This window comes from Odocoileus virginianus, chromosome 14, assembly GCF_023699985.2.
Source record: "Odocoileus virginianus isolate 20LAN1187 ecotype Illinois chromosome 14, Ovbor_1.2, whole genome shotgun sequence".
In the NCBI taxonomy this organism is placed as follows: Eukaryota; Metazoa; Chordata; class Mammalia; order Artiodactyla; family Cervidae; genus Odocoileus; species Odocoileus virginianus.
The window spans coordinates 35,487,403-35,548,350 of NC_069687.1; the positions used below are offsets into that span (position 1 = coordinate 35,487,403).

At 38.9% G+C, this 60,948-nt stretch overlaps 1 long non-coding RNA gene across 1 annotated transcript; it reads left to right on the forward strand.

Moving 5' to 3' along the window:
• Positions 1-19,729: 19,729 nt before the first annotated feature.
• On the forward strand, positions 19,730-48,614 carry LOC110128721 (uncharacterized). Its single transcript, XR_002311260.2, has 3 exons — positions 19,730-19,813; positions 46,687-46,804; positions 47,614-48,614. It is a non-coding gene; the product is annotated as an uncharacterized lncRNA (long non-coding RNA).
• The last annotated feature ends 12,334 nt before the right edge of the window (positions 48,615-60,948 follow it).

Genomic DNA, 60,948 nt, shown 5'->3' on the forward strand with positions numbered 1-60,948 from the left:
GAGTGCTATTTTGCAAAGAGAAAAACAAATATTCAGTAAAAAAAAAATGTTCAAGAGACATAAGCAGGCATTTCACAGAGTAAACCAAAAATGGACAATAAACATAAAAAGAACTGTTCAACACCATTAGTAATTAATCAAGTGATACTATCTTAAACCCATTTTGGTTGAAAAATATGTGCATGTATTAAGTCTGACAAAGCCAAGTGTGGGAGAAGTTGTGGGGTTGTGGATCCATGGAATCTTTTGTTCATTGCTAGAGGGAGGGTGAATTGGCTCAATGACCTTGGAAAATAATTCATCATTATCTCATGAAAATGAACATTCACAAACTCTTTTTCAGTCCTAGGTATACACCCAAGAGAAACTCTTGTGTCAGTACTTTAAAAGACCCACTCAAGAGTGTCTATAACAGCACAAAAGCCAAAACCTAAGAATAACTCAAAAACCCATCAACAACAACAAAAAATCCTGTTATATTCATACAACAAAATAGTATCCTAAAATCAACATGAATTAACAATACCCAACAATATAGACAAATCTTAGTAATCTGGTGTTAAATACAATCTTATAAGATTACACATATATCATGATACCTTGTTTGGGAATAGACAGAGGTGCAATAAAGCTATATTAAAATAAAGGAGAGGAAACCAAGGGAAAAAGAAACACAGGATTAAGAATGATGCCTGCTCAGGAAAAGAAAAGTGAGGGGTGGTATGAGAGAGACAAAACAGATAATTTGATGTAAGTTACTATTAAGAACTTACTTTTACAATGGGTTCATGAATGATGACATTATTAATAGTGATAGATGGATAGATTGAAAGCAGGTCATAGATAGGCCAATGATGAGATTCTATCCTGAGACATGCATTCAGATTTACCCAATTCTGTGCACTTTGAAAACAAAATCAAGATAATAATGAGAAATGATTAAAAATAAAATGTAAACACCTATATATAGTGTGTAAAACTATTGTGTTAAAGTCTAGATGAAAACTGATTATTTTATCATGCTTCTCATATCAAAATACCTGGTCAAGATTTGGTTGAGTCAAAATATTTTTCACTACAAGCTTGAGTTTTTGTTACTGTTTTGCTTTGCTTCGCATTTTCTGTTCCAGCTGTCATATGCCAAGTAGAAGTCTGATAGTTCTCTGGCTCTGCAGTTTTTTAAGTCAAGATGATATCAAAAGAATTAGAAGACACATCTAATAAAAGACTATTATCTAAAATATACAAAGAACTCACAAAACTCAACAATTAAAAAGCAACCAAAGAGTTTAACAGACATCTCATCAAAGAAAATGTGCAGACAGAAAGTTAGCATATGAAAAGATGCTCCATATCATATAACATCAGTGAAATGCAAATTAAAACAACGAGATACCACTATGCATTCTAGTTGTAGAATGGCCAAAATTCAGAACACTGATAAAACCAAATGTTGACAAGGATATGGAGAGCAGGAACTCTCCTACATTTCTGGTGGAAATGCAAAATGATACGGCCACTTTGGAAGACAGTTTGGCAGTTTCTTATAAAACTAAATATACTCTTACCATACAATTCAATGTTGTGTTCCTTGGTATTTATGCAAAGGAGTTGAAAACATGTCCATACAAAAACCTAGGCACAGATATTTAGAGCAGCTTTACTCTTAACTGTAAGAACATGGACACAACAAAGATGTCCTTCAGTAGATGAATGGATAAATATACTTTTATACCCAGACAATGGAATATTACTTAGTACTAAAAAGAACTACTCTGTCAAGCCATGAAAAAGACAAAGAGGAAATTTAAATGCATATTACTAAGTTCAGTCAATCAGACAAGCCTATTGGTATGATTTCAACAATATGATATTCTAGAAAAGGCAAAATTATTATGGCAGTAAAAAGATCAGTGCTTGCCAGTGGAGGAGAATGGGGAAGATGAACAGACAGAGCACAGATGACTTTTATGACTATAAAGACACTCTATATGATAGTATAATGATGGTTGCATGTCATTACTCTTTATTCGAATGCATAGGATGTACAACACCAGGAGAGAACCTGAGGGCTTCCTTGGTGGCTCAGTGGTAAGGAATCCACCTGCCAATTCAGTCAGGCCGGCTCCCCGCAACATATGACACAGAGCAACTGGGCCTGTGCACCACAACTATCAATCCTGGGTTCTAGAGCCCAGGAGCCACAACTACTGAAGCCCGTGTGCCCTAGAGCCTGTGCTCCGCAACAAGAGACGTCAGTGAGAAGCAGCCCACGCACTGCAATGAAGAGTAGATCCTGCTCACCCAACTAGAGAAAGTCTGCATAGCAACGGAGACCCAGCACAGCCAAAAATAATAAATAAATAAATATTAATAAAACTGTAAAAAAAGAGTGACCCCTAAGGTAAATTATGGACTTTGGATGGTTATAAGGTGTCGATGTAGGTTCACGAATTATAACAAACACACAACTCTGGTGAAGCATGTTGACAATGGGGGAAGTTATGCATGTCAGGGTCTGTGGGTTTACGGAAAAAAATCTCTGTACCTTCCTCTCAATTTTGTTATAAATTTAAAACTGCTTTAAAAAAACAAAGTCTTTAAACATGTGTATATATGTATACACACACATAATCTTGAAGGTAATGTTAATGTGTTATTGTCAAAATTTTGCTTAATTGAAACACTGTAGGATATTAAATAATGCCTTTCTCCGGAGAGTTTGCAGGGAGAGAGTATTTCTTGGGAATAGAAAACAACCTACTTAACTCAAATTAAGTAAGACTAGTCAAAAACAACCCACTGAATAAATAAAAAATATGAATATACAGACACATAGCCACCATCTGGAGAGATATTTAAATGCCAGGTGAAGATGTGAGTGTGAGACAAGCTGGCTGGTCCAGGCTTGTCATCCATGAATCAGCACTAATTATGCACCAGACCCTGTTCTAAACTCTGAGCATAGAGCAGTAAACAGCAAGATACTTGCCTTCATGGAGCTTACATCACAGTCACATTGTGAACAATGATACGAACAATTCATGACATGAAAATAGGGGGAAAACAGAATAATCTTGGAAGCCTCTCTGAGAAACGGGTCATTTAAAGAAGGACATGTGGAACCAAGTCCTATCTAGGGAGGAGCATTCCAGAGGAGAAAACAGCAAGTACAAATTCCTGAGGTGGAAGATTTCTTCAGCTATTGGAGGAACACTAATGCCAAAGTAGGGTTGAGGGAGACTGGTAGACGATTGTCCTAGGGTGAACTATGGAGCTCCCTGGAGACCTTGTGATGCTGCCTGGAGGGGAAGGAAGTCTAACTGAAGTGGTTTTGTGACAGACTGGGAAGGGAGGAGGCTGAGACAGCTGTACTTTCAATTCTTTTTTTTTTTTCTTTCCAATTCTTTTTTTCTAATTTTTTGAAAATCTTCTGGCCACACTACTAGTAATCTTAGTAAGATCTTAGGGATCTTAGTTCCCGGACCAGGGTTAGAACCTGCACCGCCTGCATTGGCAGCATGGAGTCTTCAGCACTGGACTGCCAGGCAAGTCCCGATACTAACAATTCTTTTGAAGACTTTATTCAAAAAATATATCCCAGAGATGAAAGATAATACACTGCATGCCAGAAGCCAAGATATGTTTCTCATGACTTTGAAAGAAGATTGTGCTACATGCAACACACGTTACTGGAGAAGATAGGGGACAGAGATGCCATCAAGAGCAGGAGCCTCTCAAGGATCTCTCTTTAGCCTCCTCCCTTGGAAAACCTCCTCGACCCAAGTCTCTCCCCTTTCATTTCCTATTCTCTCCCCCCCCCCCCACCCCACTCTCTCCTCCTGTCTCTCTCTTCATCTAGGCCCACTGACTACATGATTAATCACATATCTCCTCACCACTCCCACCTTCCTCTGCAAACCACCAGCCAGAAGCTAACAAGCTGTTCCAGGTCAGGAGCCCCTTGTCCTTGGCCCTCCTCAGCCTGTAGTCCCAGGAGTAGTTTTCAGGCAAAATTGTTCCTTTTCCCCAACATGGCTAAGCCAGCCTGAGTTTGAGCGAAATCAGTAGACAAATCTGTTCTCTTGTCCTATTCTGTTGCTGGAGTCTCCAATAATAGTGGGAAGGTTGGTGCTCTCTAAGAGGCAATCACTAAGATCAGGTCTCTGGTAAGAAGGGACAGACTCTGGGTGTGGAGGCCAAGTTGGGGGTGGGAGGAGTTACCCCTGCTCCCTGTCCCTCAGTGGAAAGTGTGGGAGGTCACAGTCATCCATGTGTGCCTACTGAGGTCCCTAAGTGAAGCCCGTGGGAAAATACTCAGGGCGGGCCCTGATACCATATTCCCATGGAACCTGGGCATGTTTGCGTGCTAAAACACTTCAGTGAACCAGTGAAGTTGCTCAGTCGTGTCTGACTCTTTGTGATCCCATGGACTGTAGCCTACCAGGCTCCTCCATCCATGGGATTCTCCAGGTAAGAGTACTGGAGTGGGTTGCCATTTCCTTCTGCAGGGGATCTTCCCAACCCAGGGATCGAACCCAGATTTCCCGCGTTGCAGGCAGACGCTTTACCATCTGAGCTACTGTCTAACTTTTTGCAACCCTGTGGACTGTAGCTGGCGCCTCTGTCCATGGGATTCTCCAGGCAAGAACACTGGAGTGGGTTGCCAAGTCCTTCTCTAGGGGATTATCCTGACCCAAGGATCAAACCCGCGTATCTTAGGTCCCCTGCATTGGCAGATGGGTTCTTCACCGCTAGCGCCACCTGGGAAGCACCTGAGAGGCAGACCTTAAAAGATAGGCTTTGACCCTTTGTCTAAATTGTTTTAAAGGCACTGACATTTCTGTGAGGTTCAGAGCCCTAAGATACTGCTGCTTCTGATGATCACCTGGTATTGACTGGATTAGAAGGTATCTGAAAACCTCCAGGAAGTAGACAGGAAAAGAGAGGGTGAATGGGGTGGGAGGAGAAGGCAGATTTATAGATACTGCAGACAACCGGGAACATTTCTAGCTGGAGGTGTCCTCTCAGATAGTGTTAAATGGGTTAAAAAGCCATCTCATCCCATCTGTTCAGTGGAACAAATGAGAAACCAAAGCTGTGAGTGAAAATGCGTTGATTTAGCCCTGTATTGCTTTAATGAAGTTTAAATGAAAAATAACCCCCAGTTGAGGCACATAGCAACAGGAGCCAACTTTCTGGGAATGTTAATCAAGAGTACCACAAATCATCTGCATGGAATAGGACCAAAGTTTCTGTTTAAGCTTCATTGAGATAGAAATCTAAACTTTTTGCAAATATAATATGTGGGACCAGGAAATTTGTCTTTTTAATTCATTAAATAGTTACTATTTCAGCTAATTAGGTAATAAGGCCACCAACTGAAGCAGGTGAGTTAGCTCCAAGTTCCAGAAATTTTTTACATTGAGAAGAAATAAAAGACCTGTGTATTTTGCCCCAAAATACCAAGATAATTTCTCAGGATCAGTTGAAATTATTCTGTATCTAAGGAAAAACATATTTAAATGCATCAGCTTTTTTTTATTCATCCACTATATTCACAAATTCTCTCTAAATCTCAGAAAGAATGTGTGTATCAGTATACACATACTGATAAGAAAAAAAATTTCTCAGGTCCAAAAAAGAACCCAGCAAATTTTACAAAAAGGCGCTCTATCCCACTAAGAAATGGCAGAGGGTCTTCCCTGGTGGTCCAGTGGCCAAGTCTCAGTGTTCCCAAAGCGGGAGCCTGGGGTTGATCTCTGCTCAGGAAACTAGACCCTGCATCCCATGACATGTGTGCGACTAAGATCTTGCACAGCCAAATAAATAAATATTTTTTTAAAAAGAAACTGCAGGCAAAAACAGCTCCTCCTATGGATAGCGAGCTGGTCAACAGGAGACAAGAGAGGCCAGAAACTGGGAAGAAACATAGCAATGCCATCAGCCAGGTCAGGGGAGGGAATGGAGGATGGAGGAAAGCCCTTACTGATCACTTTCAGGGGGAAATCCCTTGCCAATAATTTTTCTCTTTTACAGTTTTCTTTCTCCAGTTAAAATGTATTAGCTTCACTGTGAAACCAGCTCCCCTGGAAGCTTCCTTGAGAACATATTGAGGCATGTTGATATCTCAAAGCCTTCTCATAATTTTCAGAAAATGAGAAGACCAAAGCTATCGAGACCAACTTGCAAGGACAGTGACCGCAAAATGAAACAGGAAATGTGTTTCAACAAGCCCAGCAGGCTGGGCTTTGCTGGGCTCTGATATGATAAACACACACACTAGTAGGCTAACCCACACAGAAAACATACATTCTGCAAATCACAGGGGAGGCCAGTGAGCAACTCAGTCTCAGATCACTCTTAACACCTTCCCCCACCAGGAAGGTGAGAAAGAGGAACTATAGGAAGACAAAGGTGGAAATCAGCCAACTATCTTTTGGTGAACCTTGAGCTTATGCAAGGATATGAGAAAGATAAACTCTAGGAGGAAAATTAAGCTTGTCTCTCTACTAACTGAGCAGCTCATGAAAAAGCTGCTTCTCATTTCCAGGGATGTTGAAACACTTCTTCCAAGAAGTCTTCTCTCTGACTAATAGGAAGAGAGTTGTAGCAAATCACTTCTGAGGTTCCTCCCTCAGGCAAAATTGCCAACTTGGTAAAATACACTTTCTGGATCTTTGGATCCCTCTTTGATGCTAAGAACTCGGTGGTTCCTGCGACTACTGTGATCATCACCATTTCTTGGCCCTTACAGGGGTGTCAACACACCCCCTACTCTGAATATTTTCCCACGTTTTCCCTTCTATGTAAAATGTCTCAGTCTTATGTTCTCTTTCCCCAGATCCTGTCCTCAACCAAAGCCACAACAAATTAGTCATATAAGCAAATCAGCCAGCAGATGTGCTCCACTGATGTGCTACAGATTAATATCTGTAATCTTGTTTAAAGGCTTGTTTTTGTCAAAAGACATTCTATTGGGTTGGGTGACCTTCAGAATCTTTCCCAGCTCTAATGTTATAAAATTTTATGAGTAACTCTGATCACAAAAATTTTAAACCTTGGACCAATCCAGTTGACAGGTTGACCTTTCAGATCTTTTGATTAGATCATTTGTGTTGTGGATACCTGTGGAAACATGTCGCATCTGCTAGCTGGCCATCAGTTCAAAAGTTTGATAGCAATTTTTAGAGGTTATTATTGGTTGTCTTGCTATATATCCTGTGAACAGAAAATGACCCAAATCCTTTGCTGTTCCTCTCATCAATAAACTTGTCTATTTTCCCTCTGACATGGAATCTGGGCTGGCTTTGTGATTTCTTTAATCAATGTGTATGTTTAGTCAGTCCGTCATGTCTGGCTCTGTGATCCCACGAACTGTAGCCACCAGAATTCTCTGTCCATGGAATTCTCCAGGCAAGAACACTGGAGTGGGCCTTAATCTATGGGCTATGGTAAAACTGACACTTTCCCAGCTCCGATTGGGATATGAGATATGAATGCTTCTTCTTTCACATCTTGGATCCTTAAGCTGCTATGTACAATAAAGAGGTCAGGCTACTCTGGTGTAGAGATTAAGAGGAGAGAGAGGGGAAACAAAATGATTCCTGGGCAGCCCCTGTCTGTTCTAGGCATTTCAAGTGAGATGCCAGGTTAGTTACTGTTAGTTGCTCAGTTGTGTCAAACTTTTTGTAACCCCATAAACTGTAGCCCACCAGGCTCCTCTATCCATGGAATTCTCCAGACAAGAGTACTGGAGTGGGTTACCATTCCCTTCTCCAGGGGATCAAACCCGGGTCTCCTGCATTGCAGGTAGATTCTTTACCATCTGAGCCGCCAGGGAAGCCCAGACATGTGAGTAAATTCATTTTGGACTTCCAGCTCTAGAAATCCTCCAGATAATTGCATTTGCATGAATAACCCCAGATAAGACAACTACAAGAACCACCCACCTGAGCTCAGTCTGTAGATACTTGCTAATATTTCAAGCCACTTAAGTTTCAGAGTGGTTTGTTACACGGCAGTAAGTAACTGAAAGGCATCCCTGAAAACTGGACTAATCCTTTATTTGAATGAAGGAGGAATAGATAACAAATGAAAGAACTGTTCAATAAAATTCCTGAACTTTTATCATAGTTACTCCACCCTCCAGCATACACCTGCTCCTTGTATATTATGGCACATCCACAAGTTCATTTAACACTTTCTCAACTGTACACATGTATTTAATATCTGTTGCCATCCTTGCAATGATAAATTGTAATCTTCTGTTGGCCAGGAATTAGGAACTCTTAATAAGTCTTTCATAAAGTCTTTTTAGCAATAATAATTTCAGCAGACATCTTCAGCAATAATCAGTGGAGTTTCCTATAAATCTTACTATTTTTCCACACAGAGAAGTCCAGAAATGGAACCTCAGAGAGAAATTGCATTTTGAAAACCCAAAGTTACCCTTTTGGCTTAAAAGAGCATTGAAATCATAAACCCTTTCCAGTGTGGTCCCCCCCAACAACAAAATGCATTACGTTGTGCCCACAGGCTTATTCTATAGGAGTAGTCTTTACTGGTTAATTATGAGGTCAGTTATTCTGAAGGAAAACTTTAAATATTTTTTAAAGATTTTTTTATGTGGACTATTTTTGAAGTCTTTATTGAAATTTTTTCTTTGCAATATCGCTTCTGTTTTATTTAGTTTTCTGGCAAAGAGGTATATGGGATCCTAGCTCCCTGACCAGGGATTGAACCCACACCACCTGCATTGGAAGGTAAAGTCTTAACCACGGAACCACCAGGAGGTCCCGTGAAGAGAAACTTTAAACTCCTCTGCCATGCATTCACATGCAACAAATCTCTGATACCTGTGTGGAGACTCTCAAGCCAGACCCTGCGTTCTTATCTTGCTTCCTTGTGCCAAGGAGTCATCCTGAAAGAATCCATGGATAAAAGAGATCATTACAATGTGCTCAGTTCAAAGGCTTAGAGTTTGCAACCCTTCACCAGAATACCACTAGGCCCCTCATCATCTTTCAAAGGTCAAGGAAAATTGAAATGTTGATTTAATTTTTTTCATAAATCTTTCAAAGTTAAAATGGTATGAATTTCTTTGGAGTAAAGGATATTCAATTTTTATTTTACATACTTCTGAATTTGTTGGGATTTTTAGAAATGAAGTAAAGTGAAAGTCACTCAGTCGTGTCTGACTCTGTGACCCCATGGACTATACTGTCCATGGAATTCTCCAGGCCAGAATACTGGAGTGGGTAGCCTTTCCCTTCTCCAGGGGATCTTCCCAACCCAGGGATGGAACCCAGATCTCCCACATTGCAGGCGGATTCTTTACCAGCTGAACCACAGGGGAGGCCCACTAGGGATTTTTAGAATATGTATTAATTTGGGAATTTTTTTAAAAAAATAAGTACAATCAGCAGGGAAATTCAATTGTGTCTAAAATATTCATACCAGTGTTTTTTTCATTCTCTCTGGAACAGTCATAGCTCAAGTCTAGAAACTCTGAAGTGTGATGATGGGGATAGAAAAGCCCATTATGTATGTCAACAAAGGATTAATATTGTCATGCTTTATCTTAATGTAACCACAATTGATTTACACATGCATTAAGATGTTTTGTGTCCTTTCCTTTGCACTGCATTAATCCTCACATCAAATACCAAACTCTTAAACTCTGAATAATGTAAAACGCCAGTGTCTGTCTGTGATGCAAACCGTCCCCCACATAATGTGATCTACAAGTCAAAAATCAATCATGCTCCCTAAATCTCTTCTCAACCAGCCTGACTCAGCTTGAAATTCTTTCCAAAGCCATTTTTTGGATTAAACTGTCATCATGCCTACAGGAGACCTCTTCAATACACAAATAGTGGTTTTCTTAAAGGAGTAGCCAATTAACCTGCTAGAATCAACAGCTTTACCTGATTAAATCATTACGATGCAAGGACCAGTTCCAAACAATGGTCACTGCCGATAGGTCTTAACTTCCTCATCTTTTTTGCAACTTACTATTAATTATAACGGAGAAGGCAATGGCAACCCACTCCAGTACCCTTGCCTGGAAAATCCCATGGATAATGATATAGAGTACTAGCGAGCTAATTAAAAAGACGATTATTAACGTATGATCATGAAAATGCCGGAGGAGCCTGGTAGGCTGCAGTCCACAGGGTCGCAGAGTCAGACACGACTGAGCGACTTCACTTTCACTTTTCACTCTCATGCATTGGAGAAGGAAATGGCAACCCACTCCAGTGTTCTTGCCTGGAGAATCCCAGGGACAGCGGAGCCTGGTGGGCTGCTGTCTATGGGGTTGCACAGAGTCGGATACGACTGAAGCAACTTAGCAGCAGCAGCAGCATTAATTATAATGATCATGATTGTCAATACAATTTACTAAACACTCATAATTAATTGGACTTGCCACACATTATTTCTAATACTGGTACAATTTTACAAAATACAATTTTCCCCATTTCAAGGATCAGGAAGCCGAAACCCATGAAGAAGCTAGGTGATTTGTTCAAATAATCATAGCCCCTAAGAAATAAAGTCAGGATTCCAACCAGAATTGTTTAAAACCAAGGCCCACATTCTTTCTGTACTTTGCTTACAATACTTTAGGCCTCTCTCACAATACAAGAGAGGGCTGCACCTATGACAAAGTCATAGATTTGGCTTATTTGTGTGGAAAGTTCCATTTTCTCTGTCATATTCTTGCCCTCTGGAGACAGTGGCAGAAAGGTCATTGCAAGCACTTACCAACCCAGTCTTTTTCCTACATGTGCCCCCTCCTCCAGCCCTGGCCCTTAGTCAAGCCTCTGGTCTATCTCATCCTCCTCTGGTTTCTTTGGTCTATATATAGCTTTAGGAGACTCATCAATGACTATCATAATTTCCTGTTGAGTTCAAACAAACTAATTTTCTCAAAACAAGGATAATTGCACTTCAAGGTGTTTAATAAATAATAAAAAGATGATAACTCAAACTTCATCTGAGGGGTGCTCTTCCTTCTCAAAAACCTTTACACCCACTAACTAATTGGTGCTTTAATGTAATAGCAAATGTCTTTTAACCCATGGACACAAAAATGTCTTAAGGTAGAGTAGTTCTGACTCTTGCCTGGCAGCAAAGGGGATTCTGACTCTCATTTTGTGGGGAGTTGCCTTTTATTAAATGTGATAAGGACAGAGTAGAAAGTAAAGTAAGAACAAAGACTGGGAATTTATGGAAATATCTCTATTTATTAGCCATGCTGATCACAAGGCACTTGTTTTGATAATATGTTCCTTCAGCCATACCATTTGCTATTTTAAAAAGTGGCTTCCATCAATGATGATGATGTGGTAAATGATGTAAGGGAAAACTGAAATCTCAGTGAACTATTTATTATATGAGTTAACCTCAGACTGGATAAAAGACTAAGCTAAAAGTAAACATATGTGAGTTTGTTGCCTACCAGCCCTCTAAAACCTAAGGAAATGCTTCAGACAATATAATAATTCCCTGCTTCAGTGCTGGCTTCTATATGAAATTGTGGTTAATTTAATCTACTGTTTTATTGTAATGTGTTCTAATAGTTAAATAACAAAAGATTTTTCTATTAATTTCTCTATTATTTGAAGACTTTCTTTAAGGATTTTCAAGTGATCATTATTTGCATCAAAACAAATACGGGGCACAACTTTGAAACTAACTCTGGAGAAATACATGAAACTCTTCTTGGGTTCCTAGAGCCAAGAGACACAGAAGTATAATCCAAACTAAATAGAATGCTGTACAGAAATGTGACCACATGCAACACTCAAGAAACCAGCTCTTGGAGCCAGTAAGAAAGAGATAAAATCCAGCCCACAAATCTCTTGACAGATGGATGGGCCTTTGAAAAATTGTACCAACTTGAACCAGCCTCCTTAAGTTTTATTTCAACTTCCTGAACAACATAAAAATCTAGATTGACCTTTAGTATGAAGCTTTGGTTCTCTTTTGACTTAAGGAGAATGCTTTTAAGAGAAATTCTGGTAATTTTTCTTATGTTCTTATTCTTCCCTTAGCCAAGAGGAACTCATCCCTTATAAGCAATCCTTAGATGTACAATAGATTGAATGTTTGTACCCCACCAAATGCATATACTGAATGTCTAACTCTCCACATTACTGTATTTGGAGACAGGGCCTTTCTGGAAGTAATTAAGGAACTCATAATGGCATGAACTCATGAAGGTATGGCTTTGACCTGATAGAATCAGTATCCTTTATGAGAAAAAAATCAGAGTTCAGCTTATTCTCTCTGCCCTGTGCAGAGAAGGTGGCAGTTTGACTTCACAGGAACCAAATCGGCTGGCCCCTCGATTTTGCACTTCCCAGCCTCCACAACTGTGAAAAAACAAATTTCTGTTGGCTAAGCCCCAGTCTATGATATTTTGTTATGACAGCCCTAGCAAGCTAATACAGACACCAAATTAAAAAGAAAGTATTCTGTTCAATATTCTACTGGATGTGAACCACATAACAAAAGAATATTTGCCATTTAAAATCCACAATGCAACTCACTTATTTAGTTTTTTCACATGAAAGAATCCAGTAAAAGATCCTGGAGAACCTTTATATGGCAAAAAATTTTGATTTTTAAAAAATTGCTTTGCATGTTTATTTTAATAAAGAATTTCTGGCATCAAAAAGGAATAAATTACCTAAGAATAAATTTAATCAAAAAAGGTGAACAACACCTGTACACCAAAAATTATAAGATACTGATGAAATAAAAGGAAGCAGAGTTCACTGATGACCTAGAGGAGTGGGATATGAGGGTGGGAGGGAGGCTTAAAAGGGAGGAGATATATATCTCCTTACAGCTTATTCACTTTGTTGTACAGCAGAAACTAATACAATATTTAAAGCAACTATCTTACAATTAAAAAGTATATCCTATGTTAAACTATAATAGAAAAAAATGTTTAAGGAATATGTGTATATGTATAACCAAATAATTTTGGAATATAACAGAAATTAACAACAATGTTCATCAATTAGGCTTCAATAAAAATAAATAAGGAAAAAGAAATGGAAGAAGACACAAATATTCTGTCATTGTGAATTAGAAAAATTAATATTGTTAAAATTTACATACTACTCTACAGATTTAATGCAATCCCTATCAAAATTCCAATGGCATTTTTCACAGAAATAGAACAAGCAATCCTAAAGTGTGTATGGAACCACACCATATCCCAAATAGTCAATGCAATCTTGAGAAAAAGAATAAAGATAGAGGCCTCATGCTTCCTGATTTCAAACTACAGTTATAGTAATCAAAGTTATAGTGATCAAAATAGTATGGTAGTAGCATAAAGAGCGGAGTAGGCAATGGCAACCCACTCCAGTACCCTTCCCTGGAAAATCCCATGGACGGAGGAGCCTGGTAGGTTGCGATCCATGGGGTCGCTAAGAGTAGGACACGACTGAGCGACTTCACTTTCACTTTTCACTCTCATGCATTGGAGAAGGAAATGGCAACCCACTCCAGTGTTCTTGCCTGGAGAATCCCAGGGATAGGGGAGCCTGGTGGGCTGCCGTCTATGGGGTCGCACAGAGTCAGACACGATTGAAGCGACTTAGCAGCAGCAGCAGCATAAGGAGAGTAACATAGATCAAGAAAATAATCAAGAGGGTAGAAATAAGCCCAAGTATGTGGTCGATTAACTTCCAACAAAAAAAGTCAAGAACATACAGTGAGGAAAGGACAGTCTCTTTAATAAGTGGTATTTGGAAAACTGGACAGCCACATGCAAAAGAATGAAACTAGACTGCTATCGTACATCAGACACAAAAAATTAACCCAAAATGGAGTAAATGCTTGTACATAAGAGCTGAAACCATAAACTCCCAGAAGAAAACATAGGCAGTAATCTCCCTGACATTGGTCTTGGCAATGACTTTTTAAATCTGACACCAAAAGAAAAGGCAACAAAAACGAAAAATGAACAAGTAAGACTACCTCAAACCAAAAACTTCTGCACAGCAAAGGAAACCATCAACAAAATGAAAAGGCAGAAATGGGAGAAAATATTTGTGAATCATATAGCTCATAAGGGGCAAATATCAAAAAGAAAATATATATATATATAAAGAACTCATACAACTCACTAGCAAAAAAAAAATTGATTTTAAAATGGGCAGATCTTAATAGATATTTTTCCAAAGAAGATACGCAGATGGCCAACAAGTACACAAAAAGATGCTCTATATCATTAACCATCAGAAAAATTCAAATCAGAACTATGATGAGATATCACACTTGTTAGAATAACTAGTGTCAAAAAGACAAAAAATAACGAGCATTGGCAAGGATGTGGAAAAAAGGGAAGCTTTGTGCACTGTCAGTGGGAAAACAGCATAAATGTTCCTCAAAAGATTAAAAATAGAACTATCATATGAACTAGCAATTCCCTTTCTGTGTATTTGCTCAAAGAAAATAAAAACTAACTTGAAAATTCATGTGCACACTCACATTCACTGCAGCATTATTTACAATAGCCAAGATACTGAAACAACCCGTGTCCATCGATGAATGAATAATATTCCACTTTAAATGAATAAAGAAGATGTGGTATATGTATACAGTGGAATATTATTCAACCATAAAAAGAAGCAAATCTTGCCATTTGCAACATGAGTGGATCTTGAGGGTATTATGTTAAGTGAAATAAGTCTAACAGAAAGTCAAATACCATATGATGTCACTTATATGTGAAATCTAAAAACAAACAAACAAAAAAGCAAATCTGAATCCACATTTAGAGACCAGATAGGTGGCTACCAGAGGCAGGAGTGGGGGGAAGACAAAATGGGTGAAGGGCATCAATGGGTACAAACTTCCATTTATATAATAAATAGGTCATGGATGTAATAACAGCACAGTTACTATATATGTGTGCATGTGTTCATCATGCAATTGTCTCCAACTCTTGCGACCCCATGGACTATAGCCCACCAGGCTCCTCTGTCCATGGAATTCTCTGGGCAAGAATACTGGAGTGGGTTGCCATTCCCTTCTCCAGGGGATCTTCCTGACCCAGGGACTTGCATTGCAGGCAGATTCTTTACCATCCGAGCCACCAGGGAAGCCCCATAGTTAATAATGCTGTATTGCATATCTGAAAGTTGCAGAGAGGGAGATTTTAAAAGTTTTTATCACACACAAAAAAGTATAACTATGTATAATGATAGATGTTAACTACACATATTACAGTGATTATTTTGCAATATACACAAATATTGAATCAGCTATACACCTGAAACTAATGTTATCTGTCAACTACATCTGTTTTAAAAGCTAATAAATATTAAAAATTGTAAATTATTATGTATTATGCTGTAGTTTATATAACATTGTATCTCAACCATGCCTCAATAAAAAAGGAAAAAAAGTCAAAATTTTTTTATTTTAAGTTACGAAAAAAGAGAATTCCCATAGAACTAACTGATTGGCTCATCTGTATATTTACATTATTTGCCATTCATAGCTCAAAATCTAGAGGTATAGTAGGATCCCCTACAGAAATCCTAATACATTAAGGATAGCACTAAGCAAATATTCCTTGATCTCCCCTTTATCATAGCCCCCATTCTAGGTACATTTGAGGTCACATGAGTAATTCCAGCTAAAAGGACTCTGAATGGAAAATGCATGTGACTTCCAGGTCAAGGCAGCTGAGAGAGTCTGTGCACCTCTGTCATCTCTGTTTTCCCACCCACAACAGAGGCTGCATTTCCCAATTCCGTAGCTGCAGGATGGAATGGGAAGTAAGCAAGAAAGAAGCCCCTGAGATTTCAAGGTTTTATTTGTTGTGGCAGCTAGGATGAATTATCCTAATACATCTTGGAACCCTCATTTCGCAAAAGACTTCGTGACTTCAGTGCTACTTGAAACTTGAATGCAGACTTCAACCTACCTGCCAAATTACCATAGACCACATGCAACTGAACATGGTAGATAAACAAGGTAGATCAAGCATCATGTCTCCGTGGGAACCACTTACACTCCTTCTATGTTCCTTAGCCTGAGCTATGTGATGTGGAAAGACAAGAAGGAAAAAAAGGTGCAGTTTAGATTCTCATAATGCTTATAGTGTTGTTCTCAGTAAAGTTTTAGACTGTCGTCTTTCCTAACCAGGATGTTACTAATTGCTGGGGCTCTTTTGCTTTAAAATTGTATAATTACACCACACTCAGATTTTATATACACCTAGAATGATGATCATATGAACCAAGAGGATAAGAAATGAGGATTTAATTGATACCGTTGGTTTCTACTCCAATTAGAGCAATAAAACTCATAATTTGACTTACAGTAACTTTCCCCACCACATCCCTGCCAAAGTGCTTAGAGCCTGAAAGTGTAATTAAAAACCATCAAAGAAAATAATGCTAATTAAAACCATAAGCAGGAACTAGGGTGATAGTTAGATTGATGGACATCTTAGTAATCGTACATTTTCTTATCTTCTTTCAAAATACCTAGGAACCTTCTGTGGTCACTCACCTTCTTTTTATCAGTGGGAAAACTGAGGAACATGAAAGCTTTCTGGATGGAAAACAGGGAAAACAGGCTAGACTGAAACCCATGTGGAACACTGAGTTATTCGTGGACCTGGGCTCACTCTCTCTCACATGCTCTTCCCCTTTGCCATTTTCCAGGCCATTCTCAGGTGTCACTTTCGAACTCTCAGAAGACTAAAAGTTTAGCTTTGTTTTTGCCTCTTTTGCCTCCGTGGCATCTACCTGAAGCCTTTGAGTTACTAGGAAATTAGGCATACTGCCTGGTCCTCCGTGACATTCCTCCACTTGCTTCTTGCAATATCTGCTTTTGAAAGGAAAAGGGAGAAAAACAGTGATTCACTTAATGGATCTTCCCCCTCTCTAAGACCCAGTGGAATCCTAATTACTAAAGTCTGTTGTACAGACAAAGGATTAATCTCAAAAATATACAAGCAACTCCTGCAGCTCAATTCCAGAAAAATAAATGACCCAATCAAAAAATGGGCCAAAAGAACTAAACAGACATTTCTCCAAAGAAGACATACAGATGGCTAACAACATGAAAAGATGCCCAACATCACTCATTATCAGAGAAATGCAAATCAAAACCACAATGAGGTACCATTACACGCCAGTCAGGATGGCTGCTATCCAAAAGTCTACAAGCAATAAATGCTGGAGAGGGTGTGGAGAAAAGGGAACCCTGTTACACTCTTGGTGGGAATGCAAACTAGTACAGCCGCTATGGGAAACAGTGTGGAGATTTCTTTAAAAACTGAAAATAGAACTGCCATATGACCCAGCAATCCCACTCCTGGGCATAAACACCGAGGAAACCAGATCTGAAAGAAACACATGCACCCCAATGTTCATCACAGCACTGTTTATAATAGCCAGGACATGGAAGCAACCTAGATGCCCACCAGCAGACGAATGGATAAGGAAGCTGTGGTACATATACACCATGGAATATTACTCAGCCATTAAAAAGAATTCATTTGAATCAGTTCTAATGAGATGGATGAAACTGGAGCCCATTATACAGAGCGAAGTAAGCCAGAAAGATAAAGAACATTACAGTATACTAACACATATATATGGAATTTAGAAAGATAGTAATGATAACCCTATATGCAAAACAGAAAAAGAGACACAGATGTACAGAACAGACTTTTGGACTCTGTGGGAGAAGGCGAGGGTGGGATGTTTCTAGAGAACAGCATCGAAACATGTAAATTATCTATAGTGAAAGAGATCACCAGCCCAGGTTGGATGCATGAGACAAGTGCTCAGGCCGGGTGCATTGGGAAGACCCAGAAGGATTGGGTAGAGAGGGAGGTGGGAGGGGGGACCGGGATGGGGAATACATGTAAATCCATGGCTGATTCATGTCAATATATGACAAAAACCACTACAATATTGTAAAGTAATTAGCCTCCAACTAATAAAAAAAAATGAAAAAACAAAAGCCAATTGTAGCGTTTTGCCAAGAGTATGGACTGATTAGTTTATCCTCTTTGAAAGAATTGAGAGGCCAACTCTCTCTACTGGAAACTCCTTTTATGCAGAATAACTTCTTTTAAGTGGTCAACTAATTCTTCCAGCTTCAGTAATAAGCGCTTCAGTTGCTTCCTTCAACTGTCTCAGTACAGTAAAAAAAAAAAAAAAAAAAAAAACCCTTGGTTAAAGAATGTAAAGGAGGGAGTTCCCTGGCGGTCCAACGGTTAATACTCCATGCTTCTAATGTAGAGGATGTGGGTTTGATCCCTGGTCAGGGAACTAAGATGTCACATACTGTGTGGTACAGCCAAGAAAAAAAAAAAAAGAATGTTAAGGAAAAAAAGAGGAACAAGAATAGTGATCACTTACTATAAGGATCAAACACAGTTTTATTTTGTATGATATAAGTTTATTCATCTAACTCACAAAAGAATGATGCATTACAAATATAGTCATGACATTTGTTCAATTATGGTACTTAATAAAAGTTGTCATCATGTGACATTAACATTAAAACATTACTTTTTAAAAAAGTCTTCCTCTGAGATGATTCAGTTGTTTGATCTTCTCTGTAAAGTCTCCTAAATGCAAATCAAAACCACAATGAGGTACCATTACACGCCAGTCAGGATGGCTGCTATCCAAAAGTCTACAAGCAATAAATGCTGGAGAGGGTGTGGAGAAAAGGGAACCCTCTTACACTGTTGGTGGGAATGCAAATTAGTACAGCCACTATGGAAAACAGTGTGGAGATTTCTTAAAAAGCTGGAAATAGAACTGCCATATGACCCAGCAATCCCACTTCTGGGCATACACACCGAGGAAACCAGATCTGAAGGAGACACATGCACCCCAATGTTCATCGCAGCACTGTTTATAATAGCCAGGACATGGAAGCAACCTAGATGCCCATCAGCAGACGAATGGATGAGGAAGCTGTGGTACATATACACCATGGAATATTACTCAGCCATTAAAAAGAATTCATTTGAATCAGTTCTAATGAGATGGATGAAACTGGAGCCCATTATACAGGGCGAAGTAAGCCAGAAAGATAAAGACCATTACAGTATACTAACACATATATATGGAATTTAGAAAGATGGTAACGATAACCCTATATGCAAAACAGAAAAAGAGACTCAGATTATAGAACAGACTTGTGTACTCTGTGGGAGAAGGCGAGGGTGGGATATTTCAAGAGAACAGCATCGAAACATGTAAATTATCTATAGTGAAACAGATCACCAGCCCAGGTTGGATGCATGAGACAAGTGCTCAGGCCTGGTGCACTGGGAAGACCCAGAGGGATGGGGTGGAGAGGGAGGTGGGAGGGGGGACCGGGATGGGGAATACATGTAAATCCATGGCTAATTCATTTCAATGTATGACAAAAACTACTGTAATGATGTAAAGTAATTAGCCTCCAACTAATAAAAATAAATGGAAAAAAAAAAAGTCTCCTGATACTAAGAATCTTAAATTGACTGTAAAGGCGTTTCTCTGTTTGCAGTTTTCTAAAACTTGCCAGAAGGAATCAACATGCACCATAACATAAAGGAAGCTTATTTCCTGGGTGTTTTCTCCGTACAATCACTTCTATTCCTCCATTGTTCTGAAGTGAATTACGTATGAGGTGGATTGGAAAGAACTTGGAACTGAGAATTGGAACACCCACAGGCTGATCCTGCCTTTGGGCCTTTGTCAGCTGTGTTACAAGGAAGTCACTGAACCTCTTCAGGAAACACTTCCTCATCTACTATAAAGTGAGCACATTTCCATATTGTCTGCTTTGACTAAAAAAGATATATTAGCTTTTTCTCCTTTTTTTTAGAGGATACACACTATTTAGAATACATCCATTTGAGAATATTTCCCATTTCTCTTACATATCCACATTTCTATCACTCAGCGATCAATGATCAGTCACCTGCTATATGTCAGACCCTGCCAGGTAGTAGGGATACAATCATCTACAAATCCATATCTGGGTGGGAGGAACAGTCATCAATACAAGTAACTCTAAAGCAATGTTATCGTTGCTATACTAGGGAGATAGTCCAAGTGTTGCAGGAGAACAAGGCAGAGCAGTCAGGAAAGACTTCAGAAAGGATGTGATATTTGATTAGTGGCTTGATAGATGAGTACTTCATATTTTTGCCTAATAACTTCTCTTTCCATCTACCACTAATTTAGTGGGTTTTTGGTCTTTTTTCATGATACATTAAACACCAAGTGTTTCAGCTAATCTAACCATGGCACTAAATAAAATTTCCTCCTTTTTCTTTTCTTTGGCTGCTCTGGGTCTTCATTGGGCTTGAGGGCTTTCTCTAGGTGCAGTGAGCGGGGGCTACTCTCTAGTTGTGGCATGTGGGGTTCTCATTACAGTGGCTTCTTTTATGAAGCAAAGCCTTTAGCAAGCACGGGCTTCAGCAGTTGTGGCACCCAGGCTTAGTTGCTCCCAGCATGTGGAATCTTCCCAGACCAGGGACTGAACCCATGTCTCCTACATTGGTAGGTAGATTCTTATCCACTAGACCACAAGGGAAGTCTAAAATTTCCTTCTGACCATACAATAGCAACCCAGTTGCCAAGATAAAGACCACATGTCATCTCTCTGTTGGTACGAGAATGGATCTGAAAAAAATTAAACATAATGGAATATAGATGTGGCCTGAAAACATTGAGTCAATTGAAGCCATCCAAAAATCTCATGGTTCCCCCTCTTTCATAAGGAAAGGACTTTCAGAAGACTATGAATGCCCTGTGACTCTACAACTACTTCTACTTTAGAGACCCAAACTTCTAGATAAGAAATTCTAGCCATAGAATTAAGCTATGACTTCTTTTCAGGGATATTCTCAACCAATAAGGATATATGCAGACCCACATGCGCCATGGAGGCTCAGGCATCTCTAGTAGGATATCCACAGCAGCACACTCTAACCAGCCTCTGTCACACACTCAGGGCAATGCATTTGAGCCAAGCCAAGTAACCAATTTTCTTCATGTCATTAACTGCATCAGGTTAATATTGGTCAGAAAGATTCACAAGTTGGTGTGGCCATATGCCAAAGTGAATAAAGTAAAACCTTAGAGATAAGTGCAAAATGGGACCCTCTAAATGGATCTTAGATAAAATTTCCCTTTTATATTAAAAGTAAGTTCTCACATCAGATAAGAGTTCATTGAAAGGAGGAATATGGACACACTGTTGTCAGGGCTGTGTGTGTGTGTGTGTGTGTGTGTGTGTGTGTGTGCTCAGTCTTGTCCAACTCTTTGTGACCCTATGGACTATAGCCTGCCAGGTTCCTCTGGACATGGGATTCTCAAAGCAAAAATACTGGAGTGGTGTGCCATTTCCTTCTCCAGGGAATCTTCCCTATCCAGGGATCAAACCAAAGTCTCCTGCATCTCCTGCATTGGCAAATGGATTATTTACCAGTAGTGCCAAATTCCAATCCTTTGGAAAGTAATTTATTCACCTATATCAAGAACTTGAAAATGTTTGTACTCTTAGACAAGCTTCTAGGACATTAACCCTATTTACAGAAAAATCTTTATGCATGAAGATATTCATCCTAGGATTGCTTATGGTAATAAAAAACCCAGTACAATCCAGAAGTTCAACAATAATAGAATGATTTTATTAAAATTTTTGTACATCTATATATTAGTATACAATAGATCCATTAAGTATAACTTAAAGTCTTGAAAAACACTTAGCTTACAATATTAAAGGAATAACCCAAAATACAAAATGGAATAAATTGTTTGATTTGAAATCACAACCACGCTTTAAAAATGCATAGAAAAGACATTTCTCCAAGGAAGACATACAGATGGCCAAAAACCACATGAAAAGATGCTCAACATCACTCATTATCAGAGAAATGCAAATCAAAACCACAATGAGGTACCATTACACGCCAGTCAGGATGGCTGCTATCCAAAAGTCTACAAGCAATAAATGCTGGAGAGGGTGTGGAGAAAAGGGAACCCTCTTACACTCTTGGTGGGAATGCAAACTAGTACAGCCGCTATGGAAAACAGTGTGGAGATTTCTTAAAAGCCTGAAATAGAACTGCCATATGACCCAGCAATCCCACTTCTGGGCATACACACCGAGGAAACCAGATCTGAAGGAGACACGTGCACCCAATGTTAATCGCAGCACTGTTTATAATAGCCAGGACATGGAAGCAACCTAGATGCCCATCAGCAGACGAATGGATGAGGAAGCTGTGGTACATATACACCATGGAATATTACTCAGCCATTAAAAAGAATTCATTTGAATCAGTTCTAATGAGATGGATGAAACTGGAGCCCATTACAGAGCGAAGTAAGCCAGAAAGATAAAGAACATTACAGTATACTAACACATATATATGGAATTTAGAAAGATGGTAACGATAACCCTATATGCAAAACAGAAAAAGAGACACAGATGTATAGAACAGACTTGTGGACTCTGGGAGAAGGCGAGGGTGGGATGTTTCAAGAGAACAGCATCGAAACATGTATATTATCTAGGGTGAAACAGATCACCAGCCCAGGTTGGGTGCATGAGACAAGTGCTCAGGGCTGGTGCACTGGGAAGACCCAGAGGGATGGGGTGGGGAGGGAGGTGGGAGGGGGGGACCGGGATGGGGAATACATGTAAATCCATGGCTAATTCATGTCAATGTATGACAAAAACCACTGCAATGATGTAAAGTAATTAGCCTTCAACTAATAAAAATAAATGGGAAAAAAAAGAAAAAAAAAAAAGAAAAAGCAAGGACATTACTATGCCAACAAAGGTCTATCTAGTCAAAGATACGGTTTTTCCAATAGTTGTGTATGAATGTGACAGTTGGACCATAAAAAAAAAAAATATGCATAGAAAAGAAGATTGACAGGAAATACATCAAAAAGTTCCCAGTAGTTGTATTTAAGTGAAATAAATTGACTGGCATTTACATTATTTCACTTTTTAATATTTTCAAAGTTTTTTATAGTGATATTAGGAAATGAAATTTAGTGCTTTGAATTCAATGACTCAGAATGGCCCTCTTTAGGAATGGTGTAATCGATTAATAGATCCACAGACAGCCAGACAGATCAATGACCAACATAAGCCAACCCAAAATTCAAAAAGACGTCAGTGAACTAGAAAGCTAAGAAACACAGTGATATAAAGCAGAAAATTTAGATTCCCAGAACTTATGAGTAATAGGAAGATAAATGCAGTGGGAGAGGAATGCTATTAGAAATGCATCTGATTTTCTGAATAGTTTGTGTGATAGATGAATTCAGACTGTCTCTGCTAATGAATCCTAATTTAACCTAAGCACTGATTAATTCACAAATCTTTATTGAAAGCTTACTGTATGCTGTCAATGTGTTTGGGACACAAAGATAAATATGACATTGTCTCTGCCTTCGAGAATCTTAGAGTATGGTTCAGTGCTATGGCTGTTAGTATAGCTGGACTTAATGAATGCAGGTATCTTTCCCCTAACTGCCTAAAGATAAGAAATTGTAAAATAGTTCATTTGAACTGGTGGGAAGGAAGAAAGATTAAATTCCAAAAAACTGAATGATGAAAGAGATTAACCTTTGGAGTTAGATGTAAGTTAAAAGTTCAACAATTCATTTATTCTCCCATAGCTGCTAGCACCAAGATAGGCAAGAGGAAGTAGTCAGCCTACTAGAAGTAAGTCAGTTAGCTTTGACTGTTTGTTGAGAGCCTATTGCAGCCAGAGTAGTGTAAAGAAAGGCACTGCAAAACAGTGCACAAAAAATACAACATTGACCTCTTCCGCAAGAAGCTTCCACACTGATTTGGGCAACAAAACACACAAAAGAAATAGTTAAAGAATTTTTGTGTTCTAAGAAAAAATTTAGATTGCATGGGCGTGTATGTGGTCCAATCATTTCATGTGTATGTAGCCTAAAACAGGTATCAGGTATTATAATAATACTTAAGTTTAGTGCAGATTTAGTATTCTGTACTTGTTTAGTACCTTGCTACCTTTACACTAGCAAAGTAGTGCTCAAAATTCTCCAAGCCAGGCTTCAACAGTATGTGAACTGTAGACTTCCAGATGTTCAAGCTGGATTTAGAAAAGGCAGAGGAACCAGAGATCAAATTGCCAACATCTGCTGGATCATCAAAAAAGCAAGAGAGTTCCAGAAAACATCTACTCTTGCTTTATTGATTACACCAAAGCCTTTGACTGCATGGATCACAAAAAACTGTGGAAAATTCTTCAAGAGATGGGACTACCAGACCACCTAACCTGCCTCCTGAGAAATCTGTATGCAGGTCAGGAATCAACAGTTAGAACTGGATATGGAACAACAAACTGGTTCCAAATCGGGAAAGAGTACGTCAAGGCTGTATATTGTCACCCTGCTTATTTAACTTATATGCAGAGTACATCATGTGAAATGCCGGGCTAGATGAAGCACAAGCTGGAATCAAGTTTGCCAGGAGAAATATTAATAACCTCAGATATGAAGATGACACCACCCTTATGGCAGAAAGTGAAGAACAACTAAAGAGCCTCTTGATGAAAGTGAAAGAGGAGAGTGAAAAAGTTAGTTTAAAACTCAACATTCAGAAAGCTAAGATCATGGCATCTGGTCCCATCACTTCATGGCAAATACATGGGTAAACAATGGAAACGGTGAGAGACTTTATTTTGGGGGGCTCCAAAATTACTGAAGATGGTGACTGCAGCCATGAAATTAAAAGACACTTGCTCCTTATATGGCCAATCTAGACAGCATATTAAAAAGCAGAGACATTATTTTGCCAACAAAGGTCTGTCTAGTCAAAACCATGGTTTTTGCAGTAGTCATGTATGGATGTGAGAGCTGAACTATAAAGAAAGCTGAGCACCAAAGAATTAATGCTTTTGAACTGTGGTGTTGGAGAAGACTCTTGAGAGTCCCTTGGACTGCAAGGAGATCCAACCAGTCCATCCTGAAGGAGATCAGTCCTGGGTGTTCATTGGAAGGACTGATGCTGAAGCTGAAACTCCAATACTTTGGCCACCTGATGTGAGGAACTAACTCACTGAAAAGACCCTGATGCTGGGAGGGATTGAAGGCAGGAGGAGAAGGGGACGACAGAGGATGAGATGGTTGGATGTCATCACCGACTCAATGGACATGAGTTTGAGTGAACTCCAGTAGCTGCTGATGGACAGGGAGGCCTGGTGTGCTGTGGTCCATGGAGTCGCAAAGAGTCGGACATGACTGAGCAACTGAGCTGAAACTGATACCTGTACATTTGCTTTAAAATTTTTGTTTTGTTTTTCGTCATGTAGAATATTGCCTTGGTATAATGTACTCTGTATTTTTGTAACTTTTTTATTGTAAAATCTTTTTTTTCCCATTTATTTTTATTAGTTGGAAGCTAGTTACTTTACAATATTGTAGTGGTTTCTGCCATACACTGACATGAATCAGCCATGGATTTACATGTGTTCCCCATCCTGATCCCTCCTTTCACCTCCCTCCCCATCCCATCCCTCTGGGTCTTCCCAGTGCACCAGCCCTGAGCACTTGTCTCATGCATCCAACCTGGGCTGGTGATCCGTTTCACCCTTGATAGTATACTTGTTTCAATGCTGTTCTCTCAGAACATCCCACCCTCGCCTTCTCCCACAGAGTCCACAAGTCTGTTCTATACATCTGTGTCTCTTTTTCTGTTTTGCATATAGGGTTTTCGTTACCATCTTTCTAAATTCCATATATATATGTTAGTATACTGTATCGGTCTTTATCTTTCTGGCTTACTTCGCTCTGTATAATGGGCTCCAGTTTCGTCCATCTCATTAGAACTGATTCAAATGAATTCTTTTTAATGGCTGAGTAATATTCCATGGTGTATATGTACCACAGCTTCCTCATCCATTCGTCTGCTGATGGGCATCTAGGTTGCTTCCATGTCCTGGCTATTATAAACAGTGCTGTGATGAACACTGGGGTACATGTGTCTCTTTCAGATCTGGTTTCCTCGGTGTGTATGCCCAGGAGTGGGATTGCTGGGTCATATGGCAGTTCTATTTCCAGTTTTTTAAGGAATCTCCACACTGTTCTCCATAGTGGCTGTACTAGTTTGCACTCCCACCAACAGTGTAAGAGGGTTCCTTTTCTCCACACCCTCTCCAGCATTTATTGCTTGTAGACTTTTGGATAGCAGCCATCCTGACTGGCGTGTATTGGTGCCTCATTGTGGTTTTTATTTGCATTTCTCTGATGATGCGTGATATTGAGCATCTTTTCATGTTGTTAGCCATCTGTATGTCTTCTTTGGAGAAATGTCTGTTTAGTTCTTTTGGCCCATTTTTTGATTGGGTCATTTATTTTTCTGGAATTGAGCTGCAGGAGTTGCTTGTATATTTTTGAGATTAATCCTTTGTCTGTTGCTTCATTTGCTATTATTTTCTCCCATTCTGAAGGCTGTCTTTTGTAAAATCTTTAAATAAAATGTATAATACTCATTTAAAACAAAACAAAATAAATACAAACACACACACACTAAGGAACCAGATAAAGAAAACTTCTAAATTGCACTTGTCAATAAAACCAAATGAAAGAGTAATACATGGAAGTGAAGAAGGCACCACACAGAACAGGAAGCTTAATCTAGTGAAAGAATCTTAGACCATTCCATTGAAAGAGGTATTTGAAGCTACATTCTGTGCATTTCTGCATTGAGAAATAGTTCACTCAGTGGAAGGGGAACAAAAAAGTAACATGCAGAAAAGGATCTGAAGGTGGAGTTTGGCTTGACTCTAGCCCAGTGATTCTCAATTCTGATTGCACCTGGGGGTTTTTCCTCTTAATTGAAGTATAGTTGATAAAGAATCTTACACGTTACACGTATACAATATAAAGATGCACAAACATAAAGGCTATATTCCATTTATAGTTATTGTAAAGTACTTGCTATATTCCCCATGTTGTACAATATATCCTTGTAGCTTATTTTATACCTAATAATTTGTACCTTTTTATCCTCTACCCCCACATTGCCCCTCCCTGCTTCCCCCTGGTAACTATGCGTTTGTTTTCTGTATCTGTGAGTTGGCTTTTTTTGGTTAGATTCACTAGTTTGTTGTATTTTGTAGATTCCACATATAAGTGATAGCATATAGTACTTGAACCGAACAGACATTTTTCCAAAAAGGACATGCAGATGGCCAACAGGCACATGTAAGGATGCTCAACATTGCTAATCATCAGAGAAATGCAAATCAAAACCACTATGAGACATCACCTCACACCAGTCAGAATGTCTATCATCAAGAAGACTACAAATAAATGTTGATAAGGATGTAAATTAAAGGGAACTTTCATACGTGGTTGTTGGGAATTGCCAACTAGGGCAACCACTGTGGGAATAAGTATGGAGGTTTCTTCAAAAACTACCATATGACTTAGCAATGCCACTTCTAGGTATACATCCAAAAACAAAAATGCTAATTCAAAAAGACGTTGCACCCCAATATTCATACCAGCATTATTTACACTTGTCAAGATATGGAAGCAACTTAGGTGTCCATCAATAGATAAATGGATAAAGATGTGGTATGTAAAAACAGAAAGAAAATTTTCATTTGCAGTAACATGAATGGATTTGGAGGGCATAACAGTGGCTGATTTTATTTTTCTGTGCTCCAAAATCACTGCAGATGGTGACTGCAGCCATGAAATTAAAAGACACTTGCTCCTCAGAAGGAAAATTATGACCAAACTAGATAGCATGTTAAAAAGGAGAGACATTACTTTGTCAACAAAGGTCCATCTAGTCAAGGCTATGGTTTTTCCAGTGGCCATGTATGGATGTGAGAGTTGGACTGTGAAGAAAGCTGAGCACCGAAGAACTGATGCTTTTAAACTGTGGTGTTGGAGAAGAGTCTTGAGAGTCCCTTGGACTGCAAGATCCAACCTATCCATCCTAAAGGAGATCAGTCCTGGATGTTCATTGGAAGGACTGTTACTGAAGCAGAAACTCCAATACTTTGGCCACCTCATGTGAAGAGTTGACTCATTGGAAAAGACCCTGATGCTGGGAGGGATTGGGGGCAGGGAGGAGAAGGGGATGACAGAGGATGAGATGGCTGGATGTCATTACTGACTTGATAGACACGAATTTGAGTAAACTCCGGGAGTTGGTGATGGACAGGGAGGCCTGGCATGCTGCAATTCATGGGGTCGCAAAGAGTCGGACATGACTGAGTGACTGAACTGAACTAAACTGAATACTAAGTGAAATAAGTCAGGCACCTGGGAATTTTTTTTAAATTAATTTATCTATTTTAATTGGAGGCTAATTATCTGGAAGCTTTTAAACACACCCACACCCAGAGGTTCTGTCCTCACTGATCTGGCTAGGGCCCAGACGTTAGTATTCTTAAGAAAATTCCCCAAATGCTTCTAATGTTCAGTCTTGAAAACGCTTGGGTAAAGGGTATACGAAACTAAACAAAGGGAGACAAGGTACTTGAAATGGGAAACAGTAGACTGTGAACATCTTGAAAGCAGGGATCATGTGTTTATTCATTTCTGTGTGAACGTAATGCTAAATTAATATTTTTTAATGAATGGTTGAATAAATGAATGAATACAATAATTTTTAAAATATCATTATAGGCACTTCAGCCAATAAATAAAATGATACTATTGTTTAAGGGTGGTTTCTTCAAGATAATAGCAGAAGGGAGCAGAAATAAATAACAGCTAACATTCACTGACTATTTCCAATGGGCCAAGCACTTTGCATGCAGTGCATCACTGCATACTCACAACCAGTCTATTACATAGATGATATTATCCCAAGTTAGGGAATTGAGACCCATCGTCACTCAGTGGTGATTAGCAGCAAAGCTGCAATCTGGCTTTGCAAAAATGACATAGTAATTCCTCTTGGCAGATTCCTAAGTACATATGAGCAAACAGTACACAAACCAACACAGGCTCAAATTTCTGAGTGAATTTCCATCTTCTAATCTATTCTAGTGATGCAAATGGCATGTGACTTAATTAAGATATGTACCTAACTACAAGATTAGCCCTCTTAACAGTAATCACACAGGTGGGTCAACATCCGGTGTTTCTGGAAAATCATTTCTATTGCCTTGTCTTGTCTCAGATAAGATTTTTATTGGCAATTTAATAGAAAAGAAAACATATCTTATTGCACTCCGTTTTAAAATAGGAAATATAATTGCTTTGTAATTGACAAGAAATTGTTCACCATCCATTGTTTCTTTGTTCACATTTAAGGAAATTTTTCCCTTCATCTTTCAGAGCTTGTCTGAAAAGAAATGTCTCCACTTCTCCTGATGCCATGTATTATCTAGAGTAGCAGGATTATATGCAAATAGAAATAAGAAATCAATAAATTGAAGAAGGTCTCTCACATTCATGTGTTAAAGACTGTGACTGACCTTAAAAGGCAACTCTGGATGATTATAAGAGATCTAGCCACTCAAAAGAATAAATTTGTTTATAAGGTAAAATTGAGGACCTTTTAAGTAATGTTACCTTCTACTCACAGATAAATAGAAGACTTCAATTAAAAAAGGAGCACTTTAGCCATTCATCCCAAGGGAGGAAATGAAAAACCACCTTATCAGCATTAGCAATATTGATATAAACATAAGCACATTAATTTCTTTGTGATTCTTTGGAAAATCAGAAACTGGATTTTTTGAGAATCTATGTGTTTGGGTATAACCAAAGCCAATTTACTTGAACAATAATTTTCAATATATCGCCAACTGGAAACAGCTGAGTTCTTCTCTCCTTAAAATACTTTAACTTTGTAATTTCAACCACAAAAATTATTTAATCTGTACCCATTTTCCCATTCTCTGTCCTTTTTATATTAATTTTCTTATCATTTGAAAACTTTGAATTCCCTATTATAGCTTTCGACTCAAACTCAGCAACTGCTCTCTGAAATATTTATTTGTTCACTAATGAAACTAGCTCATGTTTTTTAAATATCAAGCTTTTATTGTCTTTCTGGTCTGTTCCTCCTCCGTTGGATCCATATATAACTCTATCCTATCAACATCATTTATTTATAATTGGCATCAAAGCTTCAAAGTTCTAATTGGGAGCTTTGTGTTTGGCTCAGACTGTGCACTGGAGATACTCAACAAATCTCTTGTGACAGTCTCCGAATTGCTCTGAAAGTAAGAAAATAGCATTATCCAGAAATTTCCTTGAGCTATCTTTAGGAGTAGCTTGATGCCTTCTTGCAGAAAAACTTACCCTCTGGATCTCCTGAATTACCTGGAAAGATACTTAGACGGAGTGGAAGGATCTTTCTAGTTTATTAGTTATGAGACTGGGACGTCTCCAGAGACCAGTCTAGGAGGGCTGCTCTGAAAAAGATAAAGGCCTTCCTTGGGCAGGATTGCCCAGAGGAAAACACTGAAGTCTTGCCCACTGGGGGCCATGCACTATCACCTTATACGCATGTGTGTGTGCTAAGTTGCTTCAGTCGTGTCCAACTCTTTGCAACCCCATGGACTGTGCCCACCAAGCTCCTTTGTCCATGGGATTCTCCAGGCAAGAATACTGGAGTGGGTTGCCATGCTTTCTTCCTTTACCTTATATAGTAACTGTAAATTCCATTTCTTTCCATTTTCACTCTGTACACCTCTCACCACCATACACACTTCATCTTCATTTCAAAAAGAAAAGAAAAGGGAAGTGAACATGGTAAAATAGTTCAAAAATTACGTAACCAAGGGCAGAACTCAAACCATAAAACAAACTGCTACAGTAAAACCACTGAACCCCAATTAGATAAAAACATCACAAAGAGAGGCAAAGTCTTCTGCCTAAACTTGGTTCAACTATAAGGAAGGTAAAGTCTGGCCAGAAGGTGATTCCACATGAGGTCCCAGAGGTCATACATACTTAACACCTAGAAGAGCCTCAGGCAAAGCTGTTGCCATCATCAGCCTATATAATAGAGCTCTTTGCCCAGCATACAGCCCAGATTTTTTTCTTTTTTCATCAGTGTGTAGATATGGTGCTCTTCTTCTCCTTTTCTCTTTCTTAAATTACTACTTTGCACAAAGACTAGGTTTTTAGTCATCTTTCTTTCACTGCAACATAATGCTTTGCAATAAATGCTTGTGGGATTCAAATTCTAAATGGAGGCTATACTATTAACATGGGTCTTTTAACTGCAAATAAACCAATGGGAAGATCTATTTCTATACACGCAGACCAGTTCTACAGGTCTACCATGCAGGAATTTCTTGCAGCAAATTGATCTGTAAGATGTCATGCATTAAGCATATTTTAAATATTGCATTCAAATGCTATATGCTGACAGCTTGAATATTTGTCTTCAAAGTTGTTATTTTATTAGATGATACTAGGTGATATCATCTAATTATTTTATTAGATGATATTTAACTATTATAGCCTTTCCTTTTTATTTCAATACCAAAATAAAAAGTGGAGCAAAGGGAGATTGATTGTGCCTCTTCTGCACAACCCAAAAAAATTACTAATTTAAATACACAAATACTAACTCATTTCATGTTTCAAAACTCTAGTTGTGGTTTCTATTTCAACAATGAATGACAACAAAAGGCTATTTCTTAATTTTTTTTAATTTTATTGGAGCATAGTTGATTTACAATGTTGTGTTAGTTTCAGGTGAGGTGTGCAGCAAAGTGAATGAGTAATACATATACATATATATATGTGTGTGTGTGTGTGTGTGTGTGTGTGTGTGCGTGTGTATCTCCACTCTTTTTTTTTTAAGATTCTTTCCCCATATAGGCCATTAAAGAGTATTGAGTAGAGTCCCTTGTGCTATACAGCAGGTTCTTATTAGTTATCTATTTAAGATATGGTAGTGTGTATATGGTGTTTCCCTGGTGGCTCAGTAGAAAAGAATCCGAGTGCAATGCAGGAGCCACATAAGATGCAGGTTCGATCCCTGGGTTGGGAACATCACCAATCCCTTTGGAGAAGGGCATGGCAAGCCACTCCAGTATTCTTGCCTGGAGAATCCCATGGACAGAGGAGCCTGGAGGGCTACAGTCCATGGGGTTGCAAAGAGCTGGACACGACTGAAGTGACTTTGCAGGTATGCAATGTGTATATGTCAATCCTCTCATTTTTTTTAACCAAACCAAATCAAAAGAAAGCAACATAATTTCCATAAGACTTTAGTCAATAATCTTCATGGCTACTAAATTTTCTCTAAATTCATCTCTGTACTCACAAAACAGAAATTAAGGAAGTTGGAAGAATTTTTTCAAGTCAAAAATATCATACCTCCAGTTCTCTGATCAGCTAGGTTAAGTACAAAAAGTAAGAGGAAATATTTCCACATACAAACTTCCGTCCCCACCTCCCTTTGCATGTGAAAAAATTCTCTAAGTAGCGTAGTAACAGTATAAACAATCTGAGGTCTCAGCTTTGTTCAAAGCTTTACCCACATTCTCTCCATTTGACTTCTTCAAAAACTTTATGAGACCAGTCCTGTTGCTCAAGTTTCTCCAGGTAACTTTTTTCTTCTTATAGGAAAAGGAAGATTTGTCCAAGGTCTTACATCACATAAGAGAGAAAGGATTGGGACCCTTTACAATTTTGAGGAAAATGAAGATGAAAAAATTAATTTACAAGGAACCATGGATGATGAGAACAAATTCCTTTCTCTTATTCCAGTTGAAGATACTGTCACTTTTTCTCAAATCAAACAAAAGTAAATTCCCCATGCGACAGTAAAAATAGCCCAAGTTTTCACTAACCAGCTAGCTGTGTGGCTTTGGGCAAGAGCCTCAGCCTTCTTCGGGTTCAGCTTCTTTATCTCTGAAACAGAAATGAGAAAGACTAGTTCCTTGAGGTGGTTGTGAAAACAAAGTGGGATAAAATATAAAAAGCCCTTAGTATGTAGTAATCACTCAAGAAAGAAATTTCTACTAAACTCTCAAGGGAAAAGGTAAAACCCCTGTGCTCGGGAACTAGAGTTCAGAAACCCTTAGCCTCGGAATAATTCCATTTCCACATTCAGAAGCTACTGGCCTCTGTCAATACCAGGAAGGGGTCCCTACGAACCCAGTCTCTCCCACCTTAACTCACTACCAAGAAACTCTTGCTTCTACCTGGCTCTTAGGAACAAGTCGCCTGATCCCAAGAGGGCCTCCTCTTCACCCCATTCATGGCCATTGGAACATCTGTAAATACAGTTTATTACACAAAACAACATGCATCAAAAATTCAGTGTCAAAATAGCTTTCTATTCCAAGGTGTGGACCTCCTTACCCCAACGCTTCATAACCCTGAGCTCATAACCACAGTTCAGTTCAGTTCAGTTGTTCAGTCGTGTCTGACTCTTTGAGACCCCATGGACTGCAGCACACCAGGCTTCCCTGTCCATCACCAACTCCTGGAGCTTGCTCTACCCCATGTCCATAGAATCAATGATGCCATCCAACCATCTCATCCTCTGTCATCCCCTTCTCCTCCTCCCTTCAATTTTTCCCAGCATCAGGGTCTTTTCCAATGAGTCAGTTCTTTGCATCAGGTGGTCAAAGTGGTGGAGTTTCAGCTTCAGTATCAGTCCTTCCAATGAATATTTAGGACTGATTCCCTTTAGGATTGACTGGTTTGATCTCCAGAGTCTTCCCCAACACCACAGTTCAAAAGCAACAACATTTGGGTTATTTCCAGTTGTGGATTACTATGAACATCTGCATGCAAGTCTTTGTGACGACATATTTTCATTTCTCTTTGTTTTTTTTTTTTTTTTTGTACTTTGACCCCATTTATTTATGCATAGACTGCACACTGACATAAGTTTCTGAACACTGACATAAGTTTCCGAACAGGTGTCTATTCCATATTAGCGTGTTCATTTCTCTTTGTTAAGTACCCAGAAATATAATTGCTGAGACACATGTTAAGTGTGTGTTAAGCTTTTTAAGAAAGCAGCAAACTGTTTTCCAAAGGGGCTGTATATTTTTGCATTCCCACCAGCAATGCTCCAGTGGTGCTGTACCCACATCAACAACTGACTTGTCAATCTTTTAATTTTAGCTATTCAATAGGTAGGTAGTGGTTTCACACTGTGGTTTTAAATTGTATTTTCTTATGACTTATGGTAAGTGTAAGATGAAGTTGGTATTTAATGTGCTAATAAGAAAGAATGCTGCAATTAAACAATGACACAATGCTTTCTTATCACTTAGAAATTGTATTTTGTAAATCTCCCTGAAAAGCTCTCTTAGACTTATTTAAGCATAGTGTTTTTATTATAAATCCTTCACACATAAATAAAAGAAGGATGTATAAGCAATATTAATTGGTGAAGAAAACCCTAAAACTTCTTCAAATTTAGAGTCCAGCTCTTCTAAATGACGTTTTGGTTCCATTATTGATGTTAGTGTTTTCCATATTACATTGACAAGGCCAAAGGCAGCCTTTTATTTTGGAAGGCTTTATTTTGTGGCTTCTGAGGTTTTTCTCCAAGTCACTAACAACATTCTGCAAATTTTGATACTGACACTTACTTGATTTTACCAGACTAAATTCCTTATCAAAAAAGATTAATGTTCCTCCTTCAAATGGCTTATAGATTAAAATGGCAAAAGGTTTCAGTTGTCCAATCATACTACCAGCAATGATAACCAAGATTGAACATGCCCAGGCAATGATAAATGAATGAGCTGCCCAAAGGTAGTAATTGTAAAATGTCATCAGTGTAAGATAACATCCCAGCCTCAGAGATGTAAGAATATACAAAAAGATGAATCTTTTAAACATGAAATACAGTTTCAAATAAGCATACTTTTTAAAAAATTGTCTTCTTTATCTTAGATCTGTTTATTTCAATATAGAGAACATACTAATAAAAGCTGAACATCCATCATTCTTAAACTGCATCATGCAGTTTAGCAACTAATTAATCATAGTCTTAAAAGACACTCAAAGTTTTATGAGTTGGTTTTCTCTCCACAAGTAGACCACAAGTCCCTCTTCTTCAGGAAATTTACCTTTGATTCCTCTCACATTGTTTACACTATTGTTTCTCAAATTTTATGTAATGATCCATTAGAGAGTCATAAAATCATTTTAGTAGGTCATGACCAGCAGTTTTTAAACAAAATAGAATAGAATAAAAGCCATAAAAGTGTAATACATAGTAAAGGTAAGGGCCACTTCATAAACTTTTCAAACATTTCATTTGAAAAGTTTCTTTTGGTCAAATGTTTGAAATGTTTGTTTTGGTCAAATACATAGTAGAGTACTGGTTGTCATAGCTAATGTATTTCTTAAAGCCTGCTGTAATCAAGAATGTTGAAAAGCACTACCATAATAGCATGAGAAGCATACAGTAATATCGATTAATTGATTTTTTTCAAACAGAAGTCAATTTTAAACTTTTTTGAATGGCCCAAATTTTTGGTCCAATTCTTTTAGTTATTACCAGGATGGTATATTTTTACCTTCTTTCAGTGAGGGTAATATTGGATTTAAAAAATCTTAAATTCTTATCAGTTTATGTGATTATAGTATCACAATCTGACATACTTCTGTTTCTAAGGGGAAGAACTTCAATTTCTGATTCCCAAATGAGATAATCAGAGTTCAGTCATCTAGACTGGACCCAGATTTTTAAGTCCTGGGTGGTTAATTATTTAGCACCCTTTCTAAACTGAAATTCTTTAAACAATTATTTAACATTTATTTGAAAGAAACCTCTCTCCTCAATTCTTCAATCAGTAAGTCTGTCCCCAAATCTGCAAACAAACCAATGACACCAAAACCCTGATCCATCACTCTTGAAAGCAGTTCCAGGACTATTTGTTGGCAGTTTTCCAAACACCATTTGGGCTTCCCTGTGGCTCAGGCAGTAAAGAATTAGCCTGCAATTCAGGAGATGCAGGTTTGATCCCAGTGTCAGGTAGATTGCCTGGAGAAGGAAATGGCTACCCACTCCAGTATTCTTGCCTGGAGAATCCCATGAACAGAGGAGCCTGGTGGGCTACAGTCCATGAGGTCTCATAGAGTTGGACACAACTGAGCGAATAAGCACACAACTTTCACGCACATAACTTATCAAAATAGCTGTTATCTCCCCACCTCCTTCTTCCAACTAAATGTGATAGTACTCTAGGAAGAATTCTGGTACATATAATTTCTTCCATCTGAGTTACTTTTTCAGTAATGTACTGATCAATTGGATTGCTCCAGAGCTGTCTGGCTAATTTACCTCTCACTGCCCTTAATCCAGCTTTGGCTTTAATAGGAAAGACTCTACCCTGAGCCAAGAGACATGAATGCCTATCCTGGCCATGCCACGCAACAAGTGACTTCTGACATTTCATTGGTTTTTCTGTATTAGCTTACAGAGAAATCCAAATGAACTTTTTGGCCAATCCAATATTTAGACACATTGGGCTCCAATTTCTTCATCTACAGATGAAATGAGCTCTCTGACTTTATGTGGTCTGATATTCTTTCTATCTACATAATTCCATATCTTTGATGAGTAGCTTTCATATCTGCTCCAAAAGATGGGGGTTAAAAGAAGAGGAGGTATGGACTCAAGACCAAGCCTTCCTTTTAGCCATGAAAATTCTACTATCATCAGTTTTGTTTGTTCAACATGTATAAGGTTTCATTCGAATGAATGATTCTGTGAACAAAATAAATAAATATAATAAATGTATCCAAATATTTTCTGAGTAGCCTCTATGTGTCAGACATTGTTCTAGGTCCTAGAGCTCTTCTTATAAATAAGACAGAGAAGGTCCCTGCAGTGGTGGATATTTGAGAGTATTTATGTTATTTAACTTGTAAACTTGAAAGCACTACATAAAGTAATATGCTAACTTACATTGAATGAAGATAATTTTGAAAGAAGCTTATCATTAAAATATTTCTATCAGACATAGTCCATAAGAATATCATTGAAATAATTTGTATAATCAACTGGAATATAAGAAGATGGTATAAAGAGGACTGACTTTCTGTAAACTATATCTCACTAAATCAGCTTAACATTGTTACAGCATTTCCTTTCAGATAAGGAAGTGCTGATAGAGATTAAAACCATGAGAACAGAGCAAAATAAATAAGAATATACCAGTATTATTTTGACTTTTAGTAACAGCTGTCTCTTTCACAGCTGCTTGAGGACAGGAGAGATATAAAACTACTATATATCTGTTTCTCTCAATAGAATCTACAATATGACTCCATCACTTATTAGCTGAATGAAGGAAATTGCCCAACACTCAACTCTGGGAGATAATATCCCACTGCCCCCACCATGTAAAGCAGAGTGACTACCTCACTCTGGTTTTCCCAGGACAGTCCCACTTTAAGCCTTCTGTAGGGTATTAGGACCCTTTTCCATCCTCAGAGAGTCAGGTTTTACAAGATAAATCATCAGTTCAGTTCAGTTCGGTTCAGTCGCTCAGTCGTGTCCGACTTTTTGCAATCCCATGAATTGCAGCACACCAGGCCTCCCTGTCCATCACAAACTCCTGGAGTTTACTGAAACTCATGCCCATCTAGTCGGTGATGCCATCCAGCCACCTCATCCTCTGTCATCCCCTTCTCCTCCTGTCCCTAATCCCTCCCAGCATCAGGGTCTTTTCCAATGAGTCAACACTTTGCATGACGTGGCCAAAGTATTGGAGTTTCAGCTTCAGCATCAGTCCTTCCAATGAACACCCAGGACTGACCTCCTTCAGGATGGACTGGTTGGATCTCCTTGCAGTCCAAGGGACTCTCAAGAGTCTTCTCCAACACCACAGTTCAAAAGCATCAATTCTTTGGTGCTCAGCTTTCTTTATAGTTCAGCTCTCACATCCATACATGACTACTGCAAAGACCATGGCTTTGACTAGACAGACCTTTGCTAGCAAACTAATGTCTCTGCTTTTTAATGTACTGTCTAGGTTGGTCATAGTTTTTCTTCCAAGGAGCAAGTGTCTTTTAATTTCATGGCTGCAGTCACCATCTTTAGTAATTTTGGAGTCCCCCAAAATAAAGTCTCTCACTGTTTCCATTGTCTACCCATGTATTTGCCATGAAGTGATGGGACCAGATGCCATGATCTTAGTTTTCTGAATGTTGAGCTTTAAGCAAACTTTTTCACTCTCCACTTTCACTTTCATCAAGAGGCTTTTTAGTTCCTCTTCACTTTCTGCCATAAGGGTGGTGTCATCTGCATATCTGAGGTTTTTGATATTTCTCCTGGCAATCTTAATTCCAACTTGTGCTTCATCCAGCCCAGTGTTTCTCATGATGTACTCTGTATAGAAGTTAAATAAGCAGGGTGACAATATACAGCCTTGATGTACTCCTTCTCCTATTTGGAACCAGTCTGTTTTTCCATGTCCAGTGCTAACTGTTGCTTCCTGATCTGCATACAGGTTTCTCAAGAGGCAGGTCAGATGGTCTGGTATTCCCATCTCCTTCAGAATTTTTCACAGTTTATTGTGACCCACATAGTCGAAGGCTTTGGCGTAGTCAGTAAAGCAGAAATAGATATTTTTTTTGGAACTCTCTTACTTTTACAATGATCCAGTGGATGTTGGCAATTTGATCACTGGTTCCTCTGCCTTTTCTAAAACCAGCTTGAACATCTAGAAGTTCTTGGTTCACATATTGCTGAAGCCTGGCTTGGAGAATTTTGAGCATTATTTTACTAATGTGTGATATGAGTGCAATTGTGCAGTAGTTTGAGCATTCTTTGGGATTGCCTTTCTTAGGGATTGGAATGAAAACGGACCTTTGCCAGTCCTGTGGCCACTGCTGAGTTTTCCAAATTTGCTGGCATATTGAGTGCAGCACTTTCAGAGCATCATCTTTCAGGATTTGAAATAGCTCAACTGGAATTCCAATACATCCACTAGCTTTGTTCGTAGTGATGCTTTCTAAGGCCCACTTGACTTTACATTCCAGGTGTCTGGCTCTAGGTCTGTGATCACACCATTGTGATTATCTGGGTCGTGAAGATCTTTCTTGTACAGTTCTTCTCTGTATTCTTGCCACCTCTTCTTAATACCTTCTGCTTCTCTTAGTTCCATACCATTTCTGTCCTTTATTGGGCCCATTTTTGCATGAAATGTTCCCTTGGTATCTCTAATTTTCTTGAAGAGATCTCTAGTCTTTCCCATTCTGTTGTTTTCCTCTATTTCTTTGCATTGATCACCGAGGAAGGCTTTCTTATCTCTCCTGGCTATTCTTTGGAACTCTGCATTCAAATGAGAATATCTTTCCTTTTCTCCTTTGCTTTTAGCTTCTCTTCATTTCATAGCTATCTGTACTGTCTCCTGTACAATATCACAAACCTCCTTCCATAGTTCATCAGGCTCTCTGTCTATCAGATCTAGTCCCTTAAATCTATTTCTCTATGCTTGCCCTAATTATAAGCCTCAGTCACATCATCCTGCCCTTCAGCTGCTTTTTAAAAATTTATTTATTTTATTGACATATAGTTGATTTACAATGTTAATTTCTACTGTACAGCAAAGTGATTCAGTTATACATGTATAATGTATATTCTTTTTCAAATTCTTTCATTATGATTTATCACAAAGTATTGAATATAGTTCCCTGTGCTATACACCAAGACCTTGTTGCTTATCCACTTACTATTGTTTTCAATACTTAAAATGACATGTGCATGTAAGAAATTCTAGACTATTTGGCTCCACTTCCCAATTTTATTTTACTCTGTGAGCAAATAGTGTATACCTTGAGAAATCCATTCCTGTTCCACTATCATTATAGTATTATAAACAACGATAATCCTCTGAGGGAAAGTTTATCTTTGGGAGACTGAGATATACCACAACCACACCTTGCCCCGTGAAGTCAAGGTTACCAAGAAACTTGCATGAGAGGCGAGAAGTCTCAAGCTTCTACCAGAAAGACATGATCTAGAGGGATCATCACCTTTCACCTCAATCCTGGTGATCCAACATTTCTGTGAGGCGGATATGGCCCACTGCCTGCTACATCCAGGAATTTAGGAAAATAATTAGGTCACATCTGTTAATTACTTTGAGTTCCATGGAAAACAGATGCCAGATAAATTCCCGGCTTTGTTCAAGGAATGCTGCAAAAACCAGACTGTTGGAGAATTTCTCACTGGTCATAACGTCAGGGAACTTATCCTAGACTTCGGGTTCCATGAAACACACATGGTGATAATAACATAGTAGCACCATCTGATTTTTCATCATCTGCTCTCTCACACCAACTCCATGAAAGTGGATAGAGATGTAAAGTAATTAGCCTCCAACTAATAAAAATAAATGAAAAATAAATAAATAAAATAAAAACAAAGTGGACAGGGAGACAATACCTCAGAGAAAATGGTGGCCCACAACATTACATCAGGGATGGGCCAGCCTGAGTAGCCAAGTTGTGAACACAGAGAATGAGTTTGATGAGAAATAAAGGAAGAGCAGTGCACATCATTTGTATTGATATTCCCGGGTGCCTCGGATGGTCAAGAATCTGCCTGCAATGCAGGAGACCCTGGGTTGGGAATATCTCCTTAAGAAGGGAGAGGTAACCCACTCCAGCCTTCTTGCCTGGAGAAGCCCATGGACAGAGGAGCCTGGAGGGCTACCGTGCATGAGGTCACAAAGAGTTGGACACAACTGAGCAACTAGCACTACTGCACTTAATAAAGTTTAGGTCAGGGCACTGAGCCATGTACTTCTGATTTCTAATCCTCCTTTTGATCTGGGCCTAGCAGTGATGTAAGCAGCCCAAATCATGTACTAGACGCCCTAAGAAGGAGGTCCCAGAAAGGAAGTACCACCTCTCTTCTTCCCAAGGTGAAGTTAATTCCCGCCCAGTTATAGAAATCTAAAATTAGGTTAAAGATTTCTGGAGGCATTCTTCTGACCTTAGGGAAAGTCTGAAGCTGGATGCCCCACTCAGGTATTCTTAAGAAATTTATAAATTTATGTCCTATCAATGGGTTTATGTCTCCCTCTGTTCAGCTCAGTAGCTCAGTCATGTCCTACTCTTTGTGACCTTACGGACTGACGCAAGCCAGGCTTCCCTGTCCATCACCAGCTCCTGGAGCTTGCTCAAACTCATGTCCATCAAGTCGGTGATGCCATCCAACTGTCTCGTCCTCTGTCATCCCCTTCTCCTGCCTTCAATCTTTCCCAGCATCGGGGTCTTTTCTAATGAGTCAGTCCTTCGCATCAGGTAGCCAAAGTACTGAGTTTCAGCTTCAGCATCTGTCCTTCCAATGAATATTCACCCTGGGCCTATATAATATAGGACATATATCCTAAATTTAATTCTGGTTAAATTAAATTTAACAAGTTTAAATTTAAATTTAATTTAATTTAAAACAGGTTAAAATACTTAACTCCCTTTTCCTCTTCACTACTTCCTAGCTACCCCCACTTTCTTACCCAAAATTGATGAGTCATTTGTTCTTGTTCAGTCACTGGGTCATGTAAATCATGTAGGACTCTGTGACCCCATGGATGCAGGCTGTCCTCCTCTAACTCCCAGAGTTTGTTCAGATCACGTCCATTGAGTCAGTGATGCTATCTAACCATCTTATCCTCTGCCACCCCTTTCTCCTCCTGCTCTCAGTATTTTCCCATCATCAGGGTCTTTTCCAATGAGATGACTCTTCGCATCAGGTGGCCAAAGTATTGGAGCTTCAGCTTCAACAGTAGTCCTTCCAATGAATATACAGGGTTGTTTTCCTTTAGGATTGGCTGGTTTGATTTCCTTGTAATCCTAGGGATTCTCAAAAGATATATACCCAACTGAATACAGAGTTCCAGAGAATAGCAAGAAGAGATAACAAGGCCTTCTTAAATGAACAATGCAAAAAAAATAGAGGAAAACATTATGAGAAAGACTAGAGGTCTTTTCAAGAAAATTGGAGATATCAAGGGAGCATCTCATGCAAGGATGGGCACAATGAGTCACTTAAGCTCTATTTTAATTTCCTCATTGGCAAAATTGCCAGGGCAATTTGGAATGGAGTAGGGACTACATTTAGGCAACAACAACACAGAGTATTAAAATAGTGCCATATGTTTTCATGAATAAAGGCATGGCTATTATCTCTCTACCAATCTTCCTGGCAAAGTGTGGGGACCACAGTGAAAGGAATCTAAGGCACCAACATCAAAGGCAAGCTAATTCTATCGCTACAACAAAGGATGGTTATGGTGTAATTAGAGCCATAGCAAGGTCTATAAAGTGCTTCATATACCAGCAGTAGTCACTGCAGTTCCTCCCTAGATTCTTTTCTCTTTGTCTTCAAATTGAGTTTGGAGCCCAAGCGACTTGCCTTGAGCCCCAAACAACTTGCTCCTATCCACCCTGCCTATAGAGAGGGCCCAGAACCAGAAGTGGGGCTCTAGGATCCAGCACACTCCCAACAATATTGTGTGGCTTTGACATAGGTATTTAACCTCCTGGACCAATTTGCTTCACTTGTGCCATGAAGAGCTTGGGCTTCATGAACTTTAAGATCCTTTCATATTTAAATATATTCAATTCCCTAAAACTCCCCCATTATTTCTCTTACATCCCCTCCTTTCAGTCTTCAGTTGTGCTCATGTTCCTAAGCTCTTATATATTTAATCATCTGACAGAGGCAGAATAGCACAGAGGTTAAAAAGCACAGCTTTGACACTAATATATATATATAAAATAGACAACTAAAAAGGACCCATTGTATAGCCAGGGTACTCTACACAGTACTCAGTAATGACCTATGTGGGAATAGAATCTAGAAAAAGAGTGGATATATGTATATGTATGGGCTTCCCTTGTGGCTCAGCTGGTTAAGAATCCACCTGCAATGCAGAGAAGTGGGTTCGATCCCTAGGTTGCGAAGCTCTCCTGGAGAAGGGACAGGCTACCCACTCCAGTATTCTGGCCTGGAGAATTCTGTGGACTGTAGTCCGTGGGGTTACAAAGAGTCGGACACGACCGAGTGACTTTCACTTCTTCACTTCATGTATATGTATAACTGATTCACTTTGTTGTAGAGCAGAAAGTAACAAATGAATTTTCTAAATAACCTAAGTTTACCTCTTGGAAAACACGGTTTTTTTGTGTTAACCATTTTGACAGAAATCTAGCTGAACATTATCTTCTTACTTACCTTACTGAACAGGGTAAATGGACTGCAATAATTTCTTAGAGGAATTCTAGGGGTTCAGAGCTTAGGATTCTGTGTTCTCACTGCTCAGAGTCTGAGTTCGATCCGTGGTTAGGAAACTAAAATCCGGCAAGGCATGAAGCATGACCAAAATAAGAAAGAATTTCTTGACCACTCAGAACCATCATTATAAACCAGCAGGTGAGCTATGAGCATTATACAGTTTCCTGAAAGGGTTTTGAAGGTTTTGAAATGTTTCCTCTTGTATATATTCAATGATCTCAGACATCAACACCTGGCATGAATAACTGGAAGGAAGTAAAATAAGTAAAATAAAATAATGACCATTTAACTTTTACCTAAAACTTTCTGTACCTGTGACCAATTGCCTATCACTTAATGCGCATATTCTATGTATTATGGATGAAAGCCTAAGGGTAACCCCCCTTTGACCCCCAATTCAGTGACAGATCTTTTTTCACTGCTTAGAGCCTTTTTGTTTTATGAATCATTAACCCCAAAATGGCTAGAAGGCTGAAATACAGTCAATGTGTAGGAGGGACCCTCTTGCATAACAGTTACTTTGCATTAATTGTGTAAGTAATTCTGGTCTTTTGGTGGGAAAATTGTAATAGTCAGAGACCAGCAAGTGAGTATTAGAGCTAATATCTCCAACTCCACTCCAATCATCAGACATAACAATCTAAATAGCCTTAAATTTTAAAAATAAATAAATAAATAAATAATCTAAATAGCCTTGGTATTGTATTGGAGATCTGTTTGGAATTAGAGAGCTATGGGCTTAGGTTATTTCCTAAAAATTTGTCCCACAAAATGCAAAATTAGATCCTCAAATGTATTTGGTGACCCTCATATGATAAAGGCTCAAAATTCTCCAGTTATAACCTTATATCAGAACTCCTGGAGTCTTTCCAAAATGTCCATAGGATCCAAAATAAGACATGCCTTAGATTTAGGCCAACATAAACATTCACATCTAACATTATATCATCAGCTACAAGCATAAAAGATTTATTTGCCTTGTTTGATAATTTTCTGATTGTTGAATTTGTTGTATTTTAATGCATGTATTTTTTCTTACTTGAAGCTCCTGTTCCTTCTCAAAGAAAAGTAAAAACTAAAACTATTTCTGAACCTACACTGCTGTTATGGCATCTTCAGATCTGTAAATAAATCCTCATTTGTACATTCTGTTGGTGGCTTCTCTCTCTCTTTCTCTCTTAATTATTGGAAACTTGAAAATGAATCAGCAACAATGACTGCTGCACTTAAGGAAATGTATGATCTCCTTCATAATTTATGAATTAGCTCCTAAAGGAACTTAAGTGCTTAACTCCCAATTTGTGATGAAAATATGAGTAACAGCAGGTCTCAGTTTACATCTGATTCAACTTGCTCGTTTTATCTAAATCTGATGTCTAGATTTAGTTCTCATTATATTTTCATTTCACCTGCAGTTTAATCCCTAAATGTGGAATTGCAATCAAATATTTGTGTTTACCCCAAATGCCTTCTTTCTAGTTCTGAGATAATCCATAGCATGGTGTCTTTGATATTCTCAGAACACACAACTGTTCTACCTGATGGAAAATATCATTAGACATAGGAGTTATTTTGCAAGATATTATGAGGGAGACAAGGAAAGGGAGAAGAGGGCAGTCACGTAGACAGGCATTTGTTAAACTGATATATTAATAATCAACTAAGTATTGTCAAACTTTTTTAAAGGTCACTGTATTCATTTCTTTCTTAAAAAGAAAGAAAGAAAATGAAGTCGCTCATTTGTGCCTGACTTTTTGTGACCCCATGAACTGTAGCCTGCCAGACTCCTCTGTCCATGGGATTTTCCAGGAAAGCATACTGGAATGAGTGCCATTTCCTTCTCCAGGGTATCTTTCCAACCAAGGGATTAAACCCAGGTCTCCCGAATTACAGGCAGATTCTTTACCAGTTGAGCCACCAGGGAAACCCTATTTATTTCTTATCCCCACACCAAATCTAAGCTTCCCTGTATGGCTTTCCAATTTTGGCATTATCCTTTTTAATCTAAGCTTCCCTGGTGGCTCAGATGGTAAAGTGTCTGCCTGCAATGCAGGAGACCAGGGTTCAATCCCTGGGCAACCCACTCCAGTACTCTTACATGGAAAATCCCATGGATGGAGGAACCTGGTAGGCTACAGTCCATGGGGTCGCGAAGAGTCAGACACGACTGAGTGACTTCACTTTTCTTTCTTTTTTATCTAATCATATCTTCCACTTCCCACCAATACAAAGCATCTACACCCTTGGCTCCCACACAAGCTCTGCTCACACCCACCTCTTGAACTGTGTGACCTGGCCATCTGGAATATATGTGCATAATTGCAAAGAACATTGTAGGAGCTGGTGAGCCTGGATTTTATTTCTTTCTTCCTAATAAACTGGGTGACCTTAGTTATGCTCCTTAACCCCTCTGAGTGCTAGTTTGTTCATTTATAAAATGAGAGTGTTAGCTTGATATGGTTAGATTATATCACTCCCTAGATCATTCTTTACACCTATCTTACAACCAAAGTATGCTTTTAATTCTATAGTTCTTATCATCATTTGATATAATATTTGCTATTGTTCAGTCACTAAGTTGTGTCCAACTCTTTGTGACCCCTTGGACTGCAGCAAGCCAGGCTTGCTTTATTATCTCCTGGAGTTTGCTCAAACTCATGTCCGTTGAGTCAGTGATGCTATCTAACCATCTCATCCTCTGCCACCCCCTTCTTCTCCTGCCTTCAACCTTTCCCAGCATCAGGGTCTTTTCCAGTGAGTCAGTTCTTCACATCAGGTGGCCAAAGTATTGGAGCTTCAGCTTCAGCCTCAGTCCTTCCAACGTATATGCAGGGTTGATTTACTTTAGGATTAACTGGTTTGATCTCCTCGCTGTCCAAGGGATATAATATGCATTTTACTTATTTATTTTTCCTTACATACCTCTATTAGAATGAAATCTCTGTGTGGGCAAAGTTTTTTCACGTCTTTCCCACTGCTGTATTCCCAGCACTTAGAGAAGTTCAATGCATTGTAGCCACTAAATAAATCTTTGTTGATTGAGTTAATGCATTAAAGAATCATATATATTATTCTTCCTTAAATATGCTCTGCAAATAAGAGCTCCTCCATCAGATTCTGCTGACTACTCCAAACCCAAATCTCCCTTCCATGCACTTCTAACACAATTATAGTTAGGGCTATAGAGTTTGGCATTTAAGAATGCTCTGAATATTCCAGATATATCAGCATCAACTATTAAATAGAGAATATACATTTCTTAGAGCCAAGGGCTATGCCTATACATACATTTGCTAGGTATTTGACTGATTGAATTTATGGATAAGTATCTGCCTTGGATTAGGAAAATAACTCAGATTTTAGTCATCTGCACCTCTTATCTTCTAATCTCTAAATCTATTTTCTAAACAGACCTCATGGGGGTGATGATAGCACCCAAGATGCATCTCTGCAAGCAGCAAAGGAGAAGAGCAGTCAACATTTTCCTGTGCCAGTCACTGTCCATGAAAGCATGTAATAGTCTCTGCAGGTAATAGACTAAAGGGGGCAGAGTTTTGTGGGGAGAATCAGAATAAAAATACCTGGATGGATCTCTCAAAAAGGAGAAAGAAGTAGTAGAGGACTTGAATTCAAATTTTAGAGATTGAACAGAATTAGAATTTCTAGAGGTAAAATATAAAATAGAATTCAGAGATTAAAAAAAGCATCTTAGACATTGTCTCTTACCCTACATTTGTCTGAGAAAATTGAGGATAACTGAACTGAAGTGGCTTGCATAAATGTACACACATTATTAGTGAAAGTACAATGCAACATTGCTCATCAAAATCCGATCTGGTAAATTGAACATTTGATTTATAGCTATGATCAAAATGCTTTCTAGAGTATACCGGCAAAAATATTTACAGTATATTGGAACATCTTACTTCTAAGTACAGTGTAGTTTAACTAATTGAGTCTCCCTTTGATATTTCAGGAACATACATATTACTGAGCACCAACTCTAACTGTAGCATATTAAAGATGTGAAAATTACAGGAGCAAGAACTTGCTAGGCTCTGAAAATGGATTTGGGGATACTGGTTTTTATAACAAATTGTTTTCTTTGAATTTACTTTTTTCTCCTAAAAATCAAATGCTAGAAAAAAAAAATTGAAAAACCACTAAATTAGAAGGCCAAATTAGATCATTTCTAGTTCTCATTTTATAATCACCAGACAGGGTTGGTTTTTTTTTTAATATTAATTAACCATATCATTGCAGAAACTCTGATTTTGCCTTTATGAAGAGGTGTTAGTAAGTAAATCCTTATTGACTATGCTTCTATTTCCAACACAGAATCATAGAACCTTGGATTTGGAAGATAATTTCAAGAACACCTTGCCCTATCCCCAAGAAGTAATGGAGATCCAAAGAGGCTGAGTGACAAACCCAAAGCTATACAACCAGTTAGTGGTAGGACCTCTTACAAAATCCTGGTGTTAACTTCAGGACTGTAACCAAAGGCATTCTAGTTGCTAGCGGATGCAACTTCCCACATGCTCCAGTATCTCTCCATTGCTATAAATCCAGAACCACACACATAACATCCCTGTGATTCCACAGACCTATTGTTGAGAATATCCTCCTTAAGTGCTGAACATTGCCCCATTGGCCCTAGAATGGTTGCCAAGTGAGGGCTCCTAAAGTTGTGCCAAGTCCCCCATCCTTTCTGTTAAGTGACCCACAGCATGGAAGCCACACCTGAAAAAGCTGATTCTGTGCCCTAATCCAATTTCTGACTTGATTCCTTACTAAGGAATTCTGATCAATCCTGTCTGGATTTTGCTTTAAACACTCATATTTTCTGAGCATTCATAACATATAACACTCACTGTAAAGACCAAGGGAACTATGGTTTCTGAGTGAATGGATGCAGTTTTTGCTACGCTGGTAAACTCTCTCAAATTTGGTCTGGGAAGCATACATTTAACATCCCAGGTTAAAATTTACTTTACTTGTTAAGTGTATTTATCAATGGAACAATTTTATTTTGTTTGTTTAATTGAGTAACATCACAAGTGCAGAAGACAAATAAATTAGTTGGGTTGGAGGTGGGGAAAGTGTCTACACCTATTTTAGGAAACCAATAGCAACATCTCAAAATGCAAACAGTTATAGCACTTAGAATGCCCCAGGCACTCTTCTAAGAGCTTTACCCTGTCAACTCATTTAATCTTCAGAAAAACTCTGAAGAGATAGCTGTTAATATTATCCCGTTGTATAGAAAAGAAACTCAGCACAGATACAGTAAGTAATTAGCCCATTGTTACTCAGCTAGTAAGTGGCAAGGCCAGAGTACATGTAAATCCATGGCTGATTCATGTCAATGTATAACAAAAACTACTGTAATGATGTAAAGTAATTAGCCTCCAACTAATAAAAATTAAAAAAAAAAAAAAAAGGCCAGGATTATGAACTCAGCAATTCATGTTTCACCACTATGTTATACCTAACACAGGAAACTTGAGAAAGGAAATTAAAACAACCTTTTAACCTCCATTTTCTAAGCATTTCAGGTTAAATTATTTAGGTATCTGAGATAATTATTTGGACAACTGACCCAAGAGCTAGAGACAATACCATGCAAATCATCTGATCATTTTTATCATAATTCAGTTTACATTTTCACAATTTTACAAAATATAGTCAAATGTATGAGAACATTTCTATACTTCTTGACCTTGATAAATAAAATATGTCACTAGCTGCCTACTATGTGTAAGGCTTTAGTGCAATAACCATGAATTAATCACAGTTCTTCTCAAGATGCTTACTATCTTCTTGGGGGAGATAGTATTTGAACATAGAAAAATGCAACAACATGGGCAATACATGGTATGTATCAAATTGGGAGGCTGATGGCAAGTGCAAAAAAAAAAAAAAAATCCCTCTAGAAATAATTTGAAAATTCAGCATTTTAAACACTAAAGAATATAAAAGCCTTCTGGACTAACTCAAAGTTAGAAAATTGTGAGGACTTCTCTGGTGGTCCAGTGGTTAAGAATCCACCAGCCAGTGCAGGAGACATGGGTTCGAGCCCTAGTCTGGGAAGATTCAACATGCCACAGAGCAACTGAGCCTGCATGCTGCAACTGCTGAGCCCACATGTCCTAGAGCCCGTGCTCCACAGCAAAAGAAACCACAGCGATGAGAAGCCCAAGCACTGCTTACTGCAACTGGAGAAAGCCTGCTCGCAGCAACAAAGTACAGCCAAGTTTTTAAAATTAATTAATTTTTAAAAAAGAAAATTGTGAAAAACTTTTTATTTTCTATTATAATTTGTGATGCTATTGCTTTTCAAATCTCGGTATAATCAAATAAGCATTTTACTAAATATGACGTGTGAAAGTGTTAGTCACTCAGTCGTGCCCAGCTCTTTGTGACCCCATGAACAGTAGCCCACCAGGTTCCTCTGTCCATGGAATTCTCCAGGCAAGAATACCAGAGTGGGTTGCCATTTTCTTTTCTAGGGGATTTTCCTGACCCAGGGATTGAACCTGGGTCTCCCTTATTGCAGGCAGACTCTTTACCGACTTGAGTCACCAAGGAAGACTACTAAATATATACTCATTAATATAATTTAATTAGGATTCTAAAGGACATTGAATTAATACCAGGTGAATATTTTCTTTATTATTGAATAACATCTTCTATTAAAGCCTCAGTATGTTTAATGTTTATAGCTTCTTTCCATGTCTGCTTTTCTTTAAAAAAATAATAAAGCAACATAAGTCCCTTGCCTATAATGGTAGCAAGTTTTCAAAACAGACCATACAAATATCAGAAATACCAGTAAGTTAATTTCCCTTCCCTGTAAATGAACAATTTCTTAATTGCTTTTCATTCATTAAACTTGTAGACTAACTTTGTGTACATCTCAATGTGATTTTCAGTTTTAATTTTATTTTACATTATGGGTTAGCGATTACCCATTGTTCTTCAGAAAACTACAATTAGTTTGAATATAGTCATTTTATTCCCAACTCATTCTCACTGAAATCTGTAAGAATAACAAAAAGCTGGGAGAATCTATTGATTGTTATGGACTGAATTGTGTCCTCCCCACTAAATTCCTAAATTCCTATGTTGAAGCCTGAACCTCAGAATGCAAATTTAAAGAAGTAGATAAGAATCTTTCAAGAGGTAATTAGGTTAAAGTGAGGCCATTAAGGCATGCCTTAATCCAATGTGATTGGTATCCTTATAAGAGGAGATTAGAATACACCAGGATATGCGCCAACAGAGAAACGACCATGTGAGGACAATGTGAGAAAGAAGGCAGCCGTCCATAAGCTGGGAAGGGGGCCCTCACTAGGACCTGAATTGGCTGGCACCTGTACCTCAGACTTCAGCCTCCAGAACTATGAGAAAATAAATTTCCCTTGTTTAAGCCACCCAGTCTGTGGTATTTCGTTATGGCCACCCTAGCAAATTAACATACTCATTTTGAGAGGTTTACTTTCCTCTCCCACAAAGTCATTTTCTTAGAATCGGTGACTCGAGAACCCTGGTTTGCACATATTACCTCATTTTCTACCTCCCTCCCCAAGTCATATTTCTTCTTTTTTTCTCTACTCAAGCAAGCCTAATTCTAAAATACACACTCTAGCCCTAGTGAGAGGGTCATTTCTGAAATACATGCAAAAACTGACAGTTTCTTGATTTTTAGCAAGGACAGTATATGGGGTCAGAGTATCTCCCCAAAATTAAAAACATTTTTAATTTTGAGAGCCACAAGTTCTTGTCCACATTTTTATTATGAATGTAATTTGCACCAATTTGATTTTTTAAAAAAATCAAACAATGTGAGTATATATAAAGGTAAAAAAAGAAGCTGTCCCTAATCACTGACCATCCACCAAATCCTTTTCCAACTAAATAGTCACTGTTGATAATTTGGTGTGAAAAACCCCTGCTTTGAATGGAGGATTCTCCTTTAAACACATCTGTGGTACTTGTACAAGCTACCTTCTTATTTTGTAAGCACCACTCTAGCAAATGTCTGACTCCCTAGAAGACAAGAGACCGTCTTTGTTTCTGGGGCTGGAGAACCAGTCAGGACCTCACCACCTGGATATCTGCCAACCAGAGCAGACCATGATCCTTTGCAGACAGGCTTCCATAAAGTCCTAATAAAAGGAGCCCAGCATTGCTTAAACATTAGGTGAGTAATTGTTCAGATTTATTTGTTCCTGACACAGTATACCAACCCTTGCAGTTGAAAATTAAATAATAATATACTTCCCCCTCGGTTCCACAAGCAATAACCTGTTTCCCTGGAGGATAATCAGGGGCCAAAGGGTGGGTAATTTATCACAAAAGAGAAACGGGAGGATCGCCAAAAGTAACAAAGGGGCAGTGATAGCCTTGCTCCTAGTATATGGCACCAGTTTAATTAAGGTAAAGCTAATAAACTTTCCCAGCCATGTAAGGTCAAGTACAGCCTTCTCATTAAAGTCAAGGCAGCTAGCCAGATCACAGAAAATAGGAAGCAATAGATATCGTGTTAATCACCTTTTTTTTTAATAGTCAAAAATTATATTCCTAGGAATCAAAAGACTACTGCATTATAATCTGGTTGGGTTCTCTAAAGCTCTCTAATAATATTTCACATAATTATGCAAGTTGATATAGGCCATACTCCCAGGAACTAAAAGAAAGACAGGTTTCAGGAAAAGATACAAAGTCATTAAGAAAATTAAGTTCTCTTTTCCTTAAAGTTAATTTAAGGGTTATTTTTCCTGAGAATTGCATATGTATTGTGAATGTGTGTAATTAAGTGTTTAAATTTTCTGTTCCCATTCTCATAATCATGTGATAGCTGAGCCTGTTTAACAAGTTGTTGGAGATGACCCTGAGGAAATAGAAAGTATTAATACGTAGATGAGAAGTTAACGCAAATTTTGTTAACTGCTAAATTTTGTTTGCAGATTCAAACTTATGTACATGGAAAGGGTGACTGTGGCCATACACACAAAATGAAACAGAATTCAAAGTCAATACTTAGATAATTAATTCGAAAACATGGATAATGATGTATATAAGGAAGAGATCACTTACATGCCTCATGTGGGGTAGGGAGGACACACCCTTAAAGACTATAGCAATAACAGCTAATATTTATTAACTGATCATTATACACCAGGCATTATTAACTATTTAACCCCCACGACAGCCCTGTTAGGTAGATTCTACTGTTGTCCCCATTTTACTGATGAGAATATCAAGGCCAGAAAGGCTGTGACTTGTCCCAAGTCACACCATTAACAAGTGTGGATTCAGTTGGTGAGCTGGCCATTTGATACCAGGTTTCAATGTATCTTCAGGTCTTGAAATCCCCAAAATGAAAAACATCTTAACAGTATTCTCTTTCAGTCCTCCACCAAAAACTTGAACAGGAAGTCCCCCGGCCTCCTGCGAGACAGCTCTTCAGAAAGAGGAAGCTCACCGAGGAAAGCCCTGTAAGGGCAGCTCTCTTAGAAATTTCTTCCTTCTAGTTTGAGTTGTACTTGTTTCTCCCTGCAACTGTCACTTATTCCTTCAGTGTCTGGTTTGAGCCCTACCCCTAGTAGAGTGAATCCCTTCATTCACAAGACAGCTTTTTTAATATATATACTGGAGTATAGTTAATTAACAACGATGTGTTAGTTACAGGTATATAGCAAAGGGATTCAGTATCCAGTTATAATGAATACACATATCCATTCTTTTTCAAATTCTTTTCCCATTTAGGTTATTACAGAATATTGAACCGAATTTCCTGTGCTATACAGTAGGCCCTTGTTGGTTGTCTATTTTAAATATTGTAGTGGGCACATGGACAAGTCAGCTTTTGAACGTTTGTGGAAGACCCTCACATTACCCCTTGAGACGTCTCTTTGTTATTTACTGGGCTTTGTCCATCTTCAACAAGTGGCTTCTAAGGTGGCCATGCATACCTGCTGTAAAATGGAGATTAGCACGTAGGAGCTGTAGACCCAGAAAGGTGCAGATAACTTCCACCCCCATGGCAACTGTGAGGACTCCACCGCACGGCTTCATTTAAGTGCAAAGGAAGTGTGTTCACTCCGGAAGAGGAAGAAACAGCCTGGTGAGCAGCCAGCCACACTCTGGAGACCTTACCTTCTCTTTTCTGCCTCATGCGCCACCACTTTCCCTCAAGCAACTATATTTAAACCCATCTCCACTTCCTATTATTCTAAAGCACGGTAGATCCTCTCTTTGCTTTATGTATGCTTTGCTGTATCTAAGTTCCCTTCTTTGTTTTGTAAAATCCTAGTTCAAATGTCTCTCCTACACTTCCTCATCTCTCGTTCCCCTGACAACTCGTGTTATTTTCCGACTCTGCTGTCTTCTCACAAAACTTGAAACATGTGTGCACTATAAAATTTTACATATCTGTATGTGTACACGTAAAAAATCCATTGTATTATACTCATGTTCAGTGATCGCTTTGGCAGCACGTGTATTATACTCATATTCATGTTCTTGTCATTATCTTCATTATTATTTTCTTATCTTTCAGTTGTGCCAGGCGGCATGTGGATTCTTAGTTCACCAACCATGGATCAAACCTGTGCCCCCTGAAATGGAAGAACAGAGTCTTAACCATCATACCGCCAGAGTTCTTCTTCGTTATATTTAAAAATCTCAGTGTTGCTCTTTTTCATCTCTACAGGCCTTTAATATGTCTTACTGGACCATCACAAAAGCCTCCATACTGACCTTCCTTTCTGACCCTCTTCCACCCTCCACACCGCGCCTGGAGTAACTTACCGTTTATGACCATACCACCCTGAATGCGTAATTCACTGAAACGCAAACCATGCTGTGGATGCCACCTCCTACTGAAAACCTTGTAAGAGCCATGGCCTGCAGAGCTGATCTTAAAACTCAGGGATCCCTGAGTCCCTCCTCCAGGGGGTCTCTCTTCTCCAGAGGGTTTCACACTACAAGTCTAGAGTAGCATCAAAAAGCTATGGATTTAATAAGTGCCCAAATGAATGGAGTTCTGCTGAGTGTTATGTGGCAGTCTGGATGGGTAGAGTGTCTGGGGGAAAATGGATACATGTATATGTATGGCTGAGTCCCTTTGCTGTCTGCCTGAAACTATCACAACACTGTTAATCAGCTATACCCTAATGCAAAAGAGAAAGTTTAAAGTTTGGGGGGAAAAAGTGCCCGAATGATTTAGATGTAGGAGATTGATAGACCATATTTTGAGAAATAATGAGTTATAGGATAAATCCAAGGTCTTGCTATATCATGTGTTCTACTAATGACAAGTTATGTTCATGTCCCTGTAGATATGCATTTTGAGTCCACTGTACTTCTGCACATATTCTTCCTTATACTTACATTGTTCCTCTCTATGTGGTCTTCCTAATGGATTTCTAAATGCTGCTTAGACCTCATCCGTCCTGGAGCCTTCCCAGTCCCTCCTTGCCCAAACAGAATTTATCTCTTCCTCCAGATAATTCCTGTGCCTTATAAATACTTGAGTTTCTACATGTAACACATTGGCAGAGACACAACCAGCCTGGACTGAGAGGCACAAAGAGAGTGAAAAATGAAAAGAGATCATTAGACCCCCCCCCCAAACTTCTATGAGCAGGAAGCAAGCTGCAAAAAACTACTCAGCTACAGACACACACTAAACTTTAACTAAACAAACAAAACCAACAGTCACAGGTTAGAAATAAGAACAGAGAGAGGAGCCAAGAGTCATGAAAAATTATTTCCAGGCCTTGCTTCCTGATCAAGAACTTCAACCTGTGCTCAGCTGGGTCTCAGAACTGCCATGGACCAGGGACTTCTGTGCACACTGCATGTTGCCCTTTTTTAACAGGAAGCTCTAGAGTGGTTATGCCGGGTTTATCTCACCATTGCATGTTGGCTGCCGGAGGAGTAGATAGCATGTCTCCTTGGTTTCTAGGTCTTCTGATAAATGGCATGAAAGAGGTACACTTAAAGGAGTCTCTCCACAATTGGATCTGATTTGGAAGCCAAAGTCATGGATTTTAAATTGATAAAATAAGTGAATGAGACTCTTAGAGGGACTTTTAGGGAAAGGGGAAGAGTTTAGTATATCTTGCAGGTGAAGACACTGTATTTTTTGGCCAGAGAGACCTATGTTCCAAATATGTCCACAAGTTCGATACTCCTCCCTTCCAAAGATGGAGCTGTCTTCCCTTTAAGTGTGACCTGTGCTTGCTGTCTTGCTTTTAATAAATAAGATGCAGTAAAAGTAACAGTATGTGATAGCCAAAATTAAGATATAGCTGGCCTTCTCCTTAATCTCCTTCTCCCTTGGATAATCTATCTAGAAGCTTCCCCAGTGGCTCAGTGATAAAGAATCCACCTGCAATGCAGGAAACATAGGAGATGCAAGCTCGATCCCTGGGTCGGGAAGATTCCCCTGGAGGAGGGAATGGCTACCTACTCCAGTATTCTTGCCTGGAGAATCCCATAGACAGAAGAGCCTGGCAGGCTATACAGTCCATGGGGTTGCAAAGTGTTGGACACAACTTAGCAACTAAGTATGCACGCCTCCTTAAACTCCTTCTCCCTTGGGTCATCTCTCTGGGAGAAGCCAGCTGCCGCATGAGGATAACACTCAAACAGCCCTATGAAGCAGACTGTGGTGGCACAGAAATATTAGTTAGTGAGCCCTTCCCCCAGAAAAAGATCCTCCCACCCCACCCAGAGCCTCAGAAGCATACGATCTTGGCTGACACCTTGACTACAACTCAGGAGAGTCTGAACCACAGCCACTCAACAAGCCACCCCAAATTCTTGGTTCATTGAACGTATAAGATGAGACATGCGTGTCATTATTATGTTGATGTCTACAATTTTGCATTAATTTGTCACACCACAGTAGATAACTAATACACTGGGTCATAACAAATCTTTTTTTTATTCACTGGGCCAGGTGGTCTTGTTGGCACTTGGATATAGTAATGAATAACATGAGTGCAACTTTTCTCTTTAGATAGACTAGTGGGAAAGGCAGATATTAACAAACACACGCATCTATATATACTGACTGCAATAAGTACTGAGAGAAAAAGAGTATGCCATGAGGAGAAAACTGAGATACAATTTAGATTTAGAGGCTCTCCCTAAGCAAGTCCCAGGAGAAGGAAACGGCAGCCCACTCCAGTATTCTTGCCTGGGAAATCCCATGGACAGAGAAGCCTGGCAGGCTATAGTCCACGGGGTTGCAAGACTGGGACACGACTGAGTGACTAAACCACCACCATCTAAGCAAGTGGCATTAAAGCACAGATCTGAAGAAAGGCAGGCTTTAACCAGCTGAGACTGTGGGAAGAAACTTCCAGGCAGTGCAGTTTGCACTAAAGCTTGTTAGTGACCTTAGAGTTAAGGAAGGGCATGGGTGGGTCAAAGAACCGTGAGGGTGTGAGGGAAGCAGGCAATGTGACTTCAGTGTCACTAGCAAGAGGGAGTTGGGATTGAGCTGAGGTTGTAAAGGGAGGCCAGAAGTAGATCATGCAGAAACCTGTGGCCATTCTGAGGACTTTTTAGCCGAGGAAAGCCACTGAGGCGGAAGAATAACATGACTCAATGTATTTTATTAAAATGACTACTCTGAAATTCATGTGCAGAATTGATTGGAAAGGAACATGAATAGAATGGAGAACTGTTAGGAGCCTCTGAATGCAGATGAGGAGGGGAAGAAAGTGGATCAGCTTAGGTAGTGGAGATGGAGAGAAATATATGGATTCAAGCAAAGTCAGTAGGGTCAGAATCAATATGACTTTCATCCATCAAGTCCAGCAGAAATTCAAATTAATAAATTTAAAGCAAAAGTCAAATCCCACATAAATTTTTCTATGAGTTATTACCTAATATTTGACTGCTTAATATGGGCTTCCCAAGCAACCCAGTGGTAAAGATTCTGCCTGCCAATGCAGGAGATGCAAGAGACACAGTTTCGATCCCTGGGTCAGGAAGATCCCTTGGAAGAAGATATGGAAACCTGCTCCAGTATTCTTGCCTGGAAAATTCCATGGACAGAGGAACTTGGCAGGGTACAGTCCATGGGGTTGCAAAGAGTTGGATATGACTGAGCACATGCACTTACTGCTTAATAACCTTTTCACTTTTTCTAAAATGACTCTCCACAAACATATGAACTCTAGTGTTCCTCGGTGTCCAGAGGAAGAAAACAGAGGAATAATGTTCTGAACTTTTCTTTGACTAAATGTGTGAATTATCAAGCTTTTTATAAAACCATCCCTTACATAACTAAGAGGCTTCCCCGGTAGCTCAGACAGCGAAGAATCTACCTACAGTGTGGGAAACCTGGGTTCAATTTCTAGGTAGGGAAGATCCCCTGGAGAAGAGAATGGCAGCCCACTTCAGTATTCCTGCCTGAAGAATATCATGGATAGAGGAGCCTCACAGGCTACAGTCCATGGGGTCACAAAGAATCAGACACGACTGAGTGACTAACAGTTCTTCACTTCCCTTACATAACTACAGCACCAAAGAGGTGAACTGAGGTGTAATAGAATACTATATGGGAGGGAGTCCATTGTTGGTTTGTTTCCATTTTATTGTTACTTGTATAGTCATGTAAAAATCTTAAGAGTGTTTTTACCTGGCTACCACAATTATACTGATAATATGCCCATAAGATTGCCAAGGTAAATAATCTAAGGGTGATCCTTCCAAAAGCTAGGCCTATTCTATCAGGTCAGTTTCAAAGATGTTGCAATCAAGGGGTGTGTTTTGAGTGGGATGTTTCCTGTTGTGGTTACATAAACTGTACCACCCCTATGTTAAATACCACGTGTCAACATCTACACTAGGAGAGGCTGGAATGGAAAAAAGGACACACTTGACTGCATATTTTTAAAACTGAGGTCATGCAACGTAGAAGGATTTTCTTAAATGGTAACTACTCCAGAATGCCCTTCTTCAATTGGAGATGTTTCCTCTGCTGCAGGCCTTCCCTGATGGCCCAACGGTAAAGAATCCACCTGCAAAGCAGGAGATGCAGGAGACATGGGTTCAGTCCCTAGGCTGGGAAGATCCCCCGGAGAAGGAAATCACAGCTCACTTCAGTATTCATGCTTGAAAAATCCCGTGAACAGAGGAGTCTGGAGGACTACAGTCCAGGGGTCGCAAGGAGTTGGACATGACCGAGTACAGCACAATCCTCTAGAACAACATTCCTCAAAGTGTGGTCCAGGGGCCATTTGCATGCGTCAGCATCACCTAAAATGCTCACGAAAATACAAGTGCTGATTCAGTGAGTCTTAGCTGAGTCCTTGAGAGGCTCCAAGTGGCTCAGCAGTAAGGAAACTGCCTGCCTATACAGAAGCTACGTGGGTTCCATCCCTCGGTCTAGAAAATCCCCTGGCGGAGGAAATGGCAATCCACTCCAGTGTTCTTGCCTAGGAAATCCCATGGACAAAGGAGCCTGGTGGGCTACAGTCCATAGGGTCGCAAAGAGCTGAACACAGCTGAGCATGAGCTAAGCCCTTGAACCTGTGTCTTAAACAAGCATTGAGGGAAACCTGATTTATATACACTAGAATTTAAGTACCTTGGAGAAGAAAATGGCAACCCACTCCAGTACCTTTGCCTGGAAAATCCCATGGATGTGGCTGGTAGGCCACAGCCCATGGGGTCACAAAGAGTCGGACACAACTGAGTGACTTTGCTTGCTTGCTTGCTTACTACAGGATACACTATCATGGCTTGATAAAAACTCTAAGTATATGCAAAGATATCTGGTTTAATAGCCTAATGGCATCAAACTATTTCAACAGAAAGAAAGGTTTTTGGTCAGAAATATAAATCCACTTTTTACTTTGAGGACAGTAACAGTGTTAAGCACATTTAAATTTTTCAAAATCCTCCATTCTTCATAATTTGAAAGCTTACTGTTGGCTGTCAAAACTAAATGGGTCAAAGCAACATCAATTTTCTTTCTTTAGAGGTTTTTGCATACAAAATGGTCTTCAAACTGAAAGTGAGCACAAGGACAGTTAATGTTCTTTTTTCTCTGCAGAGAATGTTCTGTATTTTGATCTAGGTGTTAGTTACAAAGCTGTGTTCTCTTTATAAAAGCTCTTCAAGCTTAACTACTTGATATATGGACACTTCTCTATACAAAGTTTTCTTCAAAAAATGTAACCTGTCTTTAAAAAAAATTCATCCAAATTATATGAAAATTCTTTAACATGATATTCTTGTCTTTCAAGCTAATAACCCTTATCTGTAAAACTGAAATGGTCATTCTCTTATACATGACTTTTGGAAATACAAATTGATGTAAGCCTCCTGGAAAGCATTTTGACAATCAATATTTGTCCAAAACCTCAAAGCAAATCCATTGACCTAGTAATTCTACTTCTAGAATATATCCCAAGGAAGCAAATCTTCAACATAAGAAAAGCTCTATTCCCAAATTCCAAAATATAAACCCAACAAAACAATCACAATAGAGGAACTTTTACTCAAATCTTAATATATCTATATGGGAGTAAGTATACACTGGTGATAAAAGTAAAAAGAAAAGCAAGTAAATAATTAATACAAAATTCTTTCTTAAATTTTATTGATGTATGGTTGATTTACAATATTGGGTTAATTTCTACTATAAAGTGACTCATTTATATATATATATATATATATATTTCATATTCTTTTCCATTATGGTTTATCACAGGATACTGAATATAGTTACCTGTGCTATATAGTAGGATCTTGTTGTTTACCCACCCTATATATAATAGCTTGCATCTGATACAAAATTTTTGATGCAGCTGGAAAAAGGCACAAAGGGACTCCTAAGAGCCTATTAATATCCACGTTTGGTACATATACAGATAGTCCAATTATCATCATTATTTAACTTTAACATAGACTTTATACACTAACATACACAAATATGTGTTATACTTTACAGTATACACATTTTTATAAAATTCATAACAAATAATATTTACCTAAAGTTTATCAACATGAAACATGTTCAGGTATAATGGTAAGTTGAAATCACCTCAAAACAAAAAAAAAGAGGAATGCGCCTAAACTGATATTTTTTTCATGTGATATAATGACATACCTAGAACTTTCAAAACAGTCAATTGACAATGTTATAGAACCAAACTGGGGTCTGTTGCCTGACACCCAGAAAAGCCAGGTTGTGGTGAAGGAAAGTGCAGCATTTACTGCAGGGCATGAAGCAAGGGACTGGAGAAGGAAATGGCAACCCACTCCAGTATTCTTGCCTGGAGAATCCCATGGACAAAGGAGCCTAGCAGGCTACAGTCCACGGGATCTCAAGAGTCGGACACCACTTAACAACTAAACCACCTGCCTTCAATCTTTCCCAGCATCAGGGTCTTTTCAAATGAGTCAGCTCTTCACATCAGGTGACCAAAGTATTTGAGTTTCAGCTTCAACATCAGTCCTTCCAATGAACACCCAGGACTGATCTGCTTTAGGCTAACAACAAGCACAGAACTGATGTGAGGGGGACAAGGGTGCTAGACACCAGTGGTCGTAACAACAACTAACAATTTTTGAGGACTATGTACTGAGCACTGTACTAAATGCTGTTTAGTATATTAACTCCCTTAATCCTGAGGG